The sequence below is a fragment of the Protomyctophum parallelum genome (genome assembly GCF_964188405.1).
Source record: "Protomyctophum parallelum genome assembly, chromosome: 18".
Lineage (NCBI taxonomy): Eukaryota > Metazoa > Chordata > Actinopteri > Myctophiformes > Myctophidae > Protomyctophum > Protomyctophum parallelum.
Window position 1 is genome coordinate 32250541 of NC_139716.1, and position 72089 is coordinate 32322629.

A 72089-nucleotide genomic window follows, 5' to 3' on the forward strand; every position below is an offset into this window, starting at 1 on the left:
TACCACTCTGACTGTATGCCAAGAATGCTTTTACCTTTTGATCACTTAATTACCAAATCATGCAACATATTGGTATAGTGTAAACACAGTGTAAAGCCCCATTGAATGCAAAATGCAATTAATAAGGAATAAAAGTGAAGTGTTCCTTAAACGATTTATGTAACTGCAACATAATCTCAAGGTGTTACCTTTGACCAAGAGGCAGTATTTGATGAGTTGGGAGGTCAAATCTGATGCCTCATGGCAGGCATACTATGTGGACGATGTGGTCTAAACATTAAAACAGCCATTAAAACATTGAAAACAACTTAAACACTTAATAATACTTATACGATTAGTTGACCGGGGTCCCCCAGAGTCTGTACCTTGTCCCCTCTTTTTCCTCCTTCTATACCAAATCTCTTTGCTGAAAATAGCTGATCTACAAGCTCACAACAGGTCACCCGTTTAGCTTTATCTCCAGATGAGGGTATCTGTATATTGTTGCTGTGTTTGTGAATGTTGTTATCTACTGCATAAAGCAACGTCTGAAAGTAAACTAAAGTAATTTGAAGTTGAATACCTTTTCTTTTTCAAGCCTGAGAAGAAAAGATTCAGTTCAGTATGTTTTAGAATTTTAAAAATAGCAGAAGATATTCTCCTGCCTTGTGTGGACCTCATGGAGGGACCCACACTGTCGGATCCTGGCTCGGGCTCCTGGCTCAAGTAGTGTTATTCATCAGTAAAGAAAAAAGGAGAGAAACACTTTGGCCTGCAGTATCAACAGAATAGTAACAGCTGTAGTGGTGTAACAACGACACCTGCCTGCTGAGAACATTTGTCTGGGTGGTTTATATCAGAGGTTCCCAACCACTAGTACCACTGGTGGTACTTGAGCCCTCCTCTGGTGGTACTCAGAGGAGTCACCCCAAAAAAGGGGAAAAAAGACAAAAGTGGAATGAAATATTTATATTGCTACAGGTAGTAGTTCTGAGGAAGCAATTGAAATAAGCTCTCCAGTCGTGCTGAAATGAGCATGACAGCACACCTAGCCGTTAATAGAAGATTTGAGAACGGATTAATCATGTTAGAAATATCATTAGTTGTGCTGATTAGTGATTAGACAGAGTTTTGTCAGAGCAGCAGCATTATTGGCTTAGGAATGGAACAAAAAGGGCAGGTATTTTTTATTTTAGGTATTTTAACATCAGTTATTATGGTGGTACTTGGAGAGCCAAATATTTTCTGAGGTAGTACACGGGTGGGTGGTCAGAGTAATTTCCGTGGCAGGTTGCTGCTGGTGTTAATTTGGGTTGGGGAGCTGTGGGTTTTAGCAGCTAAGAGTTTAAGAAATGTCATCCAGTTTGTAACACTACTAATGCTGACCTCTGACCCATCATGCCCTCTCTTCTTCACACAGCTGTTTTCATACAGCTATTATACCCTGCCTATATTCTGCACAGATATTACTGTTTGCTCTTCACAGTTACCTCACTACTTTACAATGGTGGAATTTTGTGGAAACTTGAAATTTGAAAGCATGATAAGTATCTAAGTATATTTACTTCAACTCAAGTATTCATAGGCCTACATCTCATATCAGAGACAAATGTACTTTTTCCTCTAATACAATTATTTCACAGGTTTATTTTCTACTATATATCTACTTTGAAGATTTAGATTATTAATATAAAACATACAAGGCTGATAAGTGGTGATGTAGCCTATTATAGCAGCACACAAAGTAATTACATTTTTTGTACTGTTCATAATGTATAGAAATAAATAGTGAAAATACATAACACATTCTCAGCCTTCTTTTTACCCTACCACAGTTTTCTCCACCTCTCACATCTCTTGGGTTTGGAAGCTGCAATGAAAACAGGCAAAACAGTGAAAATAGTGACATCTGCTGGCATATTCCATTGACATATATGTGATTTGCAGGCTGTGATATCACAAACAGCAGGAAAATCAGAGCACTTGACTGAGCCAGAAAACCCCAGACCACAGAAAATCTACTGAATGTTAAAGTGTTTTGGGTGTAATTGAGCTCAGAAAACCTAAAGAAAAATAAGACAAATTGCAAAATAAAAATGGACATATGTTTCAGTTGTTACTGCTACAATCACCAATAGACTAGTTATAGTCTGTCAATTTGGTCAAATGTATTAACATAATTATAGTAAAAAGGAGGCTTTGGAATTTAGCGCATATTATGTTTATTGAGACTAGAATGTCTACTCAGAGTAAATTGCCTTCACCAAATGTTGTTTGTATTGTAATTCTGGATTGACAAATAGTATTGCAATAAACATAAAACCACTAACTTTTTGTAAACAATCACTAAAACTGAAATGAGCAAACCCAAAAATTATGACAGAAACTAAATTTACAAAAAAAACTCTCACAGCCTACCGTGAAATTCCACTGTGAGATGCAATTTTGTGAAAATTATTTGTTGGTGCATTTGTTTATTAGTAGTAGTAATGCATGAGATGTTATGTAATACTTTCTATGACATAATGTAAAACATGCAGAGTAGTTTTTCACACTGGTCCTCACTCATCAATGAGTGCGCAAAATTGGACATGGGAGGCATTTAATCTGAGAGAGGATAACAGTCAGCAAATAAAACCAATAGATTAAGTCAAAATGAGATTACGGTTGTTCCATTGGTCAAATGTATAGGCCGGCCCTTATTTATTAAACCAATTAATGGATGCTGCAATTGACTGTCGAAGCTACGGACCAATAACATGTCCACGTTTGAGGTTGGGCGGGTGTTGTGCTGTTGAGGGGTGGGGTCTCCCAGGTCATTCAGTACCTCTCTGATTCACTCTATCGGCGTGCGTTTGAGGGGACGGGCGGCTGGAGTAAGGAGTTGCCGGGGCAATAGTGCACCACAAACAGGGTATTTTTTCCCCCCCACGGGAGGACGCTCTGCCGCAAATAGCATAACGGACAAAAGAAGAACCGATCCCCCAGCGGCGACTTTTTGTTGTTGTTGCAATTTTCCAGCGACTGCGCCTGTTTACCAAACGCAACCAGCTACCTTTCTATTAGCCAGCTAGGCTAGCATCTCCTCCTCTCCGCACACTGACGGAGTCACAAGGTGTTGATAGCCTCTCGTTATCCCTCCGTCGTAGCATCGTTAGCTCGCTTCGCCTCCCTCTCCTCCTCCTCGTCGAAGCTTCACGACCCAGCAAAACCCCGGAGACACGCACCACTAACGCAGGCTTTGCTCGGCGACCCGGCCGTCGGTGACAACGTTCTGCCTCGCTATCGGTTCATCATCACACCATCATCACACCCATCTCTCTCCCCAACCCCTTCACCTCTCTGCCCCCTCTCTCTCCCTCCCTCTCCCCTCCTCTCTCTCTCCCTCCGTCTGTCTGTCTCCCCCGCCACCCGTAACACTGGAAATCCACAAGCGACCGGAGAGCGGCGGCGACGGGCCGGTGAAGCTGGGGGTGGCACCGGAACCGATCGCAGTCGTCGCGGCTTCAGACACGCTCAGCCGCGGGGAGTTGCCGACAGCCATGGACGGGCTGGCCGTGGAGGTTCGCGGCTCCAACGGGGCCTTCTACAAGGTACACACAGAGTGGCTTAAAGATCAGGAACCCCCCCGTTGAGTGGCCGCAGAGCTGTTAAAAGTTTCAACCAAGGCAGACTAGTTAAAGGTTTAGCGTCCACTTGGCTAATGTTAGCGTGGGGCCGATCCAAACTAACCAGGATGGGCTTGCTTGGCCATTGTGGGGTGGGTTGCTAGCTCATGATAGCTCATGATAGCTTTCAAGCTAGCTCCACTTGTCATCATGCATGGCCTATATTTGAACGTTTTCAGAATGTCAGTGTAATTATCCTCCACCACCACCTCCTCCAAAGAAAACAGATTTTCGTAGATTTGGAATGGCAGGCATCAGTTATCAGTATTCAGGGTTTTTGCTTGCTTGGTTTGCGAGTGTGTGATGTAAGCTTTTAAAACAATAGCTAGCTCGCTAATCATAGTTGTCCAGATCTTGCATGTAAAGTGTCACAGGATGCAACATCTAAAGCAACCATGCTACAGCTACAGTGTGTTTAATAAAGATTGGCCCATTATTTATTTTTTGCCAGAGTTCTCAGTTCTGTTTATCAAATGTCGTTCGGGGTGCTATGAGAAAGATACGCTGGGGTACTTGTGTATGTGTGTAGCTTTCAGTTCTTTATTGTCTTCTAGGGAAAGTAGTCCAGTTTCATATTGAGTCACGTGGTATTGCAGTCATCATTGCTGTCCGTGCTTGTTTTTCAATCTAGTAATGATGACATGGCTCTTCCTCACTTGCAATGCTCCTCATTTATTATATTAAAAGGCACTGGGTGGTTGTTTTTCTTCTACCACTTCTTGGAAATGGTTGCCACTGTTTTGACTTTTGGGCATGTAGAACAACAGATTCAATCTTAAACCAAATGGGACATAACGGAGCAGGTGTCCTGAGGTCGGTGAGCCTCAGCAACTGCAAACGTTGCCGGTCAGCATCCTCCTCACAGTTTATCAGCTTTTATCCTGCCTCTTAACTTTTGCAGTATCACCCCCCCCTTGATCCAAAAACACCTTTACATTGCATGTCACGCTATGCTATTTGTCACTTTCCTGTCCTCCTCGGGCCTGCATTAGGTCAACTGACTCCCTGCCCCGAGCACATGGCGGTTTAGAGATGAGCCTATATTTACTCCCCACATGCCGCCTCACCTGTCGTTCTGTTTAACTGTGTGACAGTCGGGGTTTGGCATGAATGGTCACTTTCCATTAAACTCTTTTTACTTAACCACATTAGCAGCCTTATACCTAATTAATTGACTGGTAACTATGTATTCTACTGCTTTCCCTCAACACCAAATGTCCTAGTCAAAAATAGTTTACAAGCTCCCTGGGTTTGCCGCCAGTATAGGGACACTAGGGTTCACGACATGTGGTCAAATGATCTCATATCTCCCGTTTTATATATGGATTCTAACCGTTGGTGGCATTATAAATGTCAAATTATATTGATAAAGTATTGTTTAACCGATTGTGAGTTTTGTGTAGGCGGAATTGTATTTCAGAGGTGCTTTTTTTACCCAGCTCATTTGTTTTTACATCCTAGCAAATCAGTCAGAGAGGGCATTGAAATGTATTTATGAGTCAACATGGTCATTATGAACCTGTGTGAGTGATTATGCACCTGTCAGGAAAACGGTGCCCCAGCCCTGTTTATAGCCTGCCCTTTGGCAGCAGTACACTATACACATGTATGCAAGCAAGCAAGCAAGCTGAAGAGAGGCTAGATGAGAATTCAGTTGAGGGTTTATGGATTGCAGTGATTGTGAGCACTATTTGCTTAGAATCTTCATTTACTTGCCCTTGTAAGTATGCTGTTTAACTTGATTTAAGGTGATCTCCACATGTATAAACTAATATAATACTACACGCATCACATAGTGGTCTATTCTCCACATGGACCCTGTATGTGGCCACACAGGCTGTCGGTGTCTGATAGTGGCATCATTTGTAGTCCGACAGTGGCCACTCAACTTTCCTGCCCCCCACACCAATCGCATGCCCAAAGGATGGTTTTCCTGCCCTTTGACATGGTAGTACTACACTGAAGCGATCCCTTCCCTGACGTAACCCACACACCCGACTGTGTCCTTGCGCAAGCGCTGGAAACCAGCGGAGGATGCTCCTGTGTTTTCTGTTGAGCCGGCTCTCTGCGGTTCTTTTCTGCTGGCTGTCTGAAAACCCTCCAGCTTGACTGACAGTCCCATAGTCAATTTGTCCCCAAGATGGCCATTCATAGAACAGGAGTGGAGCTGTTCTCGGATAATACCACTTTGAGTTCTACTGGTTGTTTTATGTGGAAATACCAGTGCTGTGACATTTGTAAATGGAGATTACACTCCCTGCACCTGGCCGAAACCCTAGTCGGCTTTCCACAAAAAAATAATAAACTCTCCCTTTCAAGTAAATACAATTATCACGGATACAGTGCTCATTCTTGCACTTGCACCCGACTGCCCCGACCTCTCCCAAGGTCCCATATAAGGCAGCGTCACTCTGCATGCCCCCCTGCTACCTCTACTTCAGAACCCCCGCCATTCATTACTGTGGGTGTTGTTGGAAGTTTATAGCACAGCGTGATTTGTGGAGTGCCCTAATGGACCAATTTGGAGGATCTCTCACTCTCTTTGGTAAAAGTTGTCGCATCATATATATTTATAAATAATATTAGGCCAAGTGAGCTCTCCCTTTCGTTTGTGGCTTGATGCACGTGGCCTCATATACACATCACTTGCACGTAACAGCTCTGCCACCGACCACACGGCAAGCTCATACATTTTACTCTTGTTAAATGAGTGTGATTTATTTTCCAGTGCTGTCGGGAGGAGTCTGAGCACTTCCTCGTCACTAACAGCCAGAGAAAAAAGTGTCAGTGACGTGATAGCTTTGGAAATTGCCCTAGATGCTTTTTTTTCCAGCAGCAATGGAAGTGTCAGACAGTGTAGTGCAGCTCACAAGCTTGATTGTTTTGATAATAACTGGAGCTATCCAAGGCAGCGGGCTGTAAATTAATGCTGATGCTTCCTTTTCTGTCATTATAGTATTGTTCAAATTTGTCTATTTGTTGGCTTAACATTGCTCTCGTCTCGTTTCAGGGCTATATCAAGGATGTGCACGAAGACTCACTCACGATAGTATTTGAAAACAAGTAAGTTTACTTTTCAAACTGTCATCAAATCAATCGGTGGTATGCTCGCTAACCATAAGCAGCTTAACCCCTAGTTATTGGGTGTTGCATTGAGTCCTCATGTCTCCTATGTTAGCCCGGTCTTGTCCTCACCAGCCAAAGAAATCCCCCTCTTTTAGCACAGCTGTCGACACAACTCTCTTAACAGGTTTTTACCTCCTATTTTGCCCCTATCCCATCTCCTGTCCTACTAGTGTACCCCCCCCCCCCCCCCCCCACACACACACACACACACACCATGATAGCAACCCCTGTTCCGCTTTATCTACTGGGCTCAGCCTGGTTGTCCCTAAAAATAGTCCCCCGAGGTATGCATGCAGGGCGGGTGGGCAGGACAGTGGCCCCCGCCATTCTCGGGATGGTTCTTCTATTCCACCTCCCCCCTCTCTGTGCCTGACCACATGGAGATGTGCCATTTGTGTAAGATACTGCATGGAAGATGCCCCCCTTTTAACTGTCTTACTGCCGGAGAATGTTTCAGAATAAAGGCGCTAGATTGCCAAGCAGATGGGCAGATTTGACTGAATTCTTCCATTACTATTTCGCACTGGGATTAATGACAGTCTGACCAATATTATGTCTAAACTAAAGCCTGTCTCTTTAGAAACATTAATATCCCTTGATTAAGTTAGTAATGAGGACTGAACATTGTCGTTGCGATCAAAACCATGGAGTGCAACGTAGATTTAGAGATAAGAGACATTTTAGTCGGGCCGTAAACAAGGAAGTGAATCAAATCAAACTTTATTTGTATAGCACATTTACAACAGCCAAAGCTGACCAAAGTGCTGAACAGAGTAAAACAAGACAGTAGAGCATAGCAATATAAAACAATGAAAAGAGACTATAAAATATAAAACGGAGCATACAATGGCACAGAGCAGGAAATCAATATACAGGTAAATCAGGTGCAGTTATAGGCAGCCGCAAAAGCACTATCTCCGGCCCAGGCCATAGCGTAATGGTCTGGGCACCGGACTGGTGATCCAGTCGCGGTGTGCCGCGGGTTCGACTCCCGGACCCGACACGGCCTTTACCGCATGTCATCCCCCCATCTCTCTCCCGTTTCCTGTCAGCCTACTTTCTATCCCTTAAAAAATCAATAAAGGCGTAAGCCACAAAAAATATCTTAAAAAAAAAAAAAAGCACTATCTCCCCTGAATGGCTGTGCGCATGCGTGAAACATGTCTAGGATGCTACATACTAATTCCTACACGGGTTGTGTTTATAACCAGGTTAGGGTTAGGTATAGTTTTCTTGAGGTTAAGGTTAGTGTTAGGTTTAGGTATAGTTTTACTGAGGTTAGGGTTAGGCTGTTAATCACAGCGACTGTCCAATCACAGCGCATCGACTGCACAACCCGTGTAGGCTTTGGTGTGTCGCGTCTAGGATCGCTGAAGAAGGCATGGCCAAGCAAAAAATGAAATGGATTACAGTGATCCCGTTTTATATCGTTAAAAGCTTTAATGAACGAGAATTCCATCAGAAGCAGCTCACGGTTGGATTTATATGACAGAATATTCCGCCATAAGCAATTAATGTGTAAAACGGCCGATGTTGGCAGTGCTTGGGCATCGAGTGTATAGGTAAATGTCTCAGCTTGAGGAGAGTTCATCATGGAGTCATCAATGTAGATGTCAGATGAATCGCCTCAACCTAGCTCTGAAGATGATGGATGTTCATTTGGTCACGGAAGTCACTTATTTATACCCCGCGCTGCTTTTGAATGTCAGGCGGCAAACTCCAAACGCTCTAGAATTCTCTTGGGTTCTCACTGAGTGTCTTATGTAATCTGAAGGGTGGCCATGCAGTCCAGCAATGCTGAAAAGTGAAAACCTAATGAACTGTCAAAGCCAATGAACCAATTTAATTATGACGTTTTGAGGTCTGTTATGCATGTTGTCTGACTCTTTCTATGTTTGTCTTTCATTCAGCTGGCAGCCAGAGAGACAGCTGCCTTTCAGTGATGTGCGGCTGCCTCCCCCAGCAGACTACCACAAGGACATTGGCGAGGGAGAGGAAGTGGAGGTAATTCATGTCGCAGCCCAGCCCACCTCACTTATTACATGTGCAACGGCTGTAAAATTGTAAACTCACTTGGCTTTGAGATTTATTTGACTAATATTTCAGAACATTAATAGAGGTTAATGTCTTTGTGATGCGTCCGGTCTCATCACTGCGCGCGCGCGCACACACACGCCTAATAATCCTAACCTCTGCCAGTGCAGCAACTAAATGCCTTGACAAAGGTTTAACAGCAGCTCTCGTTTTGACACATAATTAGACATGATGTCAGGGCTCCAGACTAACTTTTTCACAGGTAGCACTGGTGTCACCTACCTTTTCATTTGGTAGCGCCACCAGAAATTAGGTAGCACCATTTTTTTCTTTGTATAGCGTGGTACTAATACATGATCTTATCATGCCCCCACATGGGGCGCCATTTATTTTTGTAGTGGTTTCCACCATTAAAGGTTTGAATCATAAAACCCCCTACAAAGGTCACTGTGTAAAAAAACAGCAACCTACCTGGTTATACTTCAAAACACTGTAGATGGTTTGAACCCAACATAGTCACTCAGTCAATAAAGGCAATATTTATATTCCACACACAGAAAGTCAGTTTAAGGTTTTGTGTTGAAAATTAAATGCAGTCCAAACCTTTGGGATTAATAAAGTGACAATTTGTACAATATTCCATTACCATTATCCAAATTAATTCCTTATTATAATATTTTTACATTTTGGAAAAAATCTTTTGCAATGTGAAATGCCACCGAATTCTTAATCCTTTTCCTTGTCTTCATGGGCCAAGTTGGCCAACTTGTGAAAGCTGCATACTTTTATTGTGAAGGCAAAAGTTTCTGAATGCTCTCAGAGCCTGCATATCTCCACGTGCTGAAAATAGCTGATCTACAAGCTGGACGCGACGCGTTGTGAGCTTGTAGATCAGCCATTTTCAGCACACACTTTGTACGACGAAGAATAAATCAGGCATCAGTGCTCTTCACTCACTGGGAGGGAGATTAATGTCTTTTGTTGGCCGATCATGTATGGAGTGGACACAGGCTACCTCCTCGATGCAAACATAACAAGCTTTGGAAGCTATTTTTCGTGGCACATTATATGTTTAATCAAACAACAAGTTTACCTCCTCACTCATTGTTTGGGTCGGGAGCTTACAGTCTACGGTCGGGAGTCGGCTGTCTGTGTAGATCATGACTGATCATCATGCAGTTAGATATGCGCGCTGCGCTCCAGTGAAATTGTACAGCTGAGAAAGATTAGTTAATTTGTGTCAGATAAGCTGCGTTTAGACCTGAATATATATTCGCCTCGGTTTGTCCAGTTTGTACCGCGGCAGGTCGCGCTGCGCCCGTTTGCGCAATTCTCGTCTTTGCATTGACTTTGTATGTAATCACGCCGCTCTGACCATCCAAGTCTGAATGGCTTATTGGTGGGTTTTCGTGAACGATCGTTCTTTGAACACTGGGCGTCAGGCGAACGTCCAATGTTTTTATCAATGGAACGGGCAAGCACTGCGGGATGGTTTTTTTTCCCCTCCACTTATCCTTCCAGCAAGTCGCACCTGTGCGACCTTGTTAAATTTGAACTCGCACGTTAAGAAATTAAGTATCATATGCGACCTATTAAGTCGCACGCTGGAGCCCTGCATGATGTTCTTGAAAAAGCGGTACAATCTTGATTTAATTGTCACTCCAGCTCACAGTTCTGAGAGCTATTTTCACCCCTGCAGATGATATTTATGGATATAGTCTCTGTTGGTGGAAAAGAGAGTCATACATTTGTCCAGCCTTAACACCGTTTCAGATGGGAAGAGACTGACGCGCCTTGGTAATTCGTTTAATCAGAGGCGGGCAATTATTTTGGACGTGCTGAGAAGTTGAGGGCCGTTGACGCAAGCAAGTGTGGTCCCGTGAAATTGTCGCGCGCATGCTCGTTTGTGCAGGAGACTAGAACTGGTAGGCCGTGTTGGGACCCATGAAAAAGTGCTTAGAAAATGAGTTTCGTTCCCATGTCAAGCGAACTACGCATTCAATGCATTTTTTCATAGATAATACCCTTCTAGACTTTGGGTAAAAAGTTCTACTCATAAAAACCTGCTGTTTTTTTTTTATAGCCATAAATGTATAAACAGTTTATAACCAAAAAACGAAAATCGTGTGCTGCTGTTTTTGCTTGTAAAATGTGTTTTTGGCAACAAATTTTTTTTCTCAAATGTCAAATGCATATACATAACATCTGACATAAGTATTGGTGCCTTTAGTTTACTCATATGTGAATTTATATCATGAAATGTAGCATATTTGTTAAAGAATATGCTTCAACTTAAGTGTTTGCCACACAGTAGGCTACAATGAAACCTACACAGTAAATTGTGCCAAGAGCTTATGTTTCATACATAGAAAATGTCTCAACCTAATGTGTAATGAAAGGTAGAAAAGAAAATCAGGGCACCTTGGACCAACATGGCAGAAAATCTATCAAAATGTTACCACGCCCCCTAAATTGGAATAATGCAAAGAAATGGACAAGACTAAAGACTAAAGTACTAGAGGTCAGAATTATTACAACATATGGTATGAAACATTTATTTATTTACAAGTTCCGCAAAGTGTCACAGCATCTGTCATTTGTACATCCAACCCCCCCCCCCCCCCCCCCCAAGGAAATATATGAAAATACAAAATAGCATACAAATGCATCACAATAAAAACCTTCTGTTGGCTGTGTAAGTAGTCTGTGCTGTTTGCATTTATGCATTGCATTTAAATGGATGTAGGCAGTGTGGCAATTCTTTAACACCTTAATAATTCTTGAACAAAACAAGTAGTAGGCCTACATGGTAACATGTTGGGTTACTCATCCCTATCACTTTCATCAGTCATCATCCCATGTACCTCTTTCTTCTGTTTCCTTTGACACATTTTCACAGTCCTGGCAGTGACATAAATCAGTGCAAGACAGTTTTGCAGACATACATGAACATCTTTCAGTCTCACATTTGCTTTTTTACAATTACAGTGGACTACCTGCAACACACTATCAGGGGCAGGATTTCTAGTCAGCCATGTTACTTTTAACTCCCCATCCTCCATGCCCCATCCACTGCCAATGGGTGAAGGAGCACACATCCTACTAGTCAGAGAACGTCTCATCACTGCTGCTTGGTAGTTTGCCCTTTTGCAATGTTGGTGGAGAGCATCACTTGTTGGGGGAATGGACAGTTCTGGCAAAGCTGATGATGCCGTACAGAATGATTTGTACCTTGCATCCTGAAACAAGTTCTGTGGCCCTTGTCTTTTAGACTGTGGATTGTGTTGAAGGTAGGAGGTGCTTTCAATGTGTAAACTGACTTCGGCAGTGGCTGTCTGTCTGGTCTAGACATTGTTTCAACAACAGAACTTTGTAGCATAATGCCATTTGTATGGTGAGTAGTTCCACAACCTGACAGTGTCTCCTCCCCAAAATCAATGTTATCCCACACCAGTATGGTAGGTGCCTTCTTTGAGAACCCCTTAGGAATTTTGTCTCTGCCCTCTAGAAGTTGTAGTTGAGCTAGGCTAGTGTCTAGACTGACAACTGTGTTCCATGAAGCACAGTGTCCTAATCTATTCAGTAGTGACAGAACATTGGATGAACCTGTTAAATGGCGAACAGTTAGACCAAGACACAGTGACTTAGGCGTCTGCTTCCGACCTTTAGATGCACAATGTATTGACAAACAGATAAAACTTTTAGGTTCACATCTTCAGGAATATCAACATAACAGTCTAGTGTTGGTTCCTCTGTTGCACCTATAATCCAGGAAATTACATTGAATAGTTCAACTGGCACAACAGATTTTGCTTCAGAAACATTCAAATCCTCTGCTGTGGGAGGCCAAGGGCATTTCATACCGGGAGTTTCATTTACAAGTTCAATATCAGTCCTGCACTATACAGTGTCCTTGTGTGCTCTGTAGTTTGTCCAGATGTGTGTTCATTGTCACTTTCAGCTTGGCTTACCTCGGTTGACTCGGTTGTGGTCGTGTCTGATGGATAGCCTGTCTAACAGTGTATCTGCTGATAATGTTTCAACAAAAACTAGTTCAGAGATGTTGCGTGTTGCAGCTGGGGGAAATCACGGGCCAACCGCCTTTTCAGTTTATCCTGCCTGCAAAATGAAAATATAGAAAAAGACGGGCACAAATGTATAAATAAAGGGATTTTTTTCACAATGAGAAACAAATTAATTTAAACATAGTGTCATAGCCTTTCTTGTGAGCGAATAAATCAATAAAATTGAAACTTTTCAGTATGAAAGAGGTTCTTTTTTGTTTACTGAACTGTCAAGGACACAGTTACCTGTAGTCTGAAGCATCAATATCCTCATTCTTCTTAACAATGTCTATGAACTTCTTCCTTAGTTGGTTCATTTTCAGGATGACTCGTTCGCAGAATATGTTGTAGCTGGCAGCAAAGGGTTGTTAATTTCTGAAAACACACACACACACACACACAGACAAAACAATACTTAACATGTGCAAAGGTGTCTGCTGTCAACATTGTATCTAAAGACAGCCAAAATACAGAGTATATATATAGTATCACACATTTACAATTCAAAATGTAGGTGAAATTTGTTTTTGTATCTTCTATCCATTATATGGTTATTACAAGAAAGAAATAGGTGAAGGGGGGGGGGGGGGGGGCAAGGAGATCAAGGCAATAAAAGAAAATGCTCCCTCTCTCTCTGTACGTGTGTGTGTGTGTGTGTGTGTGTGTTGGGTGGGGGGCTGTAAATAACAGTGACCTGCCCCCTTGACCTCCATGCATTCCTAATAATGTAGTAATTCAATCAGCAGTGTTTCAGTCTCTGTTCTGTAGATAAACACTTTTATCAATGATAAGTATAATATAATATAATAATATATAAATGCACTACATCACAAGACCACCGCCTTTCTATCTGCAAACTTCCTTACCCAAAAAGACATGATATTCAACATATTCAACAGTGATCCCACAAAGCCTTGGCCTCAAACACAGCACATCAAAGACCTCTGATCTAATGGGAAAATGATAGGTCTGTATGTAAATACCGGTAGCACAGTTATCGTCATAATCAATATTTCACAGTCCAAAACTGGCATGCATTTTCCAGTCCAATGTTAACGTGTGTGTGTGTGACGTGTGTGTGTGTGTGTGAGAGAGAGAGAGAGAGAGAGGGAGGGAGGGTGGTCGCTTACCTGACAGACACTGTTTCTGCTTGTGAAAGCTGCTTCCGTTTTCCACCAACAGTAATATATTTGTCCACAAATGATGCAGATGGCTGGAAGGACATGGCCAGCAGAAGGGACGGGCAAACCTGTCCGAGACCGAAATTTCTTTCGGGGGGTTTCAGACGTGACTGTCTGAGGCAGCGTTCTCCTTCTTTCCCCTGCACCGTCTGTGTGCAGCGTTTCTCGGCCAAACACAATCGTCTTTTACAAATAAAGCGACAGTAACACGTGGCGTGAAACACAGCGTCCTCGTTAGAGTCCTTTGATTCACTTTTACGCACTTTTCCCCGCTGTTTTGGTTTATTTTTCCCCTCTTGGCTGGTTGAACTGGTGGCCGCCATTGCTCTAATATTATTATGGGAAGGGAATAAAGCTGCTACGCGATTGGTCCACGTGACCAAAACAACACCACTCCCCTTGCACATATGATTACGCCTTGTAAGAAATAGTCCCGTTTTAATTCGCGGATTATAAAATAACTGCAGGGCGGGACGAGTAGAACTTTTTTATTTGTACTTTCTACCTATAAATCTCTTTTATGGAGAAAAAATTGTGTAGTCCCCCTTCCGTGGGAACGGACCTGAACGAAAAGGGACCTCACCACACGGCCTATGGATTGTGGTGAGCTTTTCTTTCTCCTTTCTTTTACGCTACGCATCCCTCGTGTGCAGACACGTCGCTCAGATCCATGCGTCACTCGGCCCCGTCTGAAACGGCCTTTACTTGTCAGTTAATTAAACAGATTGTTAACCCATCTATGCATTGTTTCTTTACATCCCAGGAACCCCAAGCAGGTGTTTTCTCTGTTCTGCTCTACTAATGGTTTGTCCGCACAAACCGAGCAGCTTTCTGGACGCACATAGCCTCACTGTTCTCTTCCATTGGCTGTCTCCCCATGCAGGTATACTCCAGAGCCAACGAACAGGAGCCATGTGGCTGGTGGTTGGCCCGCGTCAGAATGATGAAGGGAGAGGTGAGTTGGCACAGGCTAGCATTGGGCTACTTAACTGACTAGGACAGAAGTGATGCCGCAGTGTTATGTTAGTTGTATTATATTACCTAACCCTAATAATCACCTGAGGAATAATGTTGGTGAATTGCAGGTCCGAGACAACAGTATGGTATGTGTAGCTTCAAAGCAGACGTGTGTGGTAAGACTGACCAGCACCATCAGTTTGGCCTGCCGTCATACCTGGCTCAAATTATATCTTTATATTCTCCCCGCTTGCTTGTACCAAACACAGCCAGCGCATTTTTGGCTTGCATTTTGATGCGGGGCTGTCTGCCATGCCCCCAGTGTGGACTGCCGGTTGAGTAGTGGGTCAGTGGGATGTGTGTTGGGGAGGGGGTGGGTGGGTGGGTGGGGGGGTGGCATTAGGCGGTCTTGCAGTGCTATAGTGTCGGGGGAACTGCTGGTGCTGTTATTTGGAGAGCTGTGTGATAACAGCCTGCAGGAATGTCTAGTGTTGACTGATGGCTCCAATTCTACTCTTGGAGCACTCTTGACTCGCTCTCCCTCATCTCCCTCACCCTTTCTCTTTGTCAACATTGTCTCCATCTTTCCTCTCTTTTCAGTATTTTTGCTCTCATTTTCTCCGCTCTCTATTTCTCTCCCCCCCCCCCCCCGCCCCTTGAAGGAGTATTGCTTCATTAATCAGATGAATAGGGCTGTGGATTGAACATTTAAAACGAAGTGGCATTTTTGAGCGACTTTGGACAGGACACCTGATGAATCTTTAATGCCCTGTACAGGTGTTTATTTTCCTGGCAAGACATCGGAGGCAGCGGGTTATATCTCTTATCGCAAATTTATCCAGTCCTTTAGTCAATATTTCACATCAAGGTTGTAAACTGTCAAGCAGACCTGCCACTTAAGCCTGATTTATACTTCGTTGTACGACGGTGTTGTGGACCGAAAATAGCGGATCAACAACTGTCGTACAACAAAGTATAAAGTATGCATTAGTCATCTCGGTTTACCGTTGACACGCCATTTGTTCCCACATCCTAATGACGGGGATTCCTGTCCTAATGACGGTATGATCCTTTTTCAGTTCTACGTTATTGAATATGCAGCGTGCGACGCCACATACAACGAGATCGTCACGGCGGAACGCATCCGGCCACTCAACCCCAACAGCCCTTCCTCCCGGAACTCCTTCCACAAGGTCCCCATCGCTGTCCCAGAAGACCTGAGGGACATGTGAGTCCCTTCTGCTCTCTCACATATTCAAACTTTAACCGCTTATACGTTTATACCCTACCTGTGTCTCTCTCTCCCTCGACACCAAATGACAGATCTACAAGTTCACAATGCGTCGCGACATCTATATTCAATGTATGGGCTAGAACAGTGGAGAACGCGACATACCTCCCACTGCTTTGAAGACCAATAATGACAAGCCTCTAGATTGAATTTGCATGTCATTAGACACATTTGTGGAGTGGAGATCTCTGATATGTCTAACTACGTGAGACTAGTGTCTGTTCTGATATTTTGAGGGGCGCTAGCCCCTCCTATGTCCAGCTTTGAGGCTGTGTGTAAACACATTGTCCTAACAAATATTGAATGCCATTGAAAATGCACACAAACATTGAAGATAAAAGTGAGGACAAAATTTGTAATTGGACGGAATGAGATGATGCACTATGGGTGTGACTTTTATTCCCCCTTTTTTTTAGATATTGTTTTGGCCTTTTCTGTTTGACGGTATATATAGACAGGAAATGTCTATATATATATATATATATATATATATATATATACACACATATACATACATACTGGGAGTGATTCAGCAAAGGTCCGTCTGGATAAGGGATTTTAACCCACGACACACTGTCAGGCCGGACCAGTTCTGATGGGTTTTAACTGTACTATTACTAATACTTCCCAATGGCTGAATGCGGTAGCCGGTTGGCGTCCAACTCTGTTATCGGTCACAGCATGCAGCGGTGATGTTGTGATGACCCAAAAGCTGTCTCATGAATAACAAGATTATCCTGTGGATTGTTTTGTCATCAACAGCTGTGCAAACGACAACATTCACAAAGACTTCAGAAAAGCCATCGGAGCCAACTGTATCTTCTTCAGTGCCCAGTCGCACGAACTCATTGTGCTGGTTAGTACTCTTTGCCAAAGCAAGTGCATAAATGACTCTAGTCTGTGATGTCATCAAACACCACTTTTGTTTTGCTTCATTGTCAACAAAAGAATGACCGGTGGCCATAATCATTCATGCCTATATGTTTTAGTTTGCTGTCAGGCAGAAACCTTAACCTTGTGTGTCCATGTTTCTCTTTGTTTTGTCATAATTGAATGCTCCATTTCGTCATGTGACAATGGCATATCCATATAAGATCTGCTATACAGAAGAAAAAAAAATCGCCAATAATGGCATACCCAAAATAGGAACGCCTGGTTGTCTGTGGCAGTCAGTTTTGCAAATATATTTGTGTAACCAACAAGAGCTTGTGAATAACAAAGTACATTGGATCCATTGCATTCAAGTAACTGTTTTGACTTTTGACATGCAAGATTAATGCCCGACAGCAACTGTATACAGCGGCTACTTAAACCTTGCCCATTAACACACAATATTATGATGACAGAACATGTTTCTCAACTGTTTTATTACAGCAGGAATGCAATTTTAAGTGGCTGTCTGAGAGACTTTCAGTCCACAAGGTTATTCTGTCAGTGGGAGCAGCTCTGGAATGTTTATGGATGACATCAAGTAGCAGAGTCTTTGTTCTCGTTTCATGTTCAAACATGGGTTTTTAATGCTCCAAGACGACTGGAGTAACATGGAATTGTCTCTCTTCTATCTGCTCTCTCCTGTCGTCCCCCCCCTGTCCCCCCCCCTCTCATCCGTACAGTCTACGAATGAAACCACGGTAAAGCGCGCTGCGCTCCTGAGCGACATGCATTTCCGCAGCATCCGCACAAAGCTCATGCTCATGTCCCGCAACGAAGAGGCCACCAAACATCTGGAGGTAGGACGCATCCTGTCTAAACGCATGCATATACAGTCAAAACATCTGGAGGTAGGACGCATCCTGTCTAAACGCATGCATATACAGTCAAAAACATAACTGGGAGAAGAACGCTCACCTTGACCTTTACATTTACATGATTAAAAGCACCTGCATTCACTCAGTCTCATTCAGTACATGGTATAAGTGCTATTTATAAGAAGATAAAATGAACATGTATTAATCCCCAGGAGGAAATACAGGTTTCATAGCAGTAACCGCAGTAAGAGTATGCAATCAATTCAATTCAATTCAAAGGGCTTTATGCATGAGAAAACATACATTTACATTGCCAAAGCAGAAAGAACAATACAGCAATACAATCAAAACGAAAATGATGTACATTTGAAGGTCAGAATCTTCAATAGATCAAATTCTATGTACCAAGGTCACTCGATGCAGGTATAGTGCAGGAATATACACAATGATTAGTCTTTGGGGTGGTTGTGTTCCATTTGATATCCTTCTCCTATCACAGCAACAACCAAATCTTGCTGCTGTGTTTGCTGCAATCATGTGGATGATGTCCCATCTATTGCTGGATTATATGACTTAAAAGTGTTGTCGCTATAATTTAATTAATATGGATCAGTGTCATCAAATGTTGACATTTGATGTCGACTTTTTCTAAATGTCCTTAATGACAATTTAACCTTCTACTGCCTCTGTTAAGTCTATTTACTTTAATCGGAGACGTGTGTGTGTGTGTGTGAAACGTTTAGCCTATAATCATATGCGCAGAATAGGAACACCATGTTGAAAGTGGTTTCAAGATGTGTGAAACCGCAGGCTGATTTTTACGTTATTTTTAGACGACGCCTCTGCCACTAATAAAACTAATAATGGTTGCCCAGAGCCATGGGTGAGACATGGAGTAGTGTAGTCAACTAAATGTATTGCCCTCATTGTTGGAAGTGTTGCTACAACAATGAGGTTACGCCGTGACGGTGTATGTACTATAAGGTCTGTCTGTATTACGCAGCCTACCATCTTTTTACCCTGCTGTAGTTTTGATTGAAACCTTTATTTCAGGGGAATCCAATTGAGACCAAGGTCTCTTTTTCAATGCCGCCCTGTATACAAAGAACCATTACAGCAATGATTTTACATACAAGTACCCTCACTAAAAACGCCGGGACAACGCTCCACACGTCCCAAACTCTTCTCCCTTCTGGCTCCAAAACTGTGGAATGCACTTCCCATTGCAGTCAGAACTGCAGCATCACTCCCAATCTTCTGCCGTAGCCTGAAAACCCACCTTTTCAGACTCCATCATGGCCCATAGCACTTATGTAATGACAAACACACAAAAAGATATGTTACACAAAATATATCCAAAAGTCTGATCTTTTTGTGCACAGCTGCATTCAGGGACTTTACCATTAGCTTTAGAAACGGGAAGATTCATTGGTACTCCTAAGGAGGACAGTGTGTCTAGTGTGTGATTTGAAAGAAATTGAAAATGAAATAATATTTTTGTTTTACTGGCCATTATATGAAGAATTAAGACATATATTATTTTGTAAAATGACAACCATCTGTGCTAACCAGCGCATTTTTGGCTTGCATTTTGATGTGGGGCTGTCTGCCATGCCCCCAGTGTGGACTGCCGGTTGTATAGTGGGTCAGTGGGATGTGTGTTGGGGTTAGAGGACTACGAAAAACTGGAATTTTGTTTTAGGAAAGGTATTTTTGCTTTACCAGACTTTTTATGCAAAGCGTGGGAAAAAAGGCATAATGTTTTGTTTGTGTAAAGAAGTCCATGTGGGCTGGACGCCTTGGGTGCATGACACAAAAATATCTATCTATCTATGATACAAAAACACACATACACCAGAAAACAGAATCGGAATCTTATTAAAAACAAAGCAGGTGCATACGCCTTCTAGTGTGAGGTCAGTTAAAAATCTTTTAAAAATATCATATGAAACTAGGACATCCAGCTTCAACTTGTTTTGACAGATATTCCATAGACGTTGAGCATGTACCCTGAAGGCAGTATCTCCCAGTTTAGAAGAGGTTTTTGGTACATTCAACAGAAGCCTATCTTGAGATCTGGTACCATAACGTGCAACTGCGCTCAGCGAACATTCTCAACACAAAAATAACCTCCCCTCCGCCCTCTCCTCAGACGAGTAAGCAGCTGGCATCGGCGTACCAGGAGGAGGTTCGGGTGAGGGAGGACCTGATGGGCCTCGCCATCGGCTCTCACGGCGCCAACATCCAGCAGGCCCGGAAGGTGCTCGGCGTCACCGCCATTGAACTGGAGGAGGAGAGCTGCACCTTCAGGATCTACGGAGAGGTCCGTCAAGTCGAAACGTTTATTATTCTAATGCAAAACTATTGTAATGAGAATGTCTGGGGTTTGTTTTTGTTCGTTTATGCATGCATGTCACCCTGTGTGCAAATATGCCCTCAGAGTTCTGAAAACACCAAAGCAAACTACTTGAGCTGAAACACGGCTCTACTGTGCATTCTTATTGCCTTATTTCCTAAGCACATTTCAAATTCAGGTTTCTCAAGGAAAGCAAAAAAAATGGTGCTCCTAGTGGACCCATATTCTAGATGTGTTTGTGGCTCTGCAACAGGCTAGTCGTCTTAAGACGGGGTGGATGCGTGTCTGGAGCTAATAACCTCTGGACCAATCGGCGCTAAACTCTTAATGCACGTACAAACTTTCTCCCCCTTTTTTTTTTACATTTTAAATATGTAACTTTAATATTCTAATGTGGGCTTTGATCAGGCTGAAACCTTGCCCAAATTTGTAGCCGTACGCCATAGAGGACTTAAGTCACAGGCAGGCCAGTTTTTGTGTATGGGTGAGGGAGCTTTTAAAACGGTGTATATCAATGAAAGCAATAAGGTACACCTGCACAGTGCACACTGTATCTGCTCGGCACAAGAGTATTGTCTTATTTAATGAAGCTCCTTCCTCAGGCAAAACCGTGTATATAAAACAAGTTTGCGTGCCATGTGAGTCAGTCAATGTCTTGCTATATGATGTTTGTTTTCTGCTGCCCCACAGACCCCAGAGGCAGTGAGGCAGGCTCGAGTGTACCTTGAGTTCAAAGAAGACTACTTCCAGGTACCCAGGAACCTCGTAGGTGAGTGCACAATGTCAATTACGCCTGAGGGAGCTCATTTCGCCAACTGCAACATCATCTCGGATGTTGCAGAACTGTAACTGAACAGTTATACATTGTTGCGTGCGGGTTTCATGTCATCTTTTGATGTGCAGTACCAGCAATGCTATATGTTGTCTCTTTTTTGTGTGTAAATTGTATTCAATTATATGCCTCCATACCCAGCCGCTAATGATTACTTTTTTTTTTCAATGTGCCTCGTTTGTTTGCTTTCTCTCTCTTTCACACACAGGCAAAGTCATCGGCAAGAACGGCAAAGTCATTCAGGAGATTGTGGACAAGTCTGGAGTGGTTCGTGTTCGAATTGAGGGAGACAACGACAAAAAGGGGCTTCCTAGGGAGGAGGGAGGCAGGCAGGCTCAGGCTGACAGAGACGACATTTCCAGCAGCAAAGACAAAGAGGTGAATGACTGCTCGCCTGGTCTTCCAACCTAAAACCAAAAAAGCGACCCTCTTTATTCTACTTTCCTGGGAGTTAATTCCCAATGTGTTGTTTCCACCTTTCTGCTGCCTCGTCTGTCTGCCGAAAATCACCCAGTGTTTCCATTGCCATTCCATTGTCAATTAGTTTTGGCTCTCCAACTGAGGTCAAGTTTCTGTTGATGGTGCATTCTTTTATTTTATTCTACACTAAATAATGTCATAAATATATCTGCACTTACACTGTTCCCTATGAGAAAGTGGCACGGGTTTGTTTTGACTGTTTCTGACTAAAGGTCCTTGCACACAAGAGCTCTTATTAATTTAAACTGCCGTTTATGTCAGGGGTACATACATGGCAATGTAGTAATGTCATGTTTTTTCACTGCAACTGAAAGCATCGGCCTCTATTAATTATTTCTCTGTCATGTCCGTATAAATACAGTACGTACCCCGCCGCAAGGTTGCTAGGTCCATATATATATATATATATATATATATATATATATATATACGGGCCCCAACGTATACTCTGTGTAATGGTTGAGCCCCACGGCAGATTTTAACATTGGTCCGGTTGCTATGCAACGCCTCCGTCACCACCAGCTATGGGACGTTAAATCTGATCTCCGTTTAAATCTGTTAAGAGGTGTAATTTCGATGTAAGACATTTCTGGCGAGAGGTAAACACTGCGTGCTTGTGCTAATAATACTGAAGTGTGTGTGTTTGGGAGGGGAGGGGGCGGGCAAACTCCTTCTCTTAAAGTGAACAAGGATGGCATAGGTTAACTTAATTTATGCTTATGGCTAGCGGCAGAGAAAGAATTAATGAGGCATCACCAGTTGAATAGTTTCATGTGAAATATTTGCTGAAGGGCGTGTGTGTGTAAGGACCTTAATCCAATACCTCAACACAGACTGACTCTGCATCCCTCTCTCTCTCTCTTCTACCACCACCTCCAGGGCATGGTTCCATTTGTGTTTGTAGGAACTAAGGAGAACATCAGCAATGCCCAGGCTCTGTTGGAGTACCACGTGGCTTACCTGCAGGTGAGTCTGTCCTCCGTCTCGGCGTCTCCCATGCACCACTAGAGGGCAGTGTTGCCCTCACCTGCCTGCCACTCTGTAGTTTATACATCTCACTTACTGTGGGCCATCAGCATTTCTATCTTCTTCCCTCAGTTAAAGCTATTTTGAGTCTGAAGTTCTCCGAATCATTCTTCTCATCAATCATTACTGGTAGTTGTCAGTTGGAACAACTGTTGCACTGATCGAGCCCGAACCCGTGTCCTACCTAGACCAGCGATATTTTGACTGATATTAAAGGGACAGCATTATTGCTGATGTCGATGTAAAAAATGATTGATATATTGGCCAAACTGGTATATGGATCAGGCTCTGGTCAAGTAGGGTAGTTTTGGGGTCATTCAGTATTTAAGTCCAAAGTCATTTTGTAGTGCTAAGTTACGTCCGGGTCCAAGTGGCACCAGCTTCCGTCCGAATCTCATTGTAAATGGCATATCTAAACACGTGAATCTTTTTACAATGACGATATTTTTCATAAAGGAAGCCATTGAGGGTTAAAAATTAAAATGGGTCTTAATGCTTCCAACTCGAGTAGAATTATTAATGTTTTGTACAAGTGTCCATGACAACAAAAAAATATATATCCATTTGCTCGGTAAAATATTTCGGGGGCATATTTAGAATGTGTGCAGGCTTGAGTATGTTAAATCTAGTTTGCATTAATGAGGATTTAGTTGACACAATAAAATAAAATGGCGATAGTATTCCATGTGGGGCAGACGGCCTGTCACAGCCAGATTTGGGAGAGCAGCACAGCTTTGTTGTAATTAGACTTTCGTGGTTGTTTTCGTCTCAGATTTAGTCCGACAGAGCGTCACAGTATAACTCTATGGGGACACAAAAGCGACACAAAAGTAGGACCCGGAAGTATCTCAGGAGGGGGCACTCACGTCACAGCTAAAATACTGAATAGGGTAGGGAGTGGGGACCAAACTCCTATACTAGATGGACTAGAATAGAGGCAGGCGTCTGTATGTGCCTGGTCAATCTCAAACTGGTCACCTGTTTCTCTCTCTCCCTCTTTGCTCCCAATGCCACATGTAAAAAACCTGCTGAGGGCGCCTCATTTTGGTCCTCACCCGTGCTGGGCTATTATAAATAGTAAAGGGGGGGGGGGGGGGGGGGCAGCAGGAGTTTAGATTACCAGCTATCTGGACCCTAAGCATCCTAAAAATAACACCCGACCCCCCCCGTCCCTCCTTCACGCCCCCCTGCTACCACCTCCCGCAACGTGCAGCTGTCGTTGGTGGAGGCAGCTGTCAAAGTTTGAGGCGATCCGCCCCATGACCACAGGAACTGCTGCCGGTGCACTTTAGCCCAGCCCTTAGACGCCGGTGTTGACCCGGTGCCTCCTCTCCGACACCCTTCCTTCCTGTCGGCTGTGACTTGGCTGAAAAGGACGAGGATGAGCTCATGGCATTCCCGAATGAAAATGTTGCGCTTTTTCAAGAGTACTGTGATCTCATCCGACATGACAAACGTGTCCACATGCTAGCCAACTGCTGGCTGTGACCCCTGTAAGCTGACAGACTATGAAACACTGGCTTTTTCCCATCAATGGCCTGGACAATTCAAATAATAAGAAGTCACACCCGTGTGAAGTGAGGGCCATGCTTATCATCATACAGTTCATTCCGGCCAATCAATTTGCGTCCTCACTTTTGTCTTCAATGTTTGTGTTTATGTAATGTTTGTGTTTACACAAACTCTCAAATGACCATTCATTGTCTAGGGCTCCTTGTCCACTATCTATATTTACTAGTCCTTACCCGTTCTGAATATATGAACAGCAAATGATGTTCAGTGTGGTGTCGAAACGGCGCGTGTGTTCACGTTAACATGCCCTGTCCGAGTTGTTTCCCCCGTGTGGGTGTGTTACGTGGAAAATTGTGTCCCAGTATTAATCTGTGTCCGTGTGACCCGGAATAGGACGGACACACACAAACGGCGATCGGTGAATTTAGTAATGATGCCAACTATCAATAGCGATTGCATACATACACAAAGTGTTGTAGATGGCATTGTCCTTGTCTTTTGTAGGAGGTGGAGCAGCTCCGAATGGAGCGCCTGCAGATTGACGAGCAGCTCCGTCAGATCGGTGTGGGTTACCGCGCCCCGCCCAGCCGTACCGGCGGGCCCACCGGTGACCGCGAGAAGGGCTACATGACGGACGACAGCAGCGGCAACAACTCGCTCCACACTTCGCGCACGTACGGCGGCCGGGGCCGCGGGCGCCGAGCCTCCAACACCCAGTACTCCGGCGGATATGGTGAGACCATGGGAGCCCATGATGCTATCATTCAAGAGGTGTGCTCGCACACAATAAAATGACTATTAAAAGAAAGGGGAGCTCCGCACACAGTCTTAAAAGCTCCCAAAATAATCTATTCATAACGGAGCGGACAAAGGAGCGTTTCGGCTTAACTGGCCTTCGTCAGGTATACTGAAGCTTCAGTATACCTGACGAAGGTCCCCTCTGTTATAAATAAATTATTTTGGTGGTTAACCACATATTGCCCGTTTTATACTTTGTCGTATGATGTGGCGCTGCATGGAGAAAACAGCGGATCTACAAGCTAAAGTCTGATCCTGCCGATCGTCTGGTTTCCGATACCGTCAAAGGTTTTGCCTATAATAACATGATGCCCAGAGCCCCAGATTAAAGATGCCAGGTTGAAAGTGGTTAATCATTTGTCATAAAACGTGACGTGGTGTTCACTAAAAAGCCCCCTCTCCCCCCCCCCCCCCCCCCTTCCACCGCTCCTTCTCCAGGCACAAACTCCGAGCAGTCCAACACCACCTCCGAGTCCGAGGAGGTCATCGAGCGAGACCAACGGCCCCGCGGCGTGGGAGGAGACGAGAGGGGCTCCCGGCGAGGGGGACGGGGACGTGGCTCCAACACGGGCAGAGGTCGAGGATCTGGACCTGGATCCAGACCCACCAACTCCATCAGTTCAGGTGGGGAATATACCCCCAGCATCATATTCCCTCAGATCAGGGGTTTTCTTTTCTTTTTTTCACTTACTTTTTCCTAAGACAGCAAGAAAAGAAAAAAAAAACACACACAGAAACAAACAAAAAAACAAAAGACACAAACTTGACAAACAAAAGGGTAAGGGCTGCATTTTTCATACATCACAGATTAACACAATCTATAAATACAGTATTTGAATTCCTCATACATGGCAATGGGCTGGAGGAAGAGATCCCACTTTTTGTAAAAAAAAAAAGTAAAAAGTATCCTCTTGTAGTCTGAGTATGAATGTTAGTTTTTCCATGACCAATATTTCCTCAGTAATGTCCATCCAATCATCTTTCTTTTGTGGGTCCTATTGGTACCAGCGTCGTGTGCTCGCTTTCTTACTTGTTGCTAAGAGGATCTTGATTAAATATTTGTCATGTGTTAGAAACTCTTCAAGAATATTTCCTAAAAAGGAACAAGTCTGAGGTATCTTAAAACACAGAATGGTCTCCATGGTGGACTGGATATCCTGCCAGTATTTCCAGAATATATGAGCGTGGCCCGCCTCCTTGTGGCCACACTGTCTCCAGCATGGCTGTTCTGTTTTCAGTTGCTTTGATTTAATTGTAGGTTATTAAAAAAAATCTCAATGGGTTCTTCCAACAGAATTCCCTCCACATTCTTGAGTTGGTGGACGTACATTGTGTTTTACACATGTCTTCCCATTCATCTGTAGTAGTGATAGAAACCTCCTACTCTTTTTTCCCCAATTAGTTTTAATGTACTCTGGAGTTAGTCCTGGCTGAAACCAAGGCCTTGAGATCAGGGGTTTTCATCCCTTTTCACCTCAAGGTCAATTATTTATTTGGCATATGGGCCATGGACTACCATTTGATGGCCTAGCATCTCAGACCAAATGATTGAATATTTTGTTGTTGTTGGATAGTATTTTGTCTGCTGTATTGATGAAGAAGAGAGATAACAAGGCAAAATAACAATTATTCTACATTCTCTAATTGTGTCGACTTGTTAATTAACTATTGCAGATGTTTACCAATAACTTTACGCTCTCAAGAGTTAAAGATCTATAAGGGTCCATTTAGTTAGGACCACCTGGAACCCCCTCAAGGACCACTGGTGGTTCCTGGACCACTAGTTGAAAACCACTGCCTCAGATGAACATGGTCATAGATTATCATCCAACATTTCTCTGAATTAGTTTGAGCTCTTGGAGTACTCGGGTCAGTTCTTACACTAAAATAGAGTGGATGCTAATTTGCTGTCCACACCAAGCACTATTCCTATAAAAAACTTTGTTTTAAAATGTCAAATGGAGTCCACATTACAACTAGAACGACGACAATGGTGAGCGATAGAATAGTGAAGAACAGTCATAGTTTATAGTGCTGAAGAGTTAAAAAACACAGGAATTCACTTAAATTACCCATGTTCTCACAATCTGCTAACTGTGATCCTTAAATTGTCAAAGTTGTATCAAATCAGGTTTGAGTGAGGTGCTGGTGTAACACATCGTAAGAATATTCAGTGGCAACACTTCTATATTGTCGGAAGCTTTTTTTAACCAGTTAAACCTTTCACAGAATGTTTCCCTATTATGACATGCCTGCCCAGAATAAGTATGCTTTGGGGTTAATAGTTTGCTTTGTATCTGGATGATATAGCGGTGAGATAAATAATTCAGCAATAGATTTATACCTACTGACCTAATAGTGTAGTCATAAATCAGTTTAACATTATTACAGTTTGGCTGCTTCATAAAAAGAGTGAGTAATAATATTGGAATTTGGTTTTTGTAGTATGCATATTTAATATATTCTCATTTGATTCATGCATTCCTCCCAAATTGTGCCCTAGCTGGCAAAATTACAGATATGCGTCCTGGTAAATAAGCAGCCAGATTGCATTTGCTTTGCTATCCTGGGGACAATGATTGACATTAATTGTTACCATCGAAGGCTACGCCATAACTCTTTTTGACTCTTTCACTTGTATTTCTGACTCTAGCGCACTAAACTCTGAAGAATTTACTTCCAGTGCTTTGAATCTGAAGGAGTAGGGAGTTTGTAGTTTGAGGAATTTCTGATTGAGACAAAAATAACTACCGGTAATGGTGGCTTTGCAGCAGGCAGCAGTCCAATCTGTCATTTGTGAGAGAGACTATGGGCTATATCTTGCTGATCTACAAGCTCACAACGTGTCGATGTAGATCGGTTAGTTTTGTTTTAAGGGTGTCACAAGATGGGGCCCTCAGTATTGGTGTGACAGAACTATATTAGCAGTTATATCTTTACAGTACCATTCTTTTGAAAAGCATACATAAAATTATGGCTGCAATGAGGTTGCAGTGCTCCTCACGGATTACAAGGATTACTTGTAAACCTGCAAGACCTCAAAAGCGATGGCTACCTACCCATAAATTGATGCCCCAATATTTTATAGTTTGATGTTTGACAGTGTCATACAACAGTGTCGCACATTGTGAGCTTGTAGAAAAACATTGTCTTTTTTTTTATTTATGTCTTCACGGATGATGACATGCCCAAAATAGGGACTTCAGGTTAAAAGTTGTAAGTTTCTCACAATGTAAAAACAACAGCACGTCTTGGACGTCTTTGTCAGACTCGCCACCACGCCGCCTCCGTCTCAATGTTCTGGTCTCTTCATTTCACTTTATCATTTCATTCAATCTACACACACAGCACAACCTGAGACACCACAGGCCAGAGAGCATCTTATTCTCCACCCACAACACGCTTCTCAAAGTTTTTTCCCTGCTACGGTGCGACTAGTAGCCGAGGACATTAGGGACGGTAGTCAATATGAAAGATGAACTTAATTATTATGCACGGTTTTTAGGAAGATTATAAAGCACTTATTTATTCTAGGATTCTATGTTGCATGTTTTTTATTATCTGTCCCTTTTTTTTAATTTTATTGTTGACCCTGGGAGCTGCGCTCCCAAGATTTCTTATGCACTCTATTCTATTCTCTGCAGTGCTGAGAGACCCAGACAGCAACCCCTACTCCCTGCTGGAGGGAGAGGGTGAGCAGGCGGACGCCGACACCAGCGAGGCCGGAGGAGACCGCCGCAGACGCTCACGCCGCCGCCGCAACGACCAGGAGCCCAGCGTCATGGACGCCGCGGGCGGCGAGTCGGACGGCCAGGCCGGCCCCAACGAGAACGGATTAGGTTCGGCAGAGCCCCCCAACATGGGACTTTTTGTGTCTCGGCCTATGCTGCAGTTGTGAACGGCGGTTTGCGATGTTTGTCCTGTAGCTCGTTGTTCAAAAGATACACCAGTTGCAATCCAGTTACAGGGATGATGTTTTATTGGCCAACTTAAATTATTACACAGGACGAAAATGTTGAACTATATCCTATACATGAAAACAGGCAGAAAAGCAAGTCACTTTGACGTGATAAACATGTGGTAGCTGGTGACCTATCCAGATGTTAACTGTGTATTCATCTTGGTATTTATAGATAGTATTTGGACCATGTGAGATCCCATGTGAGGTATTTGTGAAGCTGGGGTGTGACCAACCCACCTGATTCACTCACTCACCCTCTATTTTGTGTGTTTGTTTTTTTTTAATTTCATGTCAGATGAAGAGGGCAGACCTCAGCGTCGCAACAGAAGCCGCCGTCGCCGTAACCGAGGCACCCGGCCAGAGGGAGGATCGACCAGCCGCGACAGACAACCTGGTGAGCACATTCAGGTCTTTGCAGTCACAGTGAACTGTCATAGCGTTGCTGTTGGGCAAAAACCGCTAACTGCTGGTTTTATCTTGACCGCCTGCTCCCGCCCGCAGGTATTTAACCCATTCTGACCTGAGATCAGATTCTAAAAATGTCTATTACATCCTGACAGTTTCATTATTAACCCATTCTGACCTGAGATCAGATTCTAAAAGTGTCTTCGATTTTTCAAAAATAGCAGACCTACAAGCTCGTATCGCGCCACTCGGTGGCGCGATATGAGCTTGTAGATCTGCTATTTTTCAATAGCTAAAGCATAACATGATGCCAACACCAAAATGGGTGCCCGGTCAGAATGGGTTAAAGGGGAATACCACTCATTTTCAACATTTCAACACATATCATCTAATCATCATCATTAACATTGTGAATCACATCTTGATGATGTCATCAAGATGTGATTCACAATGTCCCCCCACTCTAAGGTATATTAATGACATAGTAAAATGTTGAAAATGAGTGGTATTCCCCTTTAAATACCGCCCGTGCCCGCAACATTTGTGAGTGCCATGCAGGGACTAGGGATCTGCCAGAATAATCAAATATTAGATTAATTGTTTTTAGGATAAAAATAAATATTACAATTTATTTACATTTTTTTAAATGCTGTTTCAAAGGCTATTTTGTCATCCCAACCCTGCCCAATGTGCCCATAGTAACAACATTTTGGATGATACCTCATATGGGTGTAATATTTATTTATTCTCTTTTGCGTTTGCAGGAACTAATAAAATTTTTAATTTGAGCAACTTTTGATATAATTCTAGTGTGTGTACCACTGTAGATTTAAAAAGTAAATCTCCCTCCATTGCTTGGCTAATATTTGTCAATGGTGTGTGTTTTCAGTGACTGTGGCAGACTACATCTCCCGCCCTGAGTCACAGAGCAGACAGAACGTTCCCCAGAAGGAGAACCACGCAGGCCCTGAGCCCAAGGTAGGCATGGATACATACATGCACTGTACTATGTACTGTACTACATGGCACCCCTGCTCCGGAGCATATACTGCGTCATGTTTTTATTATCCTGGTGCAATACTACATTCTTGAATATTTAGATATATGATATGAACTTTATTATTGTTTCGAAACAAAGTTCTGCAAGTGCTGCACAGAACAAGATTAAAAACCAACAAGAAACGCACAGTAACAAAATTATAATGGCACACAAAACAATAGCAAGCATGTATGTACAATTGGCTAATTAAGTAGTTAAAAAATACTCTGTATAAAGGTGGGTTTTCAGATGAGACTTAAATAGGGGGACGGGTGGGGCTACCCTAATGTGCACTGGCAGTGCGTTCCACAGTCTGGGAGCTCGAGCGGAAAAGGCCCGGTTACCCCGGGTAACTAGGTTTGTACGAGGGACAGCCAGGAGGGCCTTATCCGAGGATCTGAGGGTGCGCACGGATTTCGGGAGGGATAGCATCTCATGGATGTAAATGGGGGCCAGCCCATTTAGGGTTTTGAACGTGATTAAAATAATCTTAAAATCACATCTGGTGCTCACTGGCAACCAGTGCAGTTCTGCTAATATTGGTGTGATATGGTAATGAACCTAGCGTCCCGATTTTGGGGCAAAATAGGTGATCTACCAGCTCACGATGAGTCGTGATGCATTGTCGGCTTGTAGAACGGCTGTTTTCGGTGTGAAGATTTGATTGGCGGGGGGGGGGGGTCAGTGGACAAAGTATAGAGCCCCAGGGGACCTCCATCAACTAACTATATGAATCATTTCTGTGAAATGACTGCTTCAATGTTTGCGCTCTTTGCATAACGGTGCCATTTTCCCCGCTATGAAACGTAAGTAGGCCAGCGATAACGAGCTTCCCCTGTCCGTGTTTCCCCTCTCCTCCTCGTCTCCCCAGGAGAACGGGAGCAGCAGTAAGATGGACGACCGCACGCCCTCCAAGCGCTCCCCCAGTAACGGCATGGCCTCGGCCAGCGAGACCTTGACCCTGGTCAACGGGGTCTCGTAAAGGAGCGGCACCCGTCCGTCTCACACCCACGTCTAGAGCAAGACTTCATGGCAAACTCTGTCCCTGCTTGCATTAACTTAAAACCATAAACAGATGAGTGAAAAATTACCTGACAAAATACCTGAATTCATACGAGAGAGAAAAACTACAAAAAAACGACAAACGCATCTACTTAAAAACACACGTAATGGTGTATGCTATCCTATCTATCAGTACTTAGTGCTTATTTAAAAGAAGAAGATTAAAAACAACTAGCTTGCCAAAAAAGAGCTGGTGGATATGACTTGATTTTTAAAGAAATACCGAAACACAAGAAACAGGACGAGACTCTTTGTGTTTTTGTTGTTTTTGAAACGGTTGTCTTTATTTTTGTTCTTTTGTTCCCTTTTTTTTGTGTCTTTGTTTTGTTAATCGTTTGTATGTTTTCCGTTGTTTATCACTGGTTTTGGACTTTGCGGTCGCTCGCTTGCTCTCCCATCGCTCTCGGCCGAAACCGACACGTCTCTTAACAGTGTTAAACGTGATGGGGGAGAGGAGAGACGACGGTACTAGGCGACGTAGGGAGGGCGGCATACAGGCGGGGGCGGTCCAATAGCTTCTGTGACACGTCATTCATACCCCCCCAACCTTAGGGAGGGTGGAGACAGACCGACAGTCGAGACGAGACAGATGGAAGGACGTATAGTCAAAGAGATTGGGTTATTGATAGACATTGTGCCTTGAATTAAAAAGAAAAAAAAACTTGAGTTTTACATTGAGTTTGTTTTTGGTTCTCACGAGGAAGTGAAGAAAAGGGAGAGTTTTTTTTCTGTGTTTTTTTTCTTTACTTTTTTTTTTTTTTTTTTAAGATGAGGAAAAAAGACACTTGTATTTGGGAGGGGGTGGAGTTAGGAGTAAAAATGACCGCTTGAGCGGCAACTGTGGTAGAGACGATACAGGATCATAGTGAGTGACCGGCGAGAAGATGGAGAAAAAATTGCCTGGTGCCAAACATGAAATTCAAGGCGCTTGTCCTCAGTAAGAGTAGGTGGACAGCGTCGGGGGTCAGCGCGTGCGTGGGGGAATGCGTGTGCATTTGAGTGTGCGTGCGTGATTGGATGTGCAGAGTTGAGATGTCTGGTGACCAGCCAACCACAGAGATAAGCTGGGGAGGTAGACGTCACTTAAGTGTCCAGGCAGATCACAAGGCGAGGGCCTCTCTGTTGGTCATGCCGGCATGAGAGTTGCTCTGCCATTTTGGCCACCTTGTCTCACGTCGCTTGAGGGTCCTGGGCAGTTCCTGTGCACGACAGACTGCAAAAAAACAGCCACCCAGACGGAGTTGTGCACTCAAAATATGGATTTAGGGCTATACTGTGCCTCTTATTTCCAAGCGAGGAGTAAAGTGACGGGACGGTGTGCAGTACCTTCCAGCGTCTTATAAACTGCCACAGCACACGGCTGCCGGCACACGCGAAGAGCGGGAGTTAAGGGTGGGGGAGGTGCGCAGAACGTGGGATCGGCACAGTTTTCAGACGAGATGAGAGCTGTAAACTAAACACACCCACTGACCCTCGCACAACGAGGGGTGACCGTGCACGCGCACAACCACACAACAGAAAAAACGCTACGAAACACACTTTGCGAGTCAGTCGCACGAGGTGGTCGCCTGCACACCGCAAAAGCAAGATGGCCGCAGCCGGGGTTTTAACGTGAAGCGACGTGGTTTGTCTTGTACCTTGGCAGATTAGACTGACAAACAGGAGGGCTCGTGGAACCTCAATTGGCTCTCGGCTCATGTATTTACTGTTGTCTTGGTTACCGCTCTCAACTTTTTTTTTTTTTTTTTTTTGTTATTTCCACATGATAGAAAATATTAAATAAAAAATGGAAGTGAAATCAACCTCTCCTCTGGAAATGAACTTTTCTGATCTCTGTCTTGTGAGTTTGCAGTCTATTTTTCTAACCTGCATGGTATTAGATCCTGAGTAAATAGGTGGTGCCAGCCCTGTGCATGAGGAAGGGTGTTAATTAATCTGACTGACAAGCCATTGTTTCATTCACTAGAATTGCTGCTAATGTACACATTGAATGTCTGACTTAGGAGCTCTTTCCTTTTTAAAGAGAAACATTTATTCGTGACTTGACACAAATTACCCCACTCATAGCCCAGATATATTATTTTTTCTTTTTTCAGGGGGAGGGTGGTTTACCAGTGGAAATGGTCCATCCTTTTCCTGGTCAGTGTAGGTGGCATACAAGTGTTATACTGTAGGGGCCGACATTGTGCATGATAAGCGTGTCCACATGACCAAAGGTTTTTTTGAGAGACTGATGAATGGGAGCGTGTTTGAAGTGAGATGACCCACATGCTGTTACCCGGTTCTGCTCACCTGTATGTTTTTGTTTTTTAAGTCGAGAGTATGAAAACATTTGGCTATTTGTACCTTTGGTTCTGTGTGTGTGTGTGTGTGTGTGTGTGTGCGTGCGTGTGAGTAAGGGAGAGAGAAATGGAGCGCTATCTCCTACCAGTTTGTTTACCTTTATACCTCACTGTGTATAGCCTCATTCATACTCTGGTGCCTAACAGTGCCCCATGCTGAACATGGTGGACAAGCTCACAACACGTCTCATCCACAACATGTGAGCTTGTAGGTCTGCTGTTTTCGACATGGAACGCCGTCATGCAACAGAGCATAAATGTAGGCATGTATGTGTACTGTATTGCCCAATGTATCTGCCCTTACCCTCATGTCCTGTTGAAAGGCTGCTTGTTGTGTGGCTGCTGAGTGTCTGTGTGTTGGACGCTAGTTGTACAGTCAACTCCTCACTCTGTCAGAATTTGTCTCTGGTTTTCTCACTCATGTTCTGATGGCAATAAAGGACTTTTCATTGTTTGGTATACATTTTTCTCCATTACGTTTGTTGCTCTTGGGGAATTTCAAAACAAAGAATGCCTATAGAGAGATGAGGGCCAATGTTTGAACCGCTGCAGGCATGAAAACATTAACTTCTATGACTAATATAACTAATTAACTTATAGCAGCATGTACTTAATTAGGGATGCAGCCAACAACTAGGCATATTTTATTTTTTCAGGAAGCCTGATAAAACACTTCCGTGGCATACTAATTTCCTGTTCCTGTGAATTGTCCCATACCTTTGACTGACTGTTGCATATTGTAACTAAATGCATACAGGACACCTTCATGTTCCAGTTCAAGTCTGCTGCTAAGCCAATGAAATGGAGCTATGGGAAAATGAACAAGAAATGAGTCCTGGCTGGGACTACAGTTGTGCTAAGAGTATTGTGTGCGCACACTAGTGTGCCCATCCATTGGTTTTAGTTGTCAAGTCCATCTTGAATATTTCAATCAGTTTCAATGCTAATTTATCGCAATGTTGATACCTGTCCAGTATCAAGCATTCTCCTTTTGACTTATACCTCGTGGATATGAAAAGCAAGGCTTTTGCACACTGACAGGTGCTTAGGAGACGAGGCACTTATACCTCGTGGAACATTCAAAGAAACTTGTGTTTTTCCCCGTATAATACCTTCCTGTAGAATGGGAGCTCATTGCCTTCAGAAAACAATGAGACAGACGGTTGCAACTGCTCCATGACTGCTGCCCAGTTCTTAAGTTATAGGTTCGTATAGTAATAATTTATAGGTTCGTATACGATCTAAAAGATTGACCTTGACAAGCTGTTTCACCGTACAATGTAAGCCAGTGAAGGAGCATATTTAATTTTGGATGATCAATTTCAATTTCTCGCCCACCCTTTTGGGGTTACCTGACCAGAATCAGTAGAGAAGAAGATCCTGAGATGCAAGTGGGGATGGATATAGGGCACTCTGAGGAAACTGGTAACCAGCGCCACATGCTTGGAATCATCCCCAGGGGGAGTGGCCTAAGAACACCTGGAGGCGGGACATGCACTGAGGCGGAGCTGAAGAGATGGGGAACCAGCTGGGGGACAGGCCCAAAACCAGGTTGGAGAGTCTAGATGGCCTATACTTCCCTGGGAGCGATGGTAACTTGCCCTTTACGAAATCTGGTGTTAAAATGTATTGTATCAAAAGTACAAGTACAAGAAGTATAAGTTCCCAGCTTTTCATAGTTGAAACTGTCTTTCTTGTTTCTCTCCTCGCTTTAAAGTTAAAGGAATAAAGACACTGGATAATTTGTCCTATACTTTCCAGTGAATGAGCTCACATGTCTAGCTTACAATTCCGAGTAGCTTGTGGCTAGATTCACTACTTTCAGAATGATGTAGCAATGTAGTTCAGCTACTTTTTTCACCATGTAGCTTGACAAAAGCTACATCACTACATGTTCAGTGGAGAGTTTTGAGTGCAGTTCGTCCATCACATACCATCTCCCTCTATTTGTAGATCACAGAATTCTGTCTCATCCATTATAGAGGGTATGCACATGCATCAAGTGAATGGCAAGTTTAATGTCGTTTATCGTCATTTAATGCAATCAAATTCAAGTTTTCTGTTTGGATGTATGGGCTCATTGGGCTGTCAAGGCCAGAAAGTTGTGTTTTGCCACTCAGATGTTCCTACATAACTTCCAGGTTTGATGATGATGTGACGCGCATACCCTCTATTGGAATTATGAGCGGACCCCTATTGACACAGTTGTGTTTCATCCAATTACTCAATATAGCATGATCCCAGGTTAAATGGCATGACGCACTCTCATCTAATTGTTCATGAAACTCATAGGAGCGCAAGCAAATACACATCATTCTACACACACACACAGTGCAGTCTCAGTTAGTGAGAGCGATGCATTCATTGTGCTGTAGGTCCTCCCCTTCCATCCATCCACAGGTTATTCTCCAGTGATCAGAAGGTACAGGTTACTGTACATTCACTCCGGTTATGAACCATACAGTACCACTGCTTATACTCCTCCTTATACTACCAATTACAGAACACAGGTATGTGACTTGACAAATTTCCTCTTTGACAGTATAGCGCGTCTGGTGTTGCTCAATTGTTGGTTAACATGTGATTTATTTATGATTAAAGATATGTTTCTCTTTAAAAAAAAACGAATTGACTGGTAAAACATTTGTGTAAGTTCTTCGATACATTTCTGCAAGCATTTGTTCTGTAGCCTAGTATTGAGATTGTAATAAGTTGGAGCCAGCATTGTGAACGAAACATGCCAACAGATATAATTGTAAAGATAACGATTGAGTCATTGTCAGACTTATATCATTGAACTATCTTCAATTAGCAATGTTTCTTTAAAGGACCACTTCACCACTCTCACCGTTAGACAGATTTTTTTAAACAAGCTTTTTTGCAACTTTTCAGGAATAGAAAGCCTGCCGTTTCTATTAGCTTGGATTCCCCATATGAGGTCACTGGTGGATAGGTTTGTTAACTGCCCACAGCCCTTCGACACAGAGTAGGAAAAAAATTGTGCTATTTTATCATATGAACATAGGTTATTATATGAAGGTTCATAGATTCAACTATATGAACATAGGTTCAGGGCGGCGGTGCCTCAGGGGTAGAGTGGCCGGATGGTAACCACTAACCGCAAGGTTACTAGTTTGAACCCGGTCTCCCCCAGAGTCTGTGTCCAAGTGTCCACTGAATTGCTCCTGATGTGCAGGTTGGTGCCTTGCATGGTTTCCGCCGCCATCGGTGTATGAATGTGTGTGTGAATGGGTGAATGTAATGCACAATCTATGTAAAGGCGCCTTGAATAAAGGCGCTATATAAATGCACCATTTACCTTAGGTTAAAAAGTGGTGAAGTGGTCCTTTAATTAATAGATACAACATTTACATCTATCCAAGGCAGGTTACAATCTACTAATAACTCCATATTTAGCTGGGGAAACTTGACCTCACAAAATTAATGAATTGCCCAGCTAATATAGCAAACTGAACTTTCTACCATTAGTGTGCTTTGCAAAAGTAAAATAAAAATCACATTTTGAACACAATTGAAATTACGTTGATAATGTGCCTGCTAGACTTTCTCTGATTTCACGCCCAGCAACCTTTCATTGTGTATGAGAAATGTATGTTGTTCCTGGAAACTGATATCATTAATAACACAAGATAAGATACTGTACTTGAGATATGTGTCATTTGTATGTAAGATATTGGCGTGTTTGCGTAACCTTTCTGTTTGCTGCCCAGTATGAGTAATGTTACATCCGTGACTGACTGATTCGTATCAGTAAATCTCAAAGTAATACAGAGTAAACATATTCTCTAAAGTACACAAACTACAAAATGAGTAGCCTAGGAACCCAGGAAGTTAGATTGATTGATTTGGATACTTTAGTTACAGTTTGCAAATCGTACAGTGATATAGTACGTTTCGATTATGCAATGGTGCTAAAAGATAACACAAAACCCCCTAAGAGCTTCTTTCCATTGTGGTCCTGTGTATTCATTTAATCGAAAAAGTGAAAACCAGTATTGCTTAAAGAGAATGCTTTGATAAAAAGGAACGTTTTCAGTCCTTTTTTAAAGGCATCAACAGTGGCCAGGGGGAGTATTCCACAGACAAATATCTTGTTGGGGATCTCGAGGAGACAAAGGCATGGGAAAGTATTTTAGCATGATCTGACAGAGTGACTATGGCACAGAGTTTGGCGATAGTCCTGAGGTGGTAGTAGAAAGAGTTCTTGCAGAGATGTTAAATCTGTGAGGGTCTATTCATACACCCATGTGGGTGACGAGAGGGGAAAGTCCTGGCTAGAAACATTGATGCTAGTTATGGGGAATGATTGGACTTGGTGTGGGGTGCCAACTAGTCTCACATAGCCAGACTTTCAGAGATCTCTGCCTACTGATATATGTCTGGTAATGTCCAAGTGTGGGCTAGAGAGGTGGATGGTAACAATTCTGAGAGAACCTATGCGAATAAGGGCGCATGAGGAGTGAGGACGGTGATTCCTAATCATCCCGTCCTTCAGTAGGTGTGGTTAAGACAGGTGTCCTAAAAACTGTAGGTGGTCAACTTTGTGAGCCGGCCTTCACCGAGCCATCCAAGTCCATACAATGTATTTTGATGTATCTAGATTGGGTTACTTTTAGTTCGTTTTGTGTAATGACTCATCTGAAAAAGGTTCGGGCCGTTCGGCCAGTGGATGGTAGCATGCCATGTAATAATAATAATAATAAAACTTTATTTGTATGGCACCTTTCATGACATGAAATGCAGCTCAAAGTGCTTTACAGAACAATGGAGAATAAAAGAAAAGCAAGGCAACGACAAAAAACAAGCAGTAATGCAATACAGTGAGGACATGAATAAAAATAAATAAAAAGATCAATTAAAAGCAATGTTGTAGAAGTGGGTCTTGAGCTGAGCTTTAAAAATGTCTACAGAGGCTGACTGACGAAGGTACAGTGGGAGCTTGTTCCATGCCGACGGCCCGTAGAAGCAAAAAGCTGCTTCCCCGTATTTTTTAGTTGCCATTTTTTTAGGCAAAGCGAGCAGGCCAGCAGTTGAAGACCTTAGGGGGCGGTTTGGGACATATTTAGGCAGGCAGTCACGTAGGTAGGAAGGTGCGAGACCATTGAGATTTTATAGACAAGTAAAATAATTTTAAAATCAATCCTAAAAACAACCGGAAGCCAGTGCAGTGATGCCAAAACTGGAGTAATATGTTCTCTAATCTTAGTTCTAGTTAAAACTCTGGCTGCTGCATTTTGGACAAGTTGTAATCTGTCGGTTGTTTTCTTAGGCAGTCCTGAAAAAAGTGCATTGCAGTAATCAAGCCGAGAAATAACAAAGGCGGGGATTAGCGTTTTTGCATCGTCCAAGGACACATAGGCTCTGATTCGTGCAATATTTCTAAGGTGAAAAAAGGCAATCTTGGTAACATGATTAATGTGTGAATTAAAATTCAATTCAGAATCAATAATAACCCCCAGGTTCTTTACTGTACTGTTACTTTCTACAGTCAGGTTGCCAAGTCTGCTTAATATTGATTATTTCTGTTCACTAGAACCGATTATAAGAACTTCTGTCTTATCCTCATTTAGCTTGAGAAAGTTCTCATTCATCCAACATTTGATGCTAGACAGACAGGTAACCAGCGGGTCTAAAGCACAGGGATCATCTGGAGCCACAGAAAGATATAGTTGGGTATCATCAGCATAGATGGCATGTAGCCTCCTTCACTCATGTGTTCCGGTCCATATAGGTAGGATTGAAAGCAATTCAGTACAGTGAGCCTGATAGCGGAGTGTAGATGGTTGAGGAGGATGTCATGATGGATCCTCAAGGAGGATATGAGAAAAGAAATTAAGGGAGATGCCAGCAGCCATTATAAACGGGTCATCTGTGACCCTGACCTGAGCTCTCACTCTCTCCAGTGTTGATCTTGACAGCAAATTTAGATTTTAGTTTTCGTCATAGTCTCTTGAATAGTTTTCATTTAGTTTTAGTCACATTTTAGTCACCTGGAATGTTTTAGTGTTAGTCCAGTTTTAGTCGACTAAATATACGATTTTAGTCGACTAAATGTACAGTTGATTTAGTTGACTAAAATGTATTTAGGTGTGCCTTGATCGTCATGAAGACTGAATTTACACTTGCTGAAAATAGCTGATCTACAAGTTCACAACACGTCACAACGCGTTGTGTAAGCTTGTAGTTCTGCTATATTTTAAGCATGCAACCAAGTGTAAAATGACTTACTGGTGTACTGGATCTCTTGTCCACTAGTCCCTTCCTAACATTTTAGTCTAGTTTTTATTTCTTGACATTATCATTTTTTTTGTTTTTATATATAGTTTCCATTTAGTTTTGAAATAAGTAGTTGAAATAAGGTAGTCGACGAGGTATTGTCATAGTATTAGTCGACGAAATCAACACTGTCTCTGTCTGTCTGTCTGTCTGTCTGTCTGTCTGTCTGTCTGTCTGTCTGTCTGTCTGTCTGTCTGTCTGTCTCTCTCTCTCTCTCTCTCTCTCTCTGTGTCTCTCTGTCTCTCTCTCTCTCTCTCTCTCTCTCTCTCTCTCTCTCTCTCTCCCTATAGACATGACATCCCATGCAGTTACCATTCAGCCGGGCCTGTACCGGTCCTCCCCCGGCTTAAAGAACCAGGTGTGGAGCAGCAGTGTCTGCGGCTGCTTTGAGGACATGCGTATCTGTGAGTGTCCTGCCATGATTAATCAAATCTGAAGTGCCAGATTTTATTAATCCATTTAGGCCTGACGTCGGAAAAAATACAAAGTCATCTGAAAGAATATTATATTCAAAGATTTGTGCCACATTTTCACGATTTAAAAAAAATAGCAGACCTACAAGCTCTTAGCGCACCACTCAGTGGCGCGCTATGAGCTTGTAGATCTGCTATTTTTCAATAGCTAAAGTATAACATAATGCTTAGTTAAAAAACCAAAAGCGGTTCCCGCCCAGAATTGGTTAAGTAAAAGTAGCATTAACACAATATAAAAAAATACTCTGTTACAAGTAAAAGGCCTGTTAAATATGTGACTCAAGTAAAAGTACAAACGTATTGGAAATTTGGCATCAAAACATATTTACGGTCAATTTAAATGTTTTTTAAACTAGCAGATATCGGCTATTTTTGAATAGCTGAAATATAGACCGATAATCACATTTTGCTGTAGTGCCCATTTCTATTGTGTGTCTCTGCCAGGCTGCCTTGGTTACTGGTGCACATGCTGCTTGGCTTGTAAGACTACCTCAGATTTTGGAGAATGTCTATGCATGCCTTTGCTGGACTTTGCCTTTGGGGGTGCAATACCTGCTGCTTCTATGACAATGAGGAGTACTTTGAGAGAGAGGTACAACATACAGGTAAATATCACACAGTTAGCAGGGGCGGCCGGGGCCCAGGTCCCAACTAATTGGCAAAACACAATGTTACGTTGTTTACAACTTTGAAGATACAATTATTTATTCCATTGTGATATCGATAAATTCGAGATTAAAATTATATTTCACTTTAAAAAAAACGTTTGGTCATTTCATCATCTTATCTCTTATGTGAACACCCCAGACAGTTTTTAAGTTGCTTGATTCGGTATTTTGATATTTAATATTTTAGCTGCCCCGCCCCCTTCCTAGAGACACCTGTCTTTTTATCTGGTGACTGATACTGTCCTTCTAATACGTAACGGGCCATGGTTTTTAATTTACTGTTTTAATTTATTTTTAATATAAGTTTTTGATTCTTAGTCTCCTCCGTCTTCCAGGGGGTCCTCATTCTTTTCCAAAACTATTATTAAAAATAAATTAAAACAGTAAATGAAAAACCATGGCTCATGTATTAGAAGGACAATATAGACAGGTGTTTTTGATGGAGTTAGAAGCTACAATGGGTTTGTATAGGGAGGGACCCGGGGCAGCTAAAATGAATATTAAATATCTAAATACTGAATCGGGCAACTTAAAAACTGGGGTGCTCACATAATACTGAGTAGACGATGGAATGAAAGTGAAATATCCCTTTAATGTTCGTTCCGTTGATCCAAGCCAGGACACACATGATGATCATGCTCTGAAAACCACTTAACGTGGCATCCAATGTGTTCAGTTGAGGGAAGCCAGGCGGGGAGGGGGATATTTGTCACTGCACGTACTCCTACTCCTACGGGCTGGCACATCCTCCACCTACTCCTACGCCCTATGGGCTGGGCCGGTGCGTTGGGTGGGAGGAGTAGGACGGAGGTGTGTGTGTGTGTGTGTGTGTGAGTGATTATCTCCTCTAAATTGAAAAAATAACATTTATTGTTGCACACCCCATTGCAATGTGAAAACTATTAAATGTTTCTTTGTTCTGTGGCTCTGTCTCCTCAGGGTGATATGTGTGAAGACTGCCTAGTTGTCTCTTGCTGCTATGCCTGTGCCTGGTGCCAGATGGCCCGTGAACTGAAGTTCCGCAAACGGCTCCAGACAAATGTGACCACGTGGAGAACCGTTAATCCAAGGATATAGTGCCTCTGTACCGTCACCAGTATCTGATCAATATTTATACCTGTAAATCTGTACATGAAAAATAAACACAACCCTTCAGAATTTAGCACTTGAACCTAGTTGCATTCTGTTGCTTGCATAGCTAAAGGTAAACTTACCTTATCACTACATTATGTTTGAACACACCCCAAATCGAGGACTTTACTGGCACTTGCTCAATTCAATCTTTTCCTATGTTAAACTGCCCAGAGAACAGTATTCAGGCACCATTTCAATCATTTAATAAAAGATTGTAAAGCACATATATCTGCTATATCTGCTACAAAGAAAGAAAGAAGTAATTGGAAGATGCACACATATAAAATTCAAATTAAAAATCTAATATTGGATCAAGAAATTTAAAAATAGTCTGGGTCACAGCGCACACACACACCCAGTGTCTCTCTCTCACACACACACACACACACACACACACACACACACACGAACGAACGATAATTCAATGCAACTAAGTGAAGGTTAAGCCTATAGAATCACCTAACTTGTGTTCACAGTTTAATTGCAATAAACTGTGAACACTGTTATCCCTTTATCTCAACAACAGAGATGGTTTTTTTTATGTGCTTTCAGCATTGTGCTTTTATAATCAATTGGTGAGGGATACTATTGGCTTTTCTAATTATGTCAGTCTGTATCTCCCCCTGCTGGGCATTTACTGTTATGAATATCATCCAACTAAAAACTGATCTAAACATATTGAAGTAACAGAATAATATTTAGTGGCACATAAAGGAGGAGTTTCTATATATTCGCCATAACATTGATTGCACCTCATGTCCATTCCCATGTCCACTCGCAGCACTTGGGAATAAACTGTAGCTTTCGCACTGTCATCACAATAAACAACAAAGAGTACAAAATGTCTCCTTTATGCTGTTTCATTGCTTGCTTTCCTCTCCTGACCTGAATTTATAACTGCCCTATCAATTTACATACATGGACAAGATCTTTTGTGCAACTAAATTCCCAAAAGTCACACGTGATGTTTTCATTTCGCTCCAGAAAGATCTCTCACACACACACACGCGCGCGCACACACACACACACACACACACACACACACACACACACACACACACACACACACACGCACACAGGGAGACGTGTGTGTGTTGAGTTGATGACTTACTGAGTGGAGTCTCACAGTTTGTAGGAGTAATACATTGGGTTGTACAGTAGGTCCTCCCCTTCCATCCATGCACAAGTTACTCTCCAGTGATCAGATGATAGAGGTTAGATTCTTATGAACCATACAGTACCACTGTTTGTACTCACTGCATTCATGTCAATCTGATTTGGTGCTGAACTTCACAAACGATCAGGTATGTGACTGACACATTATTATCTCACGCAGTGTTGTTTTAGTGTTGAACATGTGATTCATTTAGAGATGTCATTCTGTTTTCAAAATAGTTTTGTGATTTGTTTCCACATTTCTGGCAGCATTTCATGTTCTGTAGCATAGTTGTAATATGTTGGAGCTAGTATAGCATTATCATGCCAACAGACACATGTGAAGGCTGATTTGATTAATTCTCAGAATATCCTGATCTTATCTTGATTTATTAATGTGACTGTTTTTTATTGATTGAATACTTTAACAAATTGCAAATAGTATAGAAAGTACAATTATGCAACAAATGCTAAAAGATTGACACAGCAATCCCCGAGGGCTTGTTTCCATTGCAGTCCTACTGTACAATACTTAAATAGATAACAGTGAAACAACGTGTACATCCATTAAAGACAGATTGCAATCTATATACACAGTTCTATATTCTGAGAAAAACACAAAATATAGGCCTACTGAAAGGTCATTACATGACTGATGATGATTGTCTATGATGTTGTTCATTAGAGCAACTAAAAGCATCGTTCACTGGCTCAGCTTTCAGCTTACTGGGAGCTACTCCCTTTTGGAAGTGGGAGTGTTTTCCTCGAAGGCTGCTTGCCCATGGGCCTAATTGTTTACTCCTGGCAACGCCAGACTGCTAGACTTTCTCTGTGATCTGCCATTTGATGCGTAGCATCCTTTCCTTGTACAGTATATCTAAGAAATGATATACAGTATTACATCCTGTCCCACTTCAGCCATTTCTGGAACAAGATACGGTTATAGATCTCGAATATCTTAAGATGTTATACTGGCCTAGACCTAGTTGTATAACGTTTCTGTTTTGCCATCAAGTAATGTTACATCCAGCGAAAATAATTCTTATATAATTTAATTATCTTGAATGCATAAAACATAACACAATGGTAATATCATGTATCAAGACATGTATGCTTAGTTTTTTATGTTCCATTACCTGAAAATAACTGAACAAATAAATGATTAATTAAATGTTTTGGATGTGTTATTGTTGCTCTCTCTCTCTCTCTCTCTCTCTCTCTCTCTCTCTCTCTCTCTCTCTCTCTCCATAGACATGGCAGTCCATTCAATGACAGCCCCAGTAGTTACAGTTCAGCCAGGCATGTATCAATCCCCTGCAGGCTTAAAGACACAGACTTGGAGCAACAGCCTCTTCAGCTGCTGTGAGGACCTGAATATCTGTAAGTGTCTTAACCTGAAAACGTGTACGTGTCTGTGTGTGCGTGCATGCACCTGTGAGAGAGAGAGATTGTGTGAGTGATAATCTCTTTTTATGGCCTTGCCCACGTGTATCACATTTCCATTGTCTGCATCTCTGACAGGCTGCCTGGGTTTCTGGGCCCCATGCTGTTTGGCCTGTCAGATTAGCTCAGATTTCGGAGAATGCCTGTGCATGCCTTTGGTGGACTTACTAACAGGATGCACTGTCCCTGCCGCCACTCTGGCCCTGAGGAGTGCTATGAGAGAGAGGTACCACATACAGGTAGATATTGAAGAGTTATTCTAAACACTTTAGAGTGCTATATCTATGTCTGAGGAAGTGGACAAGCAGTCTAATTAGGGCATGAGCTTCTAGATTGGCTATTTTCACAATTATTTTTGCCAACACTGATTCATAAGAATCGTTCTAAGTTGTCTTTTAGGATTTAACATGGCTTCATGTCTTCATCAACATAAAATGGAGTGAAAGAGAGAGGTTTATTTACCATTTTGGTCCATATCACAAATGTAGATGTCCGCAGATGCAAAGTTGGAGACAGAATCAAACGGTGAGCCAATTGGACCACGGGACACAAAATGTAAACAATACTAGATCGGTAGTTCAGTTCTCTCAAACATTTTATTTGGAATGATATACTTTTACAGTGGTTTCTAACTATCAATCATTTTACTGGGGACCCCCTCAAGGATCCCTGGGCCCTACTTGAGAACCAGTGGCAGATACAAATGTTGTGGCTTTTCTGAAATTCCTATATTGTCATTTAAAAATGAAAATAAATTACTCACACTTTGACATTTGCGTTTGCAAAGTGCAGAATGTTTTGCTAAGACAATAATGGAGTCACTCTACAAGTTTACAACAAACTCGTTCTAGCCTTTGCCCAGGTCTTATTTTCTGTGGTGTGGCAAACTGAGAATACATGTTAGTACTGCGTTACAGGGTGTTTAACTCTATACTGCATATACAATTTACATAAAATGATCAAAATCAGAGTAAACCAAATCATACAAAAACCCTGTTCAAAAAAGTGTTTAGTGATTCATTTTATAATTATGCATGTGTACTTTTCAGACCAACACAGTACATGGTCTCTCACAACATTAGCAAATATCCAGGTATTGTATGTGAAGGAATATAAGACAGACTTATCTGTACGTAAGACAGATAAAAAGCGGAATAATCAAAAAATAAGTGCACACAGCATAATCTACACAGCAGGCAGCCACAGTCACACAGCATTTGAGCAATGTTTGCAAGAGAACTGACGGCAGACACACAGTTCATACAGCCAGTGCATAATCTCTCAAGACTTTGTTTTAACGAATGAGTTCCCAGATTGGCCACTACATAGAACGTTTATGCACAGTAAGTGCAAATGCCAAACTAGCTGTGAGGAGCAGGGTGAGAAATGGGTATGAACACCATCCAACCCAGTTAGTTCCTGGAGATAGCGATTATAAGCATTAGTAAGTGCACAGTAAAATCATGTGTTAATTGAACTCATTATGGTCCTACTCTATGGAATTCTCTACCAATTGATAACTAATTTCTGTATTTTAATCATGTAATTGTCTTAATTTTTGTATAATTATTGATTTTTGTATTTTCTTATATGTATTGAATTTCATTTAAGCACATTGAGTCCTCGCTTGTCATGTGAAAATGTGCTATATAAATAAACTTGAAAGTGTACTCAGACTTTACTGTGACACAGTCTGTGTCAATCGAGGAGCACACATATTCACAACATCCCATGATGAAGTGAAACACAGTGACTCTCTGACTCTCATCTCTCTTGTCTGCTCAGGGTTCCATGTGTGATGACTGCTGTGTTGTCACTTGCTGCACACCTTGCGCCTGGTGCCAGATGGCCCGTGAATTGAAGCAGCGCAAACGGCTCCTCCACTCCACTCACACAACCACCGTAGAAGTCCACATGAACCCACCACCACATGCCCCTGGCTACGCTTCTGGACACCCTCAGCCCATGCCCACCACGCTCTACCCGTCTATGCACTGACATTACGAATCGCTGGTGTGGTGCGACCAAGATCTAGGACAGCCGCTTAAGTGGGCTGTTGGCAGTTCTAGAAATGTAGCCATTGATAGCAAGTTGTCAACTTGAGTCAAGTTTATTTCTATAGCTCTCACTTTAATCCTATTGTCGACTGGAGTCCCCCATGGGGTCTATACTAGGCCCCCGCCCTTTTTTCCCTTTACACCAAATATGTTCACTGAAAATGGCTGATCTACAAGCTCACAACGTATTACATTGCAATGCGTTGTGAGCTTGTAAATCTGCTATTTTGTGTGAACATTCGCCATAGAATAGGGATGCATGGGTTCAAGTATCACTCAAGGGACTTTACTGCACATTTAACAAAGCTAACAAAAGAAATGGACTGTCAGTCAAGCAAAGGAAAACTCCCAAGAAAAAAACCTTGATGGGAGGAAAAAAACAAATGAAGGAACCTTGAGAAGAATCACAAAAGACTTGGGCAGGGAGGCATTCTTTGTATAGAACCACGAAGGAAACTTGATAAACTTGATAAATAGGACCACAAAGTGGAGTCATTAAAGTCTTAACAATAAGAACAAGTCCCTATAGCACTTTAGAGAACAAAGAGAAGAGAGAGAGAGAAATGCAGAAAGCTAGAGAGAAAGAACAAAAGCATATGAATCATATAAATGCATATGGTTCATATGCATTTGCATGTGTATTTGCCCAGTGGTGGTCAAATTTTGTCCACAGATGTTGAGATCAAGTAAAGGAGCAGAGCTAAAAAATAATAATCAGAAACATTGACTCTGAATGCTTGCCAAAAATGATATTTTCCTACTGTAGGTTGTCTCTGACACTGGCAGGCCAACTTGTTAGCTTACTCAAAAATAAAGAATCATCAACTAGTTTATTACTAGTTTTGGACCAGTAGTTTTTGCAGAGTCACTTTACCGCTGCTTCAGTTAATGTTTTCCACGCTGAAGAGACGGTGCTTTTCTTCTCCTCCTTCCTGTTCTGAAGGATCAACCAAGCAGAGAGAGAGTTCACTCACTGTTCACATGAACATCATTCGTTCTATTGGCTGTTTTCAATGGGATATTTGCTTGTACATATGCATATTGGCACACATTTCACATGATCTGCCTTGTGTAATCTATAAAAAAAAAAAAAAAAAAAAAACAACCTTTATTTTTGATATCTCAGCTCTTTTTTCTTTTTCTAATCATGGGAATTTGCAGAATTTCCCATTAATGATCAATTTGGACCATGAGCAAGGCCTGGCTTATAACTAATCCCATTGTTAGGCTTGGTAGATGGCTTGGCATGTGACATGTGTTGACGATAAGGTCATGGAAATGTCCAACTCCACCTAGGCTCTGGGGAAAACACGTGATATTCCCTGGTGAAGGTGTCCCAAATGCTTTGGCGCTCCTTAATTGCTTTCCACCATGCTAACCTTATGCCAATAAATGTCAATTTTATACATTATGCAGTGTGTTCAATGCCTACTACAGTTTTTAGTCAATCAACTTTCAATAAATTCAATATGGAAGTCTTTATTATTGCTACATGTGCAAAAATAATGGTCCAGTGTAAAGACTGTGGGGGCTTAATTCATTGTGTGGACAGTTTCTTCTATCTGTAAATTGCTGTTTTTGTCGTGCACTTACCTGATTCTGATTGCATGTGCACTACCTCTCCTATTCTGAATCAGTGGTTCTCAAACATTTTCATGTCAGGGACCACCAAAGTATTTGGACCCGGGGGACCCCTAAACATTTATAATCTGTGTTAAAAATGTACAAGATCATTCAACATTTTCAAATAGTCTATAAGCATGAAATACGGTTAAAGTGATTCAACTGGTTTTGATGCTATATTAACTCTTAGGACCCCCTTGGAACCCTGTCAAAGACCCCTGGGGGTCCCCAGACCCAGCTTTGAGAAACCCTGGTGGTAATGAATGGCCTGGTTATGCTGGACCAGACACACTGTCAAACAGTGTTACGATCAAGTTTGTATTTCTGGTGATACTGAACATATTATTAATTATACATAGGCTACATGACCAACCCAATGAGACTTAAGCCTTTTTATGTGCTTTTTGAAATAGTGGGCTGTACGTTTGTTCATTGTACTGTGCATGTCTCCGTAACACAATATACAGTTGTACATTTAGATGTTTTGATTTAAACCCGTCCACTATATAGTGCTGAGCAAATTATTTATATTAAGATTTTGCCTGTTTTGGAATTGTATGCTGTTTTTACTCCAGAGAGGCTAGCAACAGAAAACTGAGGGCTAAGAGAGAGGAGATACATGACAGGAGTTAGATTCAAACTTGGGCCCTTTGACTTTGTGCTGTATAGTCGGTACAAGATCTTAACACAATTAGTTTAATCATTAAACTAATTAAATCAATAGTGCTTGGTATACAAGTAAAATTGGTGCACTTGCAATGGGCCAACAGCTGTTGGCCCACTTCTGAATTACAGCCTACAGTAGCCTACAAAATTTATGCAAAACACATCTAAACGAAGCAGTTACTATAATATACTACTTTTCTACATTTTCTATGTGGGGTATTGTTTAGTCACCTTTAGCGACATCTGCTGGCCATTTCAATACACCACAGCATTAATGAGACTACTTCGCCGTACGAGCCATAGTTTTGGGGGGCGGGTCGAAAATAGCAGATGTACAAGCTCACCACGCGTCACATCGTGACGCGTGGTGATCGCTATTTATATTTGCATAATTAATGACGCCACAGGAGCGGTTATTTTGGGGCGTCCGAAAAGTAAAGATTAGACCGCTGATTGGCCAGAACGTTTGACAGACATATCTACCGACCAATCACACTCCTTAGACTGCTACACAGCTTCCGTCTCCTACGGTCCGCTGTGTGACTGCTTGTTTCCTGTTCTTCGTCTCGAATCGTCTGCTCTCCGTGGTATCGCGCGGGCCTTTAGTAGTTAGTTGGTAAGTGATGTTATCCTAAACACAGTTCTCTGACTTTCTTTTACATGTATTTGTTTGAACATATTTACGGTCTGCGTTAACACATGCGTTGTCACGACACCGTGCTGATTTATTACTGATGGGTTAAGAAACGCACGATGTTAGCACAGTATGCTAACATGCTAATCATTCCACCGGTGCTACAGCAGCTTGTCCTGACGACGGTGACGAGGAAGTGCAACTGTCTGCAACACGCGATCTTGGAGTTTCGATTGTTTTCAATATTAGTTGTCTATGCTTTTCTATCAAAGCAATTATCATTTATATAATTTACATTTACGTTAGGTTGACCCTAGTCGGCCTGTGTTGTACTACTCACTCTATCCCAAATTAGTTTATTACTTTCTATTTCGTGATCATGACGTTGTAGCAAAATCACCATTGGCTGCCTTTGAATTGCATGTATTTATCTATATTCATTTTAATTTCCCTTTTACTTGCCTCAGGGAACACTGGAGTCACAATGGTGAAGATTTTCATTGGAAACCTCGCTCAGGAGGCTGAGAAGGATGAACTTGAGGCTCTTTTTGTAGCGTATGGCACAGTGACCGAATGTGCCAAATATAAGAACTATGCCTTTGTCCACATGGAAGACCGCAAATCAGCCACCAAAGCCATCCGGGAGCTTCACCTGTACAAACTGTATGGCAGGCCCATCAATGTAGAGCCGAGCAGGGGGAAGAACCAGGGCCCGGCCAAGCTCCACATAGCCAATGTGGAGAAGGGCTATGATGATGAGCTCCGTGCTTTGTTTGAAGAGTATGGCACAGTCACAGAATGTGCCATCGTTAAGAACTTTGCCTTCGTACACATGCTCAACTCGGATGAGGCCATGGATGCTATAAAGGGCTTGGATAACTCAGAGTTCCAAGGTAAGTGAAAACAAAGTTTGATTTATTAACAGTTTACAGAATTACAGTACATTTCAAGCACAAACTCAATTCAAAGACTGTTGACTGAGTGGACGACCCAATTAAGCATTACACTTTAATAGAGTGGGTCCACTATGTTCAATTCATCAAAACATTTAGAGACGTACAAATAGACACTTCTATATAGTCAAAGAACTGAAAAGGAATTCATGCAAAAAGGGAAAAGAAACATGTACAGTGAAGTATTCGTACTGATAATTTGCCAGCCTCTTAGCCTGTCTTCATTCCCATTTGTGCCCTTTCAGGTAAACGCATTCACGTTCAGTTGTCAAAGAGCCGACCCCGAGGGGGACCACCAGAGATGGAAGATTACGGACCTCCGATGCCAAGGGGAGGTTATTACCCTCCTCGCTACCCCAACGATAGGCCAGAACCACCGCCCTACAGAGGCCGCATGCCCGGTGGCTATGATGCCCCGCCCCCTCCACCTCCCCCCCAGAGGAGACCAGGTCCCTCTCCCTACGGAGAGCGTCCCTCTCCCTACGGAGAGCGCCCCTCTCCCTACGGCGAGAGGGACCCCTACGGCGCACCCATGGTTGATTACTATGAGAAGTACAGGGCTCGTCCCTACGGCGCCCCCGCCTATGACCGTCCAAGCCCCATCCCGCCCCCTCCTCCGCCCTCGGGTGCGGTAAGAGATCACCTCTCTGCGGCACCCCGTGACCCGTACGAGCGACGCCCGCTGCCCCCTCCTCCTCCGTCTTACTACGGCCGCGACAGAAGCCCCCTCCGACACGCCCCTCCTCCTCCTGCCCCCGCAGCCGGTAACGGCTACTCCTATGAGCGTTCCCGGCTGTCTCCAGTGCCCAGGCCTCAAATGTACGGACCGCCCCGTCCCTTTGGCGACAGGGTCCCTCCGCCACCGCCCCGCTATGCGAGCTACTAAGAACAACGGAAAAATACAAGGTGAGATGCAGTACCAGCAAGGGTGGTTTGTGGCCTTTTCGTCATTTACATTGATTATACATTCTGATGGGTCGACGATATTTAAAAATAAAACTGACGTTTATTTAAATCATAAGTTGAGGCATATTCTCGCTTTAAACCATCACCACAAGATCAGATGTTTAATTTTCGCACCTGCTCCAACTAAGAAATCAATTAAAAAATATATAATAATCAGCCACTGCTGTGCTGAGTCTTAAATATTGCTGCTTTAATTTTCGAAGATGAGACTTGCGCGAATCTTTTTTTTATTTTTTTTATAGTAAAATGAGTAAAACGCGCTCCCTGACATGTGTGGTTTGCTCTCTTTCCAGGTTTAGAATATGACAAGATCGTCGTCGTCTGATGATGCACGTGGCGCTATACCCCCCTAGTCTACGGCGGATTGCGTTGCGTTCGCCTGAGACTAACTGGAAGATACTGTATTGCGGACAGACCCGTACTTAAAAACAAAATTCCATGTCTTCGATTCACGTCTTCTTTTGAGCTGTTTTGCCTTTCTGTCCTTCTGCTTGTTTGACTGTTCAAGTCCTTAAACTGTATGTGCAGTGTAGGCTGCTGGTATAGGTGCTTAGTCCATATCAGTTTGACAGTACTGTTAATGGCCAAAAATGTATTTCTCTCAATCTTACGCTAAATGGGATAACATCTGAAAACTAAACGCATTTTGTAGCATACTCTCATAACAAGGGAATAGTTAATTTCGTTTCGTATGCATTTGTGTAACTTTTGTAAAAAAAAGAAAGAAAAAAAATAATTAGATGCAGGTGTGGGTCTGCTCATGAGACGTTCTCCATGAAAGGACTTGCTAATTTCCAGTTTAGCACGTCTTTTAATTTCATATCCTTTGTGTGATATCCTCCGTAATATCCTTTTTGGGTGGTAAAATAACCAATCGTTAAGATTTGCGCCGCATGTTAGCATGACAAATCAAATTTCCAGTGTTTTATTTTTACAGTTTGTGTTCTTTTTTCTTGCGACTATAGAAACCCTATAGCATCGTTTGTTTGATTTTATTTTCTTTACAGATTGCTTTTGATTTCAAAGCTTTTTAATAAACGAATATAACCAAAAACGACGCTCAAACTCTCAAATCATTCCTCGTTTTGTAGACTTTATTGTAAAATTTGCTGAGAGGCGATCTGAAGATGCTAAATTCCCAGTAATGTAAATGCGTTTCAAACTAATTCGCTATGTCTTTGACGTTATCTTCTACATCCTTGTAAATTCATCCTGTTGCTGTTTGAGTTTTGCGAAGGCCCATGACTTGCGACGCCTGATGTAACATTTGCATTCTCCATCTCGGCCCCTCAATCACACTAGATACAATTCCCACATTGCTTTTTTTTTGTTTATCTTAATTTCTGTCTAGTCTTTGATTACATCCCAACATGAATTTAGTATTGGTGTTCTTAGTATTTGTGCTTTTTGTAGGTTATTAGAACCATGATCTCTGCATAATGTGTTGTGGACACTATGCCGGAGACAGCCACATCATGGTAAGTGGCCGCCAGGTGACGTGCAGCTTCCTGTTAATGTAAGTAACTACTGTAATTGTAAGTACTACCTCATATTTGGACACTGAAGCATACCAATTGGTGCAATGAGCTTTATTATTATTATTATTTTTATTCTTTACTCTGGATACAGATTTTTACAGATTTATTTTCTCCACAGGCCTGAGCTAAAGCAGCTAGAAGGAGAGCGGACTATCATCGTTCGGTTCTTAATGTTGCAGGCTAATGCGATGACCCCCTCAGGCCTACGTTCGGCTCCCATGTTTGAAAGGTAATGTGTTTATGTGCCCATATATCCAGTACCTCATTTACAAATGTTGGCTCCAGGGGAGAAAAAAAACAACACAATATTAGGATATCCCTAAACCTAATCCCAGACTTTTATCTAGTCTCATATCACCGTAATTATATATTGAAGTGTCATACTTGCATCCTTGTTTAGGCAGTGTCATTCAGTACGGTGAGCTTCCATTTCCTCACTATTATTGATACAACTGTGGAAGCAGATAGATTATAGACCCCTGGAGGATTTTCTCCAATTGATTAAATTGGTTAGATTAACAAATTCACCCCCATTTATCTCCCTGTGTTCCTGAACATCCAGTATTAGGGCCGATTCATACTCCTATTTTAGAGCCGAATAAAAGTCGGTTCGGCGCTGTAGAGCCTACAATTTGAGGTTCGGGGGGGCGAGTACCGTCCTAAAGTCGGCTCTTCGGTGCTACTGAAAATTTCTGACGAGCCGAAATCATTTCGGCACTACAGCGCCGAAACAGCGGTAAAATAGGAGTATGAATCGGCCCTAAATCTGCCTTTTGTTCTTTCTGTAGGTAATAGAAGTGGTCTTTCCAACAGGCAGAGGAAACGGCCCATTGGACGATAACCAAAGAAGATCCGGCTCCTCTGATATTCCCACTTGGCTATATTCATGTGACAATGAAACACCAAAATAAAAAACTTAAGTTAAAGGTATATTCAGTGATTTCACTTAATTCAAATATCACTTATTTTTTTGTTTTGTTGTGATAATCCTCCCTACTATAGAGTGTGCTGGCCATATAAGGAGTTCCTCCCTGTCCCCAGTTAACCCCTGGGGGTCAAAAAAACCTAGGTTTCGTTTTTGACTCTATCCTGATTGGACGAAAGGCTGGGTCCCACAGCCAAAAACGAAACCTAAGGTTTTTTGAGTGAAATCACTGAATATACCTTTAAGTAAGTGACAGCACCTCAATTTAATTATCTTTAGCCAAAGAACTAAGATTCATCAAGTTATTTTTATGGTTATTACAGTACAGTACAATAAAATACCACAAGTCAAGTCCTACACAAATTACATTATAGCTACTTGTTCAACTCAGCTGACTGTAAATACTTGAATTTTACCCTGAACATAATTACCCAGTTATGAGATTATTTGGTGTTGAGACTGAAGCATAACTTAACTATATGAAATGAACTCTTGTGTAATGTTCAGGTAGTGTAATAATCATTTTGACATCACTGTCCAGTACAATCCTCAAATAAAACAATTGAAAATTGACATTCCAATGTTTGTCATACTGGCTTTATCATTTTAATTAGTTTTGCATAGTCATACTCTAATACTGCTAATGTGTATTACTGAAGTGAATAGACCCACTGTGGTATACACTGCTACATGTTATTGACTACATAATGTACTGTAATCATGTACTGGTAAATCAATGTACCGGTACACATAAATGGTGTTGGGAAAAGTCATAGGGTCTGATCCACCTAATCTTTCATCTTCCAGATGGCATTTGTATGTACTTTTTGTATTATCTTGGCTACTTGTAGCCATTGGTGATATTCCCCTCACCCTTGTGATCTAATTCTCTTCCCATTGTTTTTAGGAAGTTGTCTACTGTGTCTTTGGCCTACCTCAGCCCTTTCAGTTTCACCCCTTTTGTTGTGGAGCGGGAACCCCTTTTGGTGTTTAAGCATAATGTTATATTTTAGCTATTGAAAAATGGCAGTACGAGCTTGTAGGTCTGCTATTTTTCAAAGTACGTCTTTGGAGATATATATATATTCGTTCACAGTGAACGTTTTTAACTCAAATCTTTGCTTTTGGGGGTCCCTGGAACAACATATTTTCAGATGGGGGTCGACATTCAATTACCATATTTTGGGGTCCTTGACATTAAATATTGAACACCACTGATATAGAAACATAAGGTTTTGATTGGTTGTTTTAATGATTTAGAAGACTTTTTTTTTTTTTTTTCGACGTCGGCCTAAATGGGTCATCCAAACAGTTTCCTAGATTCTAGTGGGTGCAAGCACCCTTTTATTTATTTGACAGGGCTAGCCAAAGCTAAATTTCATCTGTAGTTCCTGAGCAGGCTCTTAAAAAATGAATGATAAACGAAAGAGTGTATAGTGTGCCAGCACACAACACCATGCGTTGATGCCATGTGTGCAAGCACCCAACACTATCCATACAAAAACACAATGCAATACAGTACAATACATACAGGAACAGATCAACTGCAAAGGGAAGTGAAAAATGACACTGGTGATTAATACTAAATGGGTGACTCAAGATTACAGATTTGAATTGTTTTTAGCCACCTTTTCAGGCTGAATTACACTATGCATTGTATGTGCTGTGTCCACATGAGAGAATTAGGAAGTGTAATTTATTTGCTTCCCCCAATCCCCCTTAACTTTTGCCTCTGGCATGTTTTTTTATTGGCATGCATTTTAATAGTTGAAATTTGGTTGCTTTTTGCACACCCTCAAGGCAGTAGTGGCTTCAGATTTCATTTGACACAAACTGGAAGTTTCTATTGAAACTTGTTGCCTAGACTGCACTAACTCGCTCTTGCTGCACCTGTCTCTCCTGAAAAACTGGCTTGTGTCTAGTCTAGAACATATGCATGCCATGTAGTGTCACTGCATATGCCCATTGTCCTGCTTCCTGGCATGCAAAAATACACAAGGATAACTTGACAAATGAAAATAGCACATGTTCAAAGACAAATTATGCATACAAATATCATCCAAGTACTTACCTCTGGTCCGACTCCATAGCCGTCTACTGAAGCAGTAGTCTGGTCCATTGGCTATGGACCAGAGCTACCAAGTACTGTGCTACTGCACAATTATCCCCTTCTAAACCTGTGTCTCCATGGAGAAACAGCTGGCTTCTCCCTCTCAATCTGGTGTGTGTACCAGAGTTACCAAAACCAGCTTTCTGTTTGCTGATGAAACCCAAACCCACGTTTATATATTTGAGCTGGTGGCACTGGCAGCACTTTGATCTGTTCTGCTGATTTGATTGTTGTCCTGTGGCTGATTATAGAGGAAGGGCCTGTGCGAGCACATGCATTTTATAGCATGAATTTTATAGCAAGATTAAGAAGACTACTCTGTGCTGTGCTTTGTTCGACTGTGTAACAAGGAAGTAGCCTACGGGCTGAATAACTTGAATTCCTGATAAAAGATAAGATGATCCAACCTTGTCTGGGCACATGAATTGAGTCTAAAGATCTTAAAGTTGGTGTAAATAACAGTACAAAAACACCTGGTGAACTTACTATATAATCAAAGCGATCGTATATCAGAAATGAGAAGATCCCATGCAAGTTAACATATAATAATTAGGTTGTTTAATAATCTATGGTATGTACACAGGCACATGGATATACCGGTATAGGCAACAATGATACAGTCAGGGTTAAACATTGTTTAACTATAGACTTGGACAACTTTTCATGTCTTCTGAGACATGCATTTTGTGGTACATACAGCACATGAGACATGAGCACAACCTAATAATATAATCATAACAGATAAACAAATGGAACAACTTTTAAAAACTATCTAAACCCTTGTGATCAAATGCAAATTGATAGATTAAAAGGCTCAGATTTGTCCAAGCATAGAATCTGTGTATGATAAGGTCTCGTCTGTCTCCAGTGGTCCTTGACTTCTGAGCTCTGACGGGAAGTCGTTGGTCAGACAGTTGCATGAACCTGTGTCCTCCATAACTGGAATCATACTAGGCACCTCTGTGCCCATCTCCCTGGATGGAGGCGTCATCAGCACTTCAAACTCCACTTCAAAGCTTGCACTCGCCTCGCCCGACACACGGACGACCAGCACCTCATAGTCCAAGAACCGAACCAGGGCTTTGTCTGGGAGATCCTTCCTCTCCAGGTAGCCCAACACAGACCCATCGACATACACCCGTCCCCTCTGACTCAGGTTCTGGAGGGAGAAGCGCATCTCGGAATCGTTCGGCTTGCGGTAAGCCTGGAAGGCCAGCTGTTTTCGGGACACCCGGTTATCATCCAGGGTGAAGGTGCACGCCTGCCCATCACGGCCAATCCTCAGCGGGTCTTCAGCCTGGCTCTTCTGTCTGCTATCCATCGGGAGGAGGCGGTAGAGTCCTCTGGAACTCTGCTGGGGGTGGTACAGTTTGATGTGCAGACAAGTCGGGAGATATTCTTCGGTGTCCATTGTCTGAGATGTCATAATTAATGTGACTGACTCTGTGAGCAAAAAAAGATAAATAAATAAAGTCATACGTCACGTGTGACACAATTAAGCACTAAAATATCAAACACAATAGCCTGTATAACATTTACTAGCCTACTATAGGCGTTTATTATATGCCCGTTTTTGCCTTAATAAATTACCTTAATAATAAAGTTGCTTTAGGTGACGCCGCCGATGTTTAATTCAGCAGTTAAACGGAAACGGAGCCAAATATCACCGAGCGGAGCCCAACCACCGAGCAAAGTATGAGAAAGTAACGGTGTGTTGTCCTTGCATGACCATCACTGTTTAATAAGGAAACTACGCTCTTTCGTAATCAGAGCTCACAAGACAGGAGTTGGGGAGGGGAAGGGGAGGGTACAACATTCTGGTAGCCTACTTCCAGATCTGCAAAGTGAAAGTCTAAATAAATATAACTCTATATGGCATGGCACAAAGTCGCGCTTATTTTGGAAAACAGCCGACTAGGGAGATATTTTATTAATATTTCTTATCAATTCAATTCAATTCAAAGGGCTTTATTGGCATGAGAAAACGCAAGCAAAAGGCACAATACAACAATACAATCAAAACAAAATGTATACATTTGAAAGTCTTAATCTTCAATAAATCCATTTCTATGTAGGCCTACTAAGATCATGCAGATGCATGATCCAGGAATACACTTATCATGTCGCACATTGACCCCTTCAATAGGCCTACCTCATTATAATGATCGTCATTGTTGGTAAGACATAAAATGATTAACTGTTTTATTTCTCTATAGACGTGAGTTCATCATCGTACCTGGAAGTTATGCGGGAACGCCCACTGAGTGGCAAAAAACTACTTTCTGGCCTTGACAGCCATTCATCCAAACAGAAAAGTCCTGTCTGATTGCATTAAACAATGTTAAACTCACCAACATTGCAGCTGAACGAAAAGCTTGAATTCCTCTTTCTATCTGCAAAGTTTTTGTTTCATGAAAATCCACCATAGAAACGTTATGAGCTACTTTCTGTCAAGAAATGCCCTGCATTTGATTATTTTCAAATAGTTTTTAGTGTCAGAGTTTGGAAGTGCTTGTTTTCAATAACACAACATTTTGCTGCCTCCTGCATTATGTGACTCATCAAGACATTCCGGTGAATGAATCCCACTTGAGATTTTGACTCCCCTTTTCTGTTGAATTTCTTGACCCTCAGGCCTCCCACTTGTCAGTAAATGACTACATGGACGGTCATGGTGCAGCCAGTGTTTCAGACAGACATTCATTCAGACATTGAAGTGAATTATAGTATGATATGATGATGATGATGATGATGATATAATATAATCTCTAGATTCTCTACTCTAGACCTGAACCGTGCTAGCCTGCACGGTGGCGGTGCACGGGTCTGTCTGTCTGGCGAGAGTGAAATTATTTGTATCCAAGCCATAGACTGTAAAGATCCAAGCTCGCGAATCGATGACGTCACATGGGCGGGCAGATATCAGACCCCCCCCACCCCCCACCCACAGTATAACCAAGGATTCAAAGAAGGGTACGAAACTCAACCAAACGCCATTTTTCACAGAGGACGAACGCAGCGGGCGCGTTAAAGGTACGTGGAGGTTTAAAAGGATACTAACACGGTTCAAGTTTATTTAAGAACAGATCACAGCTACCAGACACGTGTAGATTATGAATGAATCATCGACGGAATGTTACTATTTTGTGTTTAAAACGTGCAGAAGCGTTGTTTAACCGACACCGACAGCATGCTGCTGCTCTTGTTAGCATAGCTCGCTAAACCGGCTAACTTAAAATGAACGCGATGAGCTATAATGGTTTTATTTCCTGCAAATGTCTAACACACCCGAGCGCGGATTGAGCAAGATACTAATATAAGTATTTATGCTGATGGCTTATTAGATGAATTCTCTTCAATTTAGATACCGGTCATGTAGCCAGTTATCCATTTGGACACAAAGGCCTACTAGGCCCTTGTTTGCAATTCACTGTTGCAAACAGTCCCCACGCCATTGAACCGGCATTGGATGAAAATCAGACTAATTTTGTATTATTATATAATCTAATATGATGGAGGATTGCCACAATATTTTTTACATTTGATTGAATATTTAGCATTCTGCAGAAGTGGGAAGTACATTTCAATACAAGGTCTGCTAAGAGGATTTAAACCCAAGAAAATACTATGGCTTGGTTCAAGCCATTGTATTGTCACATGATCACAGGTTTACATTGTTGACTGATTATGCGCATGCTCTATTTTGTGGTTGATATAGTTCTATCGGGCGTACCTATGTTCCCCATGCAAAAAATGTTCTTTGTTTCCCACTTAGAATAAACCAAACCTAACCTAGTAATTTTAGTAAGACTAAAAGTGTTTTAGCAACGTAGTCTTTAGTACCAAATTCTGATTTAAACTCAGTCTTTGAACATTCCATTGAACTTTAGGCATGCCTATTCTACTTAAACTAGGCCTGCCTATGCTACTCAAACTATCTAGTCTTAGCCAACTAAAAATTAACACTGGCATAAAATAAAACATAATTGCACAGATTCTTCCACAAAGATGGCAAAAACAAACATTCTTTGTTCTGTACTTATACATACACTTGTATAGTACAAAACACTGAAGTCCTTAAACCAGAAACCAAAGTTAACCCTAAGGTAAGTGGGGAACAAAGAACCTGGGGAACATAGGGATGACGCCGTTCTATCAGCTTCACTAACCATAATGCTTTTTCTTGCCAGATCCATCACAATGGTCAAGATTTTCATTGGTAATCTCCCCCGGGAGGCAGATCAGGATGAGATCCAGGCCCTGTTTGCAGAGTATGGCACCGTCACGGAGTGTGCCATCATCAAGAACTTTGCCTTTGTCCACATGGAGGATCGTAAGGCGGCCACAAAGGCCATCAAACACCTGCACCTCTCTAGGCTGCACGGGACCCCGATCAACGTGGAGGCGAGCCACGGGAAGAACCAGGGCGCGGTCAAACTGCACGTGGCAAACATAGAGAAGGGCGCCGACGATGAGCTCCGTGCTTTGTTTGAAGAGTATGGCACTGTCTCAGAATGTGCCGTTGTCAAGAACTTCGCCTTCGTGCACATGGTGAACTCTGACGAGGCCATGGATGCGATAAAGGGTATCGATAACACAGAGTTTCAAGGTACTGGGCGTGTGTTAAAATGCTAGCTGTTTGTGTTGTTTCACAGATGCATGTTATCTAACATGACTAACTGCTGAACTTTTTCCCCCCTGTCTTTTCTTAGGGAAACATATTCATGTCCAGATATCAAAGAGCCGACCCAGATACGATGAGCGGGAAGACTATCCCCCCGGCCCGGAAGAGGGTGGATACTGGCCTCGTTACCAGACATATGAACCTCCTCCCTACATGAGGGGTCGCCACCCTCCCCCGGGTTACCCTGCACCCCCCCCGCCACCTCCCCCCCCTAGACGTGCCGTATACCCAGAGCGTCCTTATGAGAGGGAAGGCTATGGAATGGTAGATTACTATGAGAAATACAGGGCCCATCCTTACGGCCTCCCCTCAGGATATGATGACAGGCGTGCGGGCGCCATCCCGCCCCCTCCCCCACCCGCAGGCCGTTTAATGCCAGCGCCCCATGACCCGTACGACCGTCGTCCCCTCCCTCCGCCCCCAGCCGCGCCGTACTACCCCCGAGACCGTAGCCCGCTCAGGAGGCCTCCGCCGGCGCCGATGGCCCCGCCCAGTAACGGGCACGGCTATTCCTATGAGCGCTCCCGTCTCTCCCCCGTCTCCAGGGTCCCGGCGTATGGAGTACCCCGTCCCAGGGATCCCTATGCAGAGCGGTTACCCCCACCGCCACCTGCCCGCTATGCTTATTAAGAGCGCCCCTGCCGTGCGAATCAAGGTGAGAATAGGTTCGATCAATGTTAAATGTCAACCTTGAAAAAGTGCCCCTGCACACTGCCGTGCAAAGGTAGAAAAAGGCTGCACCTTATCAGGTCTGGTTAGGAAAAGCAAGATGAAGAAGGATTGACCATACAGGTCCATGTGACAGATCCTACTCTTGTTGGTGGGCCTCTGCTTGCGCTGGCGTGGATCGCATCGAAAAGCTGTCAGTCTTCACTGGGTTCACACTAGATGCAGTGTAAACAAATTAAACAGACTGCACGACAATTGCTTAATAGTGTGCACGACTTCCGAATGGCCCAATCAGTTATAATGGGTGCCAAGTTGCCAAACTCATCATGCTTCTATGTCTATTGTGAACCCAGTGTTAACTTCGAATTTCCCATCCGACCTTAACTGGCCACTCAGTAGACCTCTTTCTGTACTGACTCATAAAGCAAACTACACGTAGAGAAGTAAAATTCTAGCTAGTGAAGATGGAACAACGTGCCTTTGGTCTACATCGCTGCAGACACTTGACTTGTGTGATTTGCTCTTTTTTCAGGTTTTAACTATGACAGGATCGTCGTTCGCCTGCGTCGCCTTCGCCTGCGTCGGCGTCACCTGATGCACGTGACTATGACCTCCCCCTCGTCTGTGGCTGAGCGCGTTTTGTTCCCTGCCACGCTCACAGGAACTCTAATGCCGACGTCTATCATTTTATTTTTTAAATTAAGTTTTGGGACTTGTCTTACACTCGTTTTTTTTACCCCATTGTTATACTTTGTCTTTGTGCTGTAGCTATTTTAACTCTAAAATCGAAATCTGAGCAAGGCGGTTTTTTTACCTTCTAATTAGTGTTCTGATGTGTGACATGAACTTAGTCCTTACAGTTTTAAGCGATGTGAAGAACACGTCATTTTTATGACGTTTAAATTGATCATGTCAAACCATTTCATGTTTGGTACAAAATCTAATTTGCACGTTGTTTCCATAATAACCTCGCTGATTATTGATACATAAACCTGCTTTAGGCAGCATTGTAAAAAAAAAAAGAAAAAAAAAAAAGACTTACTAGATCAACTTATGTAGGAAAATAATTGTTTGATTACAAGGCGTTTCAATTGTACCTTTTCCTTGTCAGACCTATGTTTTAAATAAATACCCGAGCTGTACAGTGATGTTAATGTTACTGATAGATGTGCTCCAAAACCATGCTCATCGATGACCGTAAAACGTTGACTTCCTCTTCCAGTCGTATACTCAGCCGAGTCTCTCGCCTCTACGGTAAATAAACCCTTGTAACTGTTCGACTTGAAGTAAAGAATAATTGGCTTGCCATAAACGCTGCGTCGATTCCTTAAGTATCACTTTCCTGACCTCTCAAACACCCCACGTGTGTCACTTATCTACCTCCATTTGTAACGTGTCCGTTTCTCTACCATCTTAAATATTGCACTGGGTTATAACGGGTGGAGAAGGGCTTTAGTGTTGCATCCCCTCCTGTCCACTACTGTGTGTCATAGTATTCTGACCAGCCTACACTAGTGTCTGGCGAGGCCTATGGGCCTTCTGAAACCACAGGTAAGTAAGGGACTGATTTGACAGTAGGTTATGGCTGTATTTATGTATTAAATCTGTCAAGAATGAAGGTCCATTTACACCAAGCACTATAACCATTGTTCTAAATATATATATATATATATTTGGAGTTGTGTGGACGCTGCTATCAACTGAGTTGGAGCGATTTTGTTATAGTGCTGCTTGGTGTGAATGGCCCTTTACACTTGCACTTGTTGAATGAGAAGCTTATGGGTTGGGCTGGCATTAAGACGGGGAAGATTGGATATAGTCTTGGGACTATAGTGTACACAAGTCATGCATGTTTTAGTAAATGTTGGTGTAATACAGATCTAGGTTGGTATTGACATGTGAGTGTTTCTACTTCATGACAGGTTGAGTTAACTTCCATAAACATACAGAAGCACAATTGTTTTTGTAGCCTATACATCTTGCAAGAATAAAATATTTTAAATGCATATGGCTTCTTATTTGTATAACTGTCAAAGGAAATGGGTGACTAAATGTGGCACATTAAGCAAGCATAAGTATTGCTATCTTAATGTAAATTCTCTTACATCTATAAGACACTAAAATGAGGCTTTAGCAGTGTTTTAGAAATTGTGGTATGGTTTTCAACAACTTCACAGATACTGATCATCTTTATATTAAACTGAAATGGATGTGTTCTATTGAGGTGATCTATAACAAAGGGGACAAAAAATTATTTGAAAGTCAAATTGGTTATTGATGATCTTATGCTAGATATTCAATGTCTAGGTTATGGAATATCATGGCCACTTGAGATTATTCTGACTACAATATCAGTTCTTGAATTTGGTCTACTGTCTCTCCCCACCACCATCTACGTTTAGCCTACTGGCCACTGATGTGTGTGTGTGTGTGTATCTTATCCACTGTGGCAACAAGTAACATGGGGTCCTCGCAAGATAATGCTGAAATCTATGGAAGAGTGCTTATTTTCCTGTCCATCATTCTATGGTTTATAAGCAATTAATACTAAGGCAACTAAATAATGACTTCTAACAGCAGCTACGCTTATTGACCGAGGTCCCCCTTGTGTCTTCTCCCCAATATTTGAGGTTCATATGGTTAAATGCCATCATTCGAACTGTCAGGAAGTGATATAGGCTACTGTAAATATCCTCAGTCTAAGGCAAGCAACCTCAAAGTCTTGTGAGACAATGTTAAAACGTTCTTTTTTATTTTGACCTTGAATTAAGGGTCGCAATTTATCAGTTTGTTAATACTATTTGGTCTCATTTTATGAAATGTGATCCATGTAGTTGCCCATAACGGCCACCAGGGGGAACTTGTGCACTATGTTCTTTGGCATATCTTTGGAAAGGCCTCATCAACATCCTAACCTACCCTTTTAAAGTTATCGCCATTCTAAAGTAGGCTACTACGTTTAAATAGTATACCGGTAATGTGGGACAAATCACTTGTTGTGGTACATGGTATATCTGTGGAGCTTAGTATTTCGTATAATCAAGGGTGAAGAAGATAGATGATAGATAAAAGCACAGGGTAGAACACAGGTGGCTGTCCCACTTGGCGTTTCTAGGTGTAAGTATGTAGGTGTAGGACTAGTAGCATGCCAAAGTTTGTGCTATTGCCATTGAGAATGCATTGGCATTGGGCGTTTATAGTAGTTCATGGTTTCGGACGGCATAGCCTATTATAGCATGTCGTTTGTCGTCATTTGGAGGATTTGAGAAAAAGATGAAAATCCCGAAATAGGCCTACTATAGTTCATGGTTTCGGACAGCATACTATACTATGTCGTTTTTTCGGGACACTATGTCAGAGCCAGGTCTTGAACCTGCGGCCTCCTGATTCCCAGGCAGGCTCTGTACCCATGAGCCACTGTGCTTACTTTGTACAAAAAGCCAAATAGATAATGATAGAAGAGCCAGAGACTTGTTTCCATTGTGGTTCAGAAACATTAGAACGTCTAGAGATAAACAACAGCACAAGAAACAATAGACAAATCTGTTTTTTTATTTTATTTTTGTATCAATGTTGTTACTCAAAGGAATAGGCAGACTGTCTTGAGGCAGTTAGCAAGTAGGTCAGTGACTTAGCACATTAGCTACATGATCTGGAGGTTGTCAGTTCAAACCCCACTCAAATCTTTACTTGCCAAAATCTGCCATTGACCCCTTTTCTGAATTTCTCAAATTTAAAAGCACTATATTTCTAAAACTATGAAACATTTCACAGATTCTTATTCAGGCAAACATGTCCACCGTAAAATTAACCTAAATAGGTTTGAATGGGGTATCTAGGTGTATGTAGGACTAGTAGCATGCCAAAGTTTGTGCTATTGCCATTGAGAATGCATTGGGCGTTTAAGTTAAATAACTCAGAAACTATAAAACATTTCAAAGTAAAACTTTCCAGCATGTGAATGGAGTTTCTAGGTGAAAGTAATCTTTGACGTGCCAATGAATGATTATTTATTGCAGACTCAGGGGAATCCATATCACAGTACCGTACAACAACACAATAGATAAAAAGAATAATAAAAAGTAGAAATAAATATACAATAAAAATAGTTGAATCATATTCAGTTTCGAACATACAGACAAGTTCGCCAATGGTTCCATAGTCTGGAGGAGAACCTGACAGAACTATGTATTGTGTTAGTGATGACATTAATGATGTCATTTACTGACTCAGATACCCTACGCATGAATTTGTACATAAGATTTCGTAGTACAGCAGAGCAGGTGGGAACCCCAACACTGACAAACATTTGGCTTGCACTGGAGCTTCTTGGAGCTCTCAGAAGCAGCCTCATGCAGTCATTGTATGCCACTGTCAATCGTCTTATACTGGCCTGCTTGTAGCGGCACCACAGGTGGGCGGTGTACAGGGGTATACAGAAGGATTTAAAAAGTGAGGTCTTCACTGGTACTGAGCACATGCAAAATTTTCTACACAGCATGTTTCCTTGTGCATACAGCATCCGACGCTGTCTAAATATATCCTTGTCATCAGAGAGGTCATCCGAGATGATGTGGCCCAAATATTTAATCTCAATGCAGACACTAAGGATAGAGCCAGAGAGATAAAAGTCAGGAAAGGTTAAATGTCTGTCTTCCCTGCTACGGACAATCATAACCTTGCTCTTTTTTGCATTATATTTGATATCAAAGTCAGCACCGTATTGTGAGCATGCACTCAGCAGCTGTTGAAGGCCAGCACTATAATGACTAAATATGATCAAATCATCAGCGTACATGAGGTGATTAATTAGCAGGTTTCCAACCCTACACCCTGTACCACAAGCATTTAATTCCGTGGATAAATCATCCATATAGACATTGAAGAGAAAAGGGGATAAAATCCTGCCCTGCCTGACGCCATTGTTTAGCCCAAAAGGAGCAGAGGTTGACCTCCCCCATTTAACCCTCATCGTCTGGTGAGCATACCAGAAAACTAGGATTCTGACTAGGAAGTTAGGGACCCCTCTTTGCGATAATTTATAAAAAAGTTTCTCATGATTAATGCGATCAAAAGCTCTCGATGCATCAATAAAACACATAAACATAGTGGAATTGTGTCCATTATATTTATCTAAAATGTCTTTAAGTGCAAAAATACACATGTCTGTGCCATGCTTACGTTTAAATCCAAATTGGTTATCTGTAGACACAATGTATTTCTCAAGTCTACTAAGAATAACTGTTTCCAAAACTTTGGACAAGACGCTGGCCAGGGCTATAAGCCTATAGTTGTCTGAGCTGCTCAGCTTGCCTACTTTGTCTTTGATGATTTGATTGCACTAACACCACATGTCCACCGTAAGATGAACCTAAGTAGGCTAGAATGGGGTTGGTAGGTTTAAGTATGTAGGACTAGTAGCATGCCAAAGTTTGTGTTATCTACCGCAACATACTTAAAAGTATAGCGGTGTATGAGAATGGGTGTTGCAGAGGATGAGACACAAACTTTGGCATGCTACTAGTCCTACATACTTACACCTAGCAACCCAATTCTAGCCTACTTAGGTTCATCTTACGGTGGACATGTTTGCTTGAAAAGGAATCTTTGAAATGTTTCATAGTTTTAGAAATATAGTGCTTTCAAATTTACAATGGGGCTCAATGGCAGACATTGGCACATCAAAAATCACTTTCACCTAGAATTTCACCTAGATTACACTTTTTATTATTCAGCTTACGTGGAGACACATGCTGGAACTTTTTACTTTGAAATGTTTTACAGTTTCTGAGTTATTTAACTTAAACGCCCAATGCATTCTATATGGCAATAGCACAAACTTTGGCATGCTACTAGTCCTACATACAAAATGATGAAAAACGAGGATATTTTTTCTTCAAAAATAAAAAAAACGATGGGCTACCCATCGTTTTTTTTTCCCATTTTTTTCAAATCCTCAAAAATGATGAAAAACGGCGTGCTATAGTATGCCGTACGATATGGGCTATAGCCCATGGTCCAAAATGATGAAAAACAAGGCCTTCCTTTTTTTTCAAAAATTCAAAAAAACAATGGGCTATAACCCATCGTTTTTTTCATTTTTTCATTTTTTTCAAATCCTCAAAAATGATGAAAAACGGCATGCTATAGTATGCCGTACGATATGGGCTATAGCACATGGTCCAAAATGATGAAAAACGAGGATAATCTTTTTTTTCAAAAATTAAAAAAAACAATGGGCTATAACCCATCGTTTTTTTTCATTTTTTCCAAATCCTCAAAAATGATGAAAAACGGCGTGCTATAGTATGCCGTACGATAAGGGCTATAGCCCATGGTCCAAAATGATGAAAAACAAAGATTAAAAAAAAAAGAAAAAAAATCTAAAACCGATGGGCTATAACCCATCGTTTTTTTCATTTTTTTTATTTTTTTCAAATCCTCAAAAATGATGAAAAACGGCGTGCAATAGTATGCCGTACGATATGGGCTATAGCACATGGTCCAAAATGATGAAAAACAAGGATAATGTTTTTTTCAAAAATTCAAAAAACGATGGGCTATAACCCATCGTTTTTTTCATTTTTTTCAAATCCTCAAAAATGATGAAAAACGGCGTGCTATAGTATGCCGTACGATATGGGCTATAGCACATGGTCCAAAATGATGAAAAACGAGGATAATTATTTTTTTCAAAAGAAAAAAAAAACAATGGGCTATAACCCATCGGTTTTTTTCATTTTTTCATTTTTTTCAAATCCTCAAAAATGATGAAAAACGGCGTGCTATAGTATGCCGTACGATATGGGCTATAGCCCATGGTCCAAAATGATGAAAAACAAGGATTTTCTTTTTTTTCAAAAATTCAAAAAAACAATGGGCTATAACCCATCGTTTTTTTCATTTTTTCATTTTTTTCAAATCCTCAAAAATGATGAAAAACGGCGTGCTATAGTATGCCGTACGATAAGGGCTATAGCCCATGGTCCAAAATGATGAAAAACGAGGATAATTGTTTTTTTCCAAAAATCTAAAAACGATGGGCTATAACCCATCGTTTTTTTCATTTTTTAATTTTTTTCAAATCCTCAAAAATGATGAAAAACGGCGTGCTATAGTATGCCGTACGATATGGGCTATAGCCCATGGTCCAAAATGATGAAAAACGAGGATATTTCTTTTTTTCAAAAATTAAAAAAAACAATGGGCTATAACCCATCGTTTTTTTCATTTTTTATTTTTTTTCAAATCCTCAAAAATGATGAGAAACGGCGTGCTATAGTATGCCGTACGATAAGGGCTATAGCCCATGGTCCAAAATGATGAAAAACAAAGATTTTTAAAAAAAAGAAAAAAAATCTAAAAACGATGGGCTATAACCCATCGTTTTTTTCATTTTTTCATTTTTTTTCAAATCCTCAAAAATTATGAAAAACGGCGTGCTATAGTATGCCGTACGATATGGGCTATAGCACATGGTCCAAAATGATGAAAAACGAGGATAATTTTTTTTTTCAAAAATTAAAAAAAACAATGGGCTATAACCCATCGTTTTTTTCATTTTTTCATTTTTTTCAAATCCTCAAAAATGTTGAAAAACGGCGTGCTATAGTATGCCGTACGATATGGGCTTTTTTCAAAAAATTCTAAAAACGATGGGCTATAACCATAGACTGTAAAAAATATGGACAAAGCGTTCGCCGGGTCTAACATGGACGTAAAATGAAGCCTGTTATTCCTGCACTGTAAGTCGCCATCTTTCTAGATCCGTTTGGTACCAGCTGGCCATTGGCTGGCTCCGTTTTGGACCAGCTGGCCATTGGCTGCCCAGACAACGAGGCGGGACTTCCCCCCTTCTTCTCCGTTGGTTTTTATTTTGACTCGAGTGGGAGGGGAATCCCGATCATAGACTGCAACGGTAGCCACGCCCCTCAGAACATACGCGATGGTATTTTTTCTTTATGGTCATTTTTTTAATTAATGGGACCATAATTTTCCAAAAAGAATATTATGACATTAGAAATGAGACTTTAAACTAGTGACTGGAAGAAGAAAGTATTCATGACCATGTTTATTAAGGTAATACAGTCTAGGTGAAGTTGGGCCAAAATACATGGGCCTCTATGGAGCTATGGGGCTTTTTGGGTCCAGTCCAGCGCCACAACAGGCCATTATTATGAACTACCGATTTCAAATGAGGCTTCACGAAATATCTGGCTGACTGCCCCCCTGGCTATAACCCATCGTTTTTTTCATTTTTTCATTTTTTTCAAATCCTCAAAAATGATGAAAAACGGCGTGCTATAGTATGCCGTACGATATGGGCTATAGCCCATGGTCCAAAATGATGAAAAACGAGGATATTTTTTTTTCAAAAATTCAAAAAAACAATGGGCTATAACCCATCGTTTTTTTCATTTTTTCATTTTTTTCAAATCCTCAAAAATGATGAAAAACGGCGTGCTATAGTATGCCGTACGATATGGGCTATAGCCCATGGTCCAAAATGATGAAAAACGAGGATATTTCTTTTTTTTTCAAAAAATCTAAAAACGATGGGCTATAACCCATCGTTTTTTTCATTTTTCCATTTTTTTCAAATCCTCAAAAATGATGAAAAACGGCGTGCTATAGTATGCCGTACGATATGGGCTATAGCACATGGTCCAAAATGATGAAAAACGAGGATTTCTTTTTTCAAAAATTCAAAAAAACAATGGGCTATAACCCATCATTTTTTTCATTTTTTCATTTTTTTTCAAATCCTCAAAAATGATGAAAAACGGCGTGCTATAGTATGCCGTACGATATGGGCTATAGCCCATGGTCCAAAATGATGAAAAACGAGGATAATGTTTTTTTTCAAAAATTAAAAAAAACGATGGGCTATAACCCATCGTTTTTTTCATTTTTTTCAAATCCTCAAAAATGATGAAAAACGGCGTGCTATAGTATGCCGTACGATATGGGCTATAGCCCATGGTCCAAAATGATGAAAAACGAGGATATTCTTTTTTTTCAAAAATTCAAAAAACGATGGGCTATAACCCATCGTTTTTTTCATTTTTCCATTTTTTTCAAATCCTCAAAAATGATGAAAAACGGCGTGCTATAGTATGCCGTACGATATGGGCTATAGCACATGGTCCAAAATGATGAAAAACGAGGATTTTTTTTTTTTCAAAAAAAACAAAAAACAATGGGCTATAACCCATCGTTTTTTTCATTTTTTCATTTTTTTCAAATCCTCAAAAATGATGAAAAACGGCGTGCTATAGTATGCCGTACGATATGGGCTATAGCACATGGTCCAAAATGATGAAAAACGAGGATAATGTTTTTTTTCAAAAATTAAAAAAAAACGATGGGCTATAACCCATCGTTTCTTTCATTTTTTTCATTTTTTTCAAATCCTCAAAAATGATGAAAAACGGCGTGCTATAGTATGCCGTATGATATGGGCTATAGCCCATACACTGACACGAAAACGCGTATTCTGGGCGGAGTCACCACCCCCAGGGTAAGTTGTGATTTGCTCTCGTTCACTGCAATGCAATTTGCGGCATTTCCAAAACAAGCAAGTTAGATATTATCGGCATAGATGTTTGTCCGTATGTGATTAAGGATTGGAAAAAGTTGCATTGGCAGCCATAGAAAATTCTGCCGAGGGTAAAAAACCGGATGTGACGTTTTTGGGCGTTCCTGTCTTGTTTCGTGTCAGTGTATGGTCCAAAATGATGAAAAACGAGGATATTTTTTTTCTCCAAAAAATCTAAAAACTATGGGCTATAACCCATCGTTTTTTTTATTTTTTTCAAATCCTCAAAAATTATGAAAAACGGCGTGCTATAGTATGCCGTACGATATGGGCTATAGCACATGGTCCAAAATGATGAAAAACGAGGATATTTCTTTTCTCAAAAAAAAACAAAAAACAATGGGCTATAACCCATCGTTTTTTTAATTTGTAATTTTTTTTCAAATCCTCAAAAATGATGAAAAACGGCGTGCTATAGTATGCCGTACGATATGGGCTATAGCCCATGGTCAAAAATGGGATAAAAACGTCTATTTTTAGACGTGTTTTAGACGTCTATTTTTTTACGTTTTTATCCCATTTTTAGAAGCTCGTCTAATAGCCCATACCGTACGGCATACTATAGCAAGCCGTTTTTCATCATTTTTGAGGATTTGAAACGGCGTGCTATATTATGCCGTACGGTATGGGCTATA

At 41.8% G+C, this 72089-nt stretch overlaps 3 protein-coding genes across 5 annotated transcripts; 2 read left to right on the plus strand and 1 right to left on the minus strand.

Annotated features, from left to right (window-relative positions):
- Positions 1-2822: 2822 nt before the first annotated feature.
- On the plus strand, positions 2823-33321 carry fxr2 (FMR1 autosomal homolog 2). 3 transcript variants are annotated; one of them, XM_083788599.1, is made up of 18 exons: positions 2823-3572; positions 6658-6710; positions 8684-8777; positions 14936-15007; positions 15138-15185; positions 16089-16237; positions 17063-17156; positions 17914-18030; positions 20201-20371; positions 21095-21173; positions 21445-21614; positions 22596-22682; positions 24759-24987; positions 25491-25676; positions 28697-28891; positions 29309-29407; positions 30308-30396; positions 31329-33321. In XM_083788599.1, the coding sequence occupies exons 1-18, from the start codon at positions 3522-3524 to the stop codon at positions 31437-31439; spliced, it is 2094 nt and encodes a 697-aa protein (XP_083644725.1). In that variant the 5' UTR covers positions 2823-3521; the 3' UTR covers positions 31440-33321. The 3 variants fall into 3 exon arrangements, with proteins under 3 accessions (XP_083644725.1, XP_083644726.1, XP_083644727.1); XM_083788600.1 differs by having other exon boundaries at positions 15138-15155; XM_083788601.1 differs by lacking the exon at positions 15138-15185.
- A 16602-nt stretch (positions 33322-49923) lies between these two features.
- On the plus strand, positions 49924-62998 carry LOC310876090 (uncharacterized protein). Its single transcript, XM_083789536.1, has 10 exons — positions 49924-49993; positions 50479-50904; positions 51210-51842; positions 53395-53446; positions 53587-53697; positions 57458-57866; positions 59138-59177; positions 59290-59476; positions 60694-61112; positions 61216-62998. The coding sequence occupies exons 2-10, from the start codon at positions 50496-50498 to the stop codon at positions 61815-61817; spliced, it is 2862 nt and encodes a 953-aa protein (XP_083645662.1). The 5' UTR covers positions 49924-49993; positions 50479-50495; the 3' UTR covers positions 61818-62998.
- On the minus strand, positions 57217-57954 carry tifa (TRAF interacting protein with forkhead associated domain). The gene has a single exon (XM_083788603.1). The coding sequence runs from the start codon at positions 57927-57929 to the stop codon at positions 57318-57320; it is 612 nt and encodes a 203-aa protein (XP_083644729.1). The 5' UTR covers positions 57930-57954; the 3' UTR covers positions 57217-57317.
- Positions 62999-72089: the final 9091 nt, after the last annotated feature.

Bases quoted from the DNA above. Each gene is read 5' to 3' on its own strand.
- tifa (XM_083788603.1), bottom strand. From the start codon at position 57,929: ATGACATCTCAGACAATGGACACCGAAGAATATCTCCCGACTTGTCTG.
- fxr2 (XM_083788599.1), top strand. From the start codon at position 3,522: ATGGACGGGCTGGCCGTGGAGGTTCGCGGCTCCAACGGGGCCTTCTAC. The intron at 15,008-15,137 runs GTGAGTTGGCAC...GGTGAATTGCAG, and splicing joins TCAGAATGATGAAGGGAGAG to GTCCGAGACAACAGTATGGT. The intron at 24,988-25,490 runs GTGAGACCATGG...CTCCTTCTCCAG, and splicing joins CCAGTACTCCGGCGGATATG to GCACAAACTCCGAGCAGTCC.
- LOC310876090 (XM_083789536.1), top strand. From the start codon at position 50,496: ATGGTGAAGATTTTCATTGGAAACCTCGCTCAGGAGGCTGAGAAGGAT. The intron at 59,178-59,289 runs GTGCAGCCAGTG...TCTCTACTCTAG, and splicing joins TGACTACATGGACGGTCATG to ACCTGAACCGTGCTAGCCTG. The intron at 61,113-61,215 runs GTACTGGGCGTG...GTCTTTTCTTAG, and splicing joins CGATAACACAGAGTTTCAAG to GGAAACATATTCATGTCCAG.